The sequence below is a fragment of the Eumetopias jubatus genome, unplaced genomic scaffold (genome assembly GCF_037043125.1).
Source record: "Eumetopias jubatus isolate StellerSeaLion01/CBP00866 unplaced genomic scaffold, mEumJub1_p1.0 scaffold_1, whole genome shotgun sequence".
In the NCBI taxonomy this organism is placed as follows: domain Eukaryota; kingdom Metazoa; phylum Chordata; class Mammalia; order Carnivora; family Otariidae; genus Eumetopias; species Eumetopias jubatus.
The window spans coordinates 155,952,247-156,016,820 of NW_028274807.1; the positions used below are offsets into that span (position 1 = coordinate 155,952,247).

Here is a 64,574-nt window from a genome sequence, read left to right on the forward strand (position 1 = left end):
ACTAAAGAATCATGAGAAAAAACTCAAATTCTATATACTATTTTCCCTTAGCACAGGAGTTTTTCAGTTCTGTGTGATCCGTAAACTTGGTATTAGCCTGATGTTCCTGCTGGTCTTTTTTGGGAGGGGTCTTTTGTGCTGATTCTCAAGTGTCTTTATCTAGGCAGAGTTGCACCACCCCTTGCCAGGGGTCAGACTCAGTGTAAGCTGATTTGGGTTGCTCTGTGTGGCTTTTGTTCCCTGAAGGCTTTTCTTTGCCACTTTTGAGGATGAAAAAAATTAAAAATGGCAGCATCCCAATCTCCAGCCCTGGAGCTTAATGATCTCAGTCCCCATTCTTCAGTGCACCCTCAGTTAAATGTAGTCAATCCCTTTCGCATGTGCCAAACTCCAAAGACTCCTGCGGTGCACACCTGCCCCAATCCTCCCAGGGGAGGGAGGGGAGTCTCACTGTGGCCTTCTTTCTGGGCCCCTACTCTGGGAGTGGATGCCTTATGGTGCTCACACCTGCACCGCTCCCCTGGGGAAGGAGCAGGGTCTCACAGGGGTTTTGCTGCTTCCTGGACCCCTGCTTGGAAAGTGGTCACCAGATCCCGCTGCCATTCGAAGTTCATGGCAACACCTATCTGAGAGGCCACTCCAGGGCTAATTGTAGCCAGCTTCCCTGCTCCAAAGCTTGGAAACTCTGCTGCACTCAGGCACCCCTGTTCTTTCTGTGACCCTGGGGATCCTGAGACCACACAGTCCCAACAAGATTCTGCCCCACTTCGCCACCTGAGCAATTTTCAGGCAGGAATGTCCCTCACAGGAGCAGACTTCTAAAAATTCTGATTTTGAACTCCGCTGCTGTATCACTTTCCGGTAGCTGGCTTATGGAGGCTCCCTCCTCCCATGGTGGTTTATCTTCTGATATATCCCCTCAGATTCACTTCTCCACACCTCCTACCTTGCAGAAAGTGGTCAATTTTCTATTTGTTGAATTGCAGCAATTCTTTTCTTAGATCCCAGATTGAATTCACAGGTGTTCAGAATGATTTGATACCTAGCTGAATTCAAGGGACCAGACGAAACTAAGGTCCCCTAACTCTTCTGATATCTTCCCTCCTTCCTCACTGATAGTTTTCATTATCTTCCCAACTCTGCTAAGAAACAGAAAGGATAGATAAGTAATCTATTCTCAACTTGACTCAGACCACCACCTGAGAAAGCAGTTTCAATTACTGATTTTTTCAATGCCTGAGAATGTGGATCAAGTTGTCTCCTGCCAGGTTCAGCCAATCTGAGTTCAGAACATATGGGTTACTTTTATATTTAAAATAAGCTTTAAGTTAAGGGGCGCCTGGGTGGCTCAGTTGGTTGAGCGACTGCCTTCGGCTCAGGTCATGATCCTGGAGTCCTGGGATCGAGTCCTGCATCAGGCTCCCTGCTTGGCGGGGAGTCTGCTTCTCCCTCTGACCCTCTTCCCTCTCGTGCTATCTCTCATTCTCTCTCTCTCAAATAAATAAATAAAAATCTTTAAAATAAAATAAAATAAGCTTTAAGTTAAAAATAGAACTACCCTCCTGCCCAGCAATTGCACTACTAGGTATTTATCCAAAAGATACAAACATAGTGATTCTAAGGGGCTCCTGCACCTCAATGTTTAATAACAGCAATGTCCACAATAGCCAAAATATGGAAAGAGCCCAGATGACCATGGACAGATGAATGGATAAAGAAGATGTGATGTGTGTGTGTGTTTGTGTGTGTGTGTGTGTGTGTGTGTGTGTGTACACACACAATGGAATTATTACTCAGCCATCAAAAAGAATGGACTCTTGCCACTTGCAACAATGTGGATGGAACTAGAGAGTATTATGCTAAGTGAAATAAGTCAATCAGAGAAAGACAAATATCATATGATTTCACCTATATGTGGAATTTAAGAAACAAAACACATGAACATAGGGGAAGGGAAGGAAAAATAAAATAAGACGAAAACAGAGAGGCAAACCATAAGACTCTTAACTATAGGAAACAAACTGAGGGTTGCTGGAGGGGAGGTGGGTAGGGGGATGGGATAATTGGGTGATGGGCATTAAGGAGGGCACTGAAGTAATGAGCAATGAGTGTTGTACACAACTGATAAGTCACTAAATTCTACCCCTGAAACTAATAATACAGTATATGTTAAATTGAATTAAAATAAAAAATTTTAAAAAAGTATAAAATAAGTTTTAAAAGATTATCAGCCCAACTAATGCAACCAATGACAGGTGGAAAGTCATCCTAGGGTTAAAGCCTCATGTTGTGTGATTGAAACACTTGAGGACAGGAAAACACCAATTCTTATTAGACATTGGATTACTCCAGTACCAGTGACCACAGTTTATCCATTGGTACATTCTTCTACAAGTCACCTCATACAATTAGAATTACAGTAGTCCTACCTAACATAGCTCCTACATAGCTCCTACCAGTGACAATGCAGTCACCATGCTTGCTCCCAGGACTCCAACCAGACTTCCTTCTTATGTGCAAATTTCTTTTTAACATGTATCTTTTTTAACATGTAAAAAACATGTTTCTTTTTTTTAACATGTAAAAGTTTCTGCTTATGTTCACATTAGAATGTACCTTGGTAGAATGAACTTCTCAGCTGAGTATCTGATGATAAAAACTTGTATGTCTATAGAGTAATTGTTTTAATTGTAAATAGACCAAAAGGAAGAAAAATTTGTGGATTTTTCCAAAAACTTTATATTGTTTCCATATGATTAAGATTCATGAATATAACTAATATGTGAAATGTTTGCATGAATCTAAAAGTACACTTCTCCTGGGTTGCTGACTTCAATATTTAGTACTGGTTTAAGTATATAAGGACTCTTTAGATTTCTCACCAAGGAAGAATCTTCCATGACCATTAAAATGGTCATGTCCGAGGGCAGTGTCTTCTGTTCTCATTCAAACCTGAAGTCACAAAGGGAAAACATACATACTTAGATCAATTTTCTCTACTTCTATCCAATATTATTTTTCAGATTCTTAGATCCACACTGGTAGTAACCATCTGTTGAAACTACTTTAACATCCTATGAAACTTAATCAGCAGATGTATACATTCTCCTTGCCTTACCTACCTTAGATTTCATAGCAAGAGACTTGAACTAATGTGCCCACATATCAGTTGGGCAACAAAGACAAATGGCCCAACTATGGGATATAAATGAAGGCAACCTTGCCTTTTTAATTCATTCATTTAGAATTCAGAGCTATAGGAGTCTACTATCTGCTCTTGCCTATGCTCTGTTGGGGTTTTATCACCTAAGTCACTGTTCCACTGGAGGCAAATCAGATGTCTGTGCTGTTTTAATCTGTTAAAATCATAAATTTACTTTGTTAAATTTATTAAACATACTTATTAAATGTATTCATTTTTGTTGTAAAATAATGTTTTTAAGCAGAAATATCTTAAATACATTCTTGGGCTTTCAACTTTCAGTTCAATATAAGATGACTAAGGCCAAACACCTAATTATTACAAGGTCCACAGGTAAAATGAACTGGTTATGACATAATTTATATCTTTAAGTGAGCAGCTGTCCATAACGTAGCATACGTATCTTTTTAAAGTAATCTCTACACCCATTGTGTGGCTCGAACTTACGACCTTGAGGTCAAGGGTGGCATGCGCTTCCAATTGAGCCAGCCAGGCGCTCCTACACATAATTTCTTTAACAAACATTCTTGGTCTCAAATCTCTAAGTCAAACATCCTAGGAATTTCTAAGATAATTTAGGAAAGCTGTGCCAGTTATTAGTTTATTGTCTCTGCTTCAAACCCACTCTTCTATAGATGATTTTAGATGATGGGGTTGCAACTCTGCGAACCACATCTCTATTTTGCCAGCTATTTCCCTATTAGGTTCTGGCATCAAGAAATGTTGAGAGGGAAGCTGCAGTGTTGAAGAATCGTGATTAGTGTGCCTCAACTTGGCTGGGTGACAGGGTGCCCAGATACTTGGTCAAATATTCTGAGTGTTTCTGAAGTGAGGGTGTTTTTGGATAAAATTAACATGTAAATTAATGGGCTTTGAGTAAAGAAAATACTCTCCATTATGTGGGTGGGCCTCATCAAATCAGTTGAAGGCCTACATAGAACAAAAAGACTGGCCTCCCCTTGGCAAGAAAGAATTCTCCAGCTGCCTTTGGACTTCATCTGCAACACTGGCTCTTCTGGGTTCTACAACAATCAGCCTTCAGCCCAGAACAGGCATATAAGCTCTCCTGGGTCTCCAGTCTGTGGTCCGTTCTGCAGATTTTTGACTTACCAGCCTCTGGAATCATAAAACACAATTCCATATATCTCTTTCTATATGTATACACACAACCTATTGGTTCTGTTCCTCTGGAGAACCCTAATACAAGGAGGAAGAGGGTTTTTCTGGTATGTGGGCACTGCTTCCTGTTCCCAATGCTTCTTCACTCCAGCAGCGGCTGTTCCCTTTGGTAGCAGCAATTGGGTCCAACTTGCAGTTCTGTCACCATAGGGTCCTCCTTCCAATTCAGACCAACAGTGCTCTCAGCAGTGCTCTCCTCCATGTAGGTCTGAGTTAGCTCTACAGGTGCTCTCTTCCAACATCCTACCTTTTAACAATTCTTTTGTTCCTGCTTTGTAGCTTGCTCTGTGGAGGTGGGATCAGTACTGTACCACCACCCCAAACTAATTCAGATGTCAAGACAGATGATAGCACACACATCAAGAGGTCATGAAAAAGTTTATTATTCACATAATGTGGCTCTCTAGGAAGAGCAAGACAGGCACCCAAGCTAGTCAGTTTGCCCTGATTGCAAGGAGGGGCAAATAGCTCTGATTTTTATTGTAGTTACAGGTGTGGGTTTCCAGGGTAATGGAAAAAGCCAGGGTTTGCATAAATTTCACCTCAAGTGCTGAGGGAGTATCTGGGCTTTCTTATCAGCTTGCCCAGATGTGAGGCAAAAGGGGGGAGGGGGAGGGCTTAAAAGCTGTCAGTGGTCAAACATCAAAAATGGGGTCAGATTCCATTACAGTTCCCCCAGTCTTGGGATGGCACCAGGTCTCAAGTCACTGCCTCCATGATAAATTAGCACTTTCTTTTGCCTTTTTAGTTACTTAGATATACCTATTAAACAATTCTAAGTTCTTTTTCTTAAAATAATTGGTATGGTTTCTGGCTCCTGACTATAACCTGGGTAATACAAGTCCTCTTTGCTATTCTACAGGGTTAGCATTAGCTTAATAGGTATGCCAGTTGTGCATAAAAACATTTACTCATCTTCCTTCACTTACCTAGTAAAATGGAATGGCTGACTAAACATCATCCACAGGATCCCATTTCTTAAACTTTTTTTTCCCATTTCTTAAACTTTTGAGTCTAGAGCTTCTGGCTTCACTTGCTATTTTTAGGCAAAAAGGTTAAAGAAAATAGAGCTCATAATTTCCTATAAACTCTATGTCTTGGACATCAATACAATACACAGAGAATATCCTCAATCTTTTTAAGAGGATGTATGGTATTCCATCAAAGATGCACCAGAACTGTTCAACCATTCCTTTACTAATAGCCATTTGTGTTGTTACTCATTTTTGTAGGTGAGGAAACTAAAGCCTTGAGAGATTAAATGGCTCACTCTAAGTAACATTATATAAATGGCAGAACCAGGATTTCTATAAAATTGTAAGATGCCACAGCCCATGCTTAAAAACATTTTATTTTTAAGTATTTTAAGCAAACAGAAAAAAAAAACAAAAACACACTATCCCATTAAGCAACATGTGACCCATCTACATCAATTTTTAAAATGAAGTAAAACACAACTACAGCTTCCATCTACCCCCCCATTCCATCAGCAGGCTCTGCCATGAAAAGGTAGAACACAACTTTCACACAACATTCCAATACATGATTTTGTACTCTTCATCATATAATTTGAATCCACAGGAAGATATTATTGTGCAAAACAGTAACAACATTGTTTACTATATGCCAACAATGCTTGCATGCCAGCCACTAATCAAAACACTTTATTACATGCATTATTTCATTTACCATTCCCCCACCCCCAATTATCTTGTGAGGTCGGCAACTACTATTCCATTTCATTAAAAAAGTGAAACACAAATTTAAGTTTAAATAATGTGCCTACAGATACAGAGTATATTTAATTTTACATAAATGGCATATTGTACATAACTTCTGCAACTTTCTCAGCATTTCTGATTTATCTATGTTGAAAGATGAAACTCTAGCTCTTTCGTATTCACTTCCAAAAGTACCAAAACAACCCCCCCTTTTTTTTTCTGTTGATGGACATTTGGGCTTTTCCCAGTCTTGCTACCTACACAATACTGCAATGAACAGTTTTATACAAATGTTCCTCCCTACATGAAGTTCTTCTAGGGTTTATCCAGGAGCAGAATGGCTGGTGGTATGCACAGTACAAGATTTTGCAGACTGCATGGCATAGGACCCATTACAAAATTTCCACTCCCACCACATTGAATTCCCACTGTTCTACACATGTACCCATGCTAGGGCTTGTAAAACTTGTCATCTTGAGGAGTGTGAGAAGTCCCTATTAACCTGTATTTCCTGTGCTTTCTTCTCCATACATGTCTCTGTGTGGGCTGATGCTCTATCAGCAAGGCAGGGGTCAACCACCTGAACTGATTCAAAGACTTTCCAATACCTACTCCTCTCTGGGAGTCCCAGCCCTCTGGCTCTCCTCAGCTCCAACTTCGGTTCTTCCTAGGCAGCAAAAGAAAGCAAGGCAGGGTTCAAAGAAGCCTACATATTCTCCAGGCCAGAATGGGGTATGACAGGAGAACTGGTGGCTGAGGCAGTCAGAAATTTTCAACTGGAGCCACATGGCTTGGAACCACCTAAGCTGGTGCTAACTAGTGCGCTTGTGGGTAACCTCCAGTCAACACTGTACTCAGGACCCCTTCAAAACACTCCAATCCTGACTTAGCTGAACTAAATTCAATTCCATATTCCTTAATAGAGGTAATCTTGTACAAAATCTCTGTATGGCAAACAGATAAATAAGCACCCAACCCAGCCTCCAGAGTGCCCTATCTGCTGCAGTAGCAGGCCTAATTCTTGGAAACCTGGACAACACCCAGCAGAGTAAGACACAGGCTCCAAGAGAGGTGGGGCCAGGGGAGAGGTCTTAAAGACAGACAAGGGTTAGGGATGGCAAGGGTTAATCTTGATGGATGAGGACCTGAGCCAGCAAAGATATGGTCTACACTCCTGGTGAAGGGAGACAGCACAAGTCAGGCCAGTCCAGGGGTGTTCAGGGGCAGACAGTGAAAGTTAAATCCAACAATGATTGGTACGATGATTGCACCAAAATGTTTAGTAGTAGTTAGCTGCAAGTAGTGAGACTTCTTTTAGCTAAGCTGTTATTTACTAATATTTCTCTAATAATATATTACTCATATAATTAAAATTATTTAAAAATTCAGGTTACTGAACAGACCCCATCAGTACAATCCCAAAATATTAAAGGCTTACCTCAGTATAGAGGGATTTCTGTTGATTTTTACTTCTTTGTACACTTGAAAATTTGGTTTGAATGTTTAAAAATAAGTATATCTCACTTTATAAAAATGGCAGTACAAAACCCCTATTGGGGCAGGAACTCTGTGAGGTGACAGTGGCACAAGGAGTTGGGGGGGATGTGAAAATATTAACAGAAAAGAGGTATTTCCTCGGTTGTAGCACCAGATTTGAAGCCAAAGCTGACTTGGAGCTGCAGCTCTGTGAGGGCTCTGGTCTTAGGGATCAGCTACCTAACCCAGAGCCTTTGCAAACCAAGCCCTCTTTCTCCAATCCTAGGAATCAGGGAGCTTAATTACTCTAACTTTACATGCCAGAAAATAGATGCAGATGTTCAGCGACTTGTCCAAGATCATCCTGCCAAGAAAAGGCACACTGAGCCTGGAACCCAGATCTGGTAACTCCAAGGCCCTCCCCATGACCCTGTGGCCTCAGCACATGGGACTGTGATCCCTGCCCAGCCACTTCTAGAACTAGTTTTTGGTACTATACCACTGATGGGACACCTGATTCCATGCCATGGGCAGCTGCTGCTGTAGGAAAAGGATGCAGAGCCAGGATTACCAAACCCTCCTGAGTACAAAGCTGAATAGGGGCCAGAACACGAACATATGTCTGCCCCTTCTCCCCAACCTCTGACTACTCCATGTGACATCACCACAAAGTATCAAAGTCTTCATTTTCACTTGCCCACATCAATCCAGAAAGGATAAGATTACTTGTACTCTATTGAGAGGACATTTTCCAGGTCGGTTTCTTCTCTTGTATTACAAGAAATGGTCTGCCCCACTGGTGTGCCCCAACTCAGAGCAGTAAAATGTAGTCTGAGATGGTCCTCTACTATCAAGTGAGATATTTTATTCTTATATTCATAATGTGAGCTCTTCAATAATCAGAAGCAATGACTACTTACACAAATTTTAGAAAAGTCACTCCTTTATCCCTATGCCACTGAGCTAATTCTTTTTGTTTCAAGTCAAGCTAGCAAGCGAGATGGAGGTGCCTCCCCCACCAGGCCACCTTTTCTCCAGAGGGCATCAGTCATGGGAACTGGTACCTTTGGGTTGAACCCAATGCCAGCACCGGATCCAACATGTGAAGAAAGCTACACGAAAGGTTAGAGGGGCCCCATAGTGTGCACAAGTTAAGAGATGCAAGCAAGCACAATAATTAAATGTTTACAACTGTGGAGAGCTAGAGGTCTTATAAAAAATTCAGGCCCTTTGAGGGGAGAGGAGAGAGTTCCATCACTGGAAACTGAGAGCAGAGATAACTGCATAAAAATCTTTCAGCTATATAATTTCAGAGTCCCTGGGTCTGTGGTTAACCTTGTAAATGTAACTCAGATTCAGTAACATCACTCCTCAACTCAAAACTGTCCAAAAGCTCCCTACCTCACTTTGAGGAAGCTCTAGCCCCAGTGGTGACCCATGATGATACATGGTGTGGCCCACTACCTCTGGGGCCCTCTCTTCTGCTGGCTCACTCCACTCTAGCCCAGGGACTTCACTGACATTCTCCAAGGACAGGAGACAAGATTCCACCTCCTGTGCCTGGATCTAGAGACCCACAGGGTTCATGCCCTAACCTCCTTCAGGTCTTTGCTCAAGTTTCACCTTCTCAGTTGAAGTCCTCCCTAACCAGCCTACTTAAAATCACGACCCACCTCCTAATCCAGCACTGCTTCTCACTTTTCTCTGATTCATTCTGTCCACAACACATATCACCATCTGAAGTACTATATAACTCATTTGTTTATTGTCTGTAAAGATCCAAGATGGCAGATCTTTTGTCTATTCTGGTCACTGCTGGGTCTCTAGCATACACAACAGTGTCTGGCATATGGGAGGTGCTCAGCACATTTCTGTTGAACAGACGGCCTGCTGTTGCCATGCAGACTGTGGGGTGGAGACAGCGACAGGGCACTGGAAGAGCCCCATTCTCCAGGTGATTGAGTCCAAACCTGCTCTCCTCCATGTGCTGCTGAGACAACTCTATGCCCACAGCAGATGTCCAAGCGAGATATGAAGGCCAAAGCTGCAGCCAGAACTCCCAGGAGGCATCTGGGGGAGACTAGGAGTTCTTGCTGCTACTGCTGCTGCTTATAAAGTCAAACAGAATATGCACTACCACAGGATTCAACTGGCCCCTTCCCAGCAGCCACAGCCCATAACATCACAGACATTTTGTCAAACTACAAAGGGCAATAGTATCTGCTTTTTGACTTATTATCTGGCTGGAGGCTCCAGACCATTGTGCAAAGGCCACTTCAGGGGCCCAAGCCTCCAGAAGGGCCCCAAAGAACAGGTTGCTGTTCTTCCCCAGCATCACACTCCCCAGCAGGTAAGAAAGGGGATGCCCTGAGGTTTTGAATTCTCAGGATTCTCTGCCACCAGATTCGAAAATAGAAAGGGCTAGACCCTTTGTGAAGCTTTTCCCCATATTGCCTATAATTAAGGGTTCTCTAGCAGGGCTGCTAGGAACCCCTCTCCCCCCACTCTCAGACCCCAAGCTAATCTCTAGTATGGTTTTTCATATGCCGAGCCAAATTTGAAGACCACCTGAAGGTCTTCCCACACTCTCTGCATTTGAAGGGCCTCTCTCGAGTATGAAATCTCTTGTGGCTAATGAGCTGTGAGCTTTTGTTAAAAGTTTTCCCACAGGTGCTACACTTGTGGCACTTTTTCCCAATGGGTATGTTCTGGAGTCCAGTGATCCTGGAGCTCTGGTCACAAGCTTCCTCAGAATCTTCAAGGGGCTTCTCCCCACTTGGTTTTAATTCCTGTAAACTCACCGCTGTGTCCTGGCAGGAAGACAACCCAGCCAGGCTGCATTCAGACTGTGCCACTCTGGTGTGTTTTCTCTGATGAATGCAGAGGGTATGTCTTCCAATGAAATCTTTCCCACACCACTGACATTTAAAAGGTCTCTCTTTAGTGTGGATTCTCTGATGATTAACAAGGCGATGTTTTCTATCATAAGATTTCCCACACAAATTACACTTATAGCGCTTCTCTCCACTGTGTATTCCCTTATGATCTAAAAGACTTCTTTTACGTGTAAAAGTTTTCCCACATTCTTGGCACCAAAAAGGTTTCTCACCAGTGAGGATTTGTGGCTGCAGATTTGGCGTGTTTCCACTTTCACGGTACTCGTACTGTTTTTCTAAAGAGTGAATCCTCTGATGACGGGAGAGGTTAGAACTCCATCTGAAAGCTTTCCCACATTCTCTACACTTATAAGGCTTCTCTCTGGTATGAATTCTCTGATGGATGAGGAGGAATGAGTGATTACGGAAGGCTTTGCCACACTGGCTACATTTGTAGGCTTCCTCTGTGGTGTGACTGCTCTGAGGAACTTGTAGAACTCTGTCCTGACTAAACGATGGCCCATCCTCAGGTTTTCTCTGAATGGCATGCTGCTTCTTATGAGCAATAAAGGCTGACCGATGGGTAAACTCTTTTTTGCATTCACTACATCTGTATGGTTTCTCACCTGTGTGAATTCTCTGATGATCAATGAGGGATTTCTTTCGAGTAAAAGTTTTCCCACACTGCTGACAAGGAAAAGCTTTCTCTGTAGCCAGGGCATTCTGGGACTGACTGCAGCTGGAGGTCTGTCTGAAGTCTTCTCTACATGTGTCTTGATCATAGAACTTTTCTTCCTGGTGCATTCTCATATGACGAGTAAAGTTTGATCTCCACCTAAAGGTTTTCCTACATTTGGTACATTTATAAGGTTTCTCCTGAGTGTGGACCCTTTGATGTTCAACAACATATGATTTACAGTGGAAGGATTTCCTACACTGGCTGCAGTCAAAGGGTTTCTCCCCACTTTGGTCTCTCAAATGATGATCAAATCCTGAGCCATAGGTGAGAGCTTCCTCATACTGATTAGACTCAAGAAATTTCTGCTTAGCATGGGTTTCTTGGTGTAGACGGTAGGCAGACATACGTCGGAAAGCCTTGTCACATAAACTACACTTATAAGGTTTCACTCCAGTGTGAATCTTTTCGTGTCGTACACAGTTTGAGCTCCACCTGAAGGCTTTCCCACACACCCTGCATTTAAATGGTTTCTCTTGAGTGTGAAGTCTCTGATGACATACAAGATGAGAGCTATGACTGAAGGTCCTCCCACAGTCACTGCACTTATATGATGTCCCCACCATGTGAAGATCCTGCCCATGTTGGTGATGTGAGCTAAGGCTGAAGTCTTTCCCACGTGCATCCTTTGCATTTGCTTTTAGTCCAGCATGAATTCTCTGGTGTAAGCTAAATCCGCCAACTATGCGCCTGAGCCCTTTCCCATATTCCTTGTAGTCATAGTGGTATGCACTCCCTCGGAAGTGTCGGCTACAGCCATGTTTAAGGGATCGCTTTCTTCTGGGAACTCTCAAATATGTGGCATGTTTTAAATTACGACTAGTACTTCTTCCTGATTCTTCAGATTCTTTTTCTGTCCTATGACTGAAATTGGTCTCTTCTTTCTTAACTCTTACTTGTATGGGACTTCCACATTGTTCCTTTAGCCTGCTCTTCTGCTCAAAAGATTCTCTGAGCCCCATTCCCTCAGAAACAATCATCCAACATTCTGATGGCACAGCTAAGGTTTCTGCTTCTTCCAAAGGTTCATGTTTTAAGGCGAACTTGTTTGTTTTAATCTGGAGCTCACCTCCTGACACAAAATAAAACACAAGACAATGTACTCTATTCCATACTTGGAACTGCAGAAAGCACCAAAGGACAGGGAAAAAAAAAAAAAAGCCAAGCTCTTGGGTGGTGAAGCTTTTGCTTGACTGCCAATACCTTTACCAAATAGTCTGGGAGGGCAAAACATGGAACAGTGTCCCAGATGACAGGGAAGGGAGGAGGGGAAGTAAGGTGGGCACAGCAGCTAAACATATGCAGAAATCACATCCAGTTAAAAAGTGAATGTTAAACAGTAAGACAGGGGACAGAAATCATGGTAAGAGGATAAGAAGGCTTCCAAGAGCCCACAGGAGGGGCTCCATGGAGGACTAGCTGAAGGAACTGGAAGTCAAACCTATCATAGGGGCAAAGAAGAGGAGCAGGAGTGGGATTAGGGTTCTTCAAAGAGCATGAAGGGTGGGCATGGGCCAGGGGCCAATAAGAGTGCAGCAGAAGGATGAGGAAGAGCATCACTGAATGGAAAAGAGTGCAACAGGGAAGCCCTCCAGTGGGCAAGAACAGTTACTGAAAAGGTTTCTGGGGAAGAGGTAGGGCCAGAAACAAATGTCTAATAGGCCAGTCTAGAGAGGAGAAACAGGGGAGGCCCAGCACTCCTTAGCAACACTGTTAAGGATCTTCCTTCTAGCAAACAACAAAGTATGTTCCCTGTGACTTACTTGGTGTAAAAGACCTTAAGAAAGAGAAGAGGAGATGTGAGAGGAGTAAGATCCAGAGGTTCTCTGAAACTCACCTGCAGGGGCAACACCTGGCTTCCCCTTAGGCTGAGCTCCCTGGACATTCAGGCCCCATGGCTCCCTTGCTTCCAACCAGGAAATCAGAACAGGTTTGGTGAATGGTCCCACTGCAGAAGAGAAGGGGATGGGATGAGATGGAAAGGTGGATAATCATATAGAACTATTCTCCAGGACCCTCTCAGGCCTGAGGTCCTGGCAAGGACAAGGGAAAGGCGAGGGAGGTTGGTGGAGGAAGCGAGGACAGGAGGCCCAGACAGCCATTTCCAACAGCTCTGAGCAGAGACAAAAGAGGTTGAAAAAAGTCACAGCCAAAAGGATCACTAGGATTCTCTGGAGGTGGGAGCCACGACAACTCAATCAGTTAAATCAACCAACACCATTTGGACGTCTAACTAGGAACCTGACACATATGACTTTCTTTTTTTGTTTTTAAAGATTTTATTTATTTATTTGACAGAGAGAGACACAGCGAGAGAGGGAACACAAGCAGGCTTCCCGCCGAGCGGGGAGCCCACATATGACTTTTAATCATTGTAATAATCCAGCAAATAGGCATCATTATCACAACATTTCAAAAAAGAAAACTAGGTGATAGAGCCAGGGTCAAAGCCCAGGTCAGGTCCCTGTCTAGACATCATAATAAAGAGTAAGAAGGCAGAAGTAAGAGTGGGTAGAAGCACGGGGGTATCAATGCCTTACCTAGAGAAACCACGTTCCCGTAATTCTCCAGCATCACATCTCTGTACATGTTCCTCTGAGCAGGGTCCAGCCATCCCCACTCATCCTGAGAGAATGTCACTTCCACATCCTTGAAAGTCACAGCCTCCTGAAAAACACAGTCCTATGTCTGAGAGTCAGTCTACAGCTCCTGGCTTTTCGGAGAGGGCAGGGGAAGGGGACAGGCCAGTCTGAGTGAGCATAGGATTGATCTGGTAAGGGTGAAAGAGAGAGCATCACCCAGCAGAAGAACTCTGAGCTCAAGGGGTCTCCAGGACCTGGGTCTCTGGATATGAGGTCACTGGACACAGAGACTCAAGATGAGGGGGAGCCTCAGTGACTCCATTAGGCAGCAATGCTGGGATGTCATGAAGGACCAAAGGTCTTATGGCTCACCCGAGGCTGGGATGTCAATGGGTCTCCTGGACACACCTCTCTCTGGGAAAGGGCAGGCACCTGGGCAACAGGAGGCTCTGAAGGAGAAGAAAGAGCCATGAGAGAAGGTAGCCCAGCTCTTGGCACCCCACTGAGGAGGCCCACTCTTCCCCCACATAGAGGACTCCTGGGCCTACAAGCAAGTATGGACTATCGTTAAACACCCATTTCACATTTCCCCAGTGTCCGCTGAGGGCTGGGGAGTGAGAAGTGCAATGTGAGGAGGAGTTAGGTAGACATGGGTTACAGAAGGGTAGAAAGGACACAGGGCTAAGCACCAAGACTGAAAAGGATTCTCGTAAGAGGACAGATGGTGAAATAACAACACTACTTTGGGATGTGTGGCATACAGCTTAGAGCTAGATGGCGAGTACCGGATTGCCCAGCCAGGAGGTCACACACTCCTATTTCATAGGGAGGCTCCAGGGGGTCCCCAAGAGTAGAGTCGCTCCTGAGAGGTGAAGCAGGGGGCCATATCTGTGAGGCTCGCAGGGCTCCTGTACCCATCCAACGTACATCTGGGCTCTGAGCAAGGGCTGGGTCCTGGCGAGAAGAAAATGTTGTGAGAGGATTCCCATAGGAATCAGAAAGCAAACTCAGAGAAGAGGCCACATGGCCAATCTTTAAGGGCAGGTTATCCAGGGAAGGGCAAGCCAGGCCCTTCATTACCTACAGGCAGAGGGGAGAGGAGGAGGAGAAAGCCCAGGGAGGACCCACTCATCCCTCAGCCTCCCTGGGCTCTAATGTGGGCCATGAGGGAGAGAGGTGGAGCCAGATTCCAGCTACAACATAGGAAAGCACCCAGCAAGGCACTGCTGTCAGGTTTCAGGTGCCACAGCGACACCTCCCCACTAGCCCCTCAGGCCCCACCCTGGTCTGGAACTTAGAAATCAGAGAGAAGAAATTTGTCCCTGAGTTAAAATGATAATGGCTCACCGCAGAGATGCAGACAGATAACATCTACCAAGTACCAGGCACCACTCTAGGCACTACCAAGCATAGTGACCTCAAAGAAGCAGGACAGCTTCCACATGTAAATCTGACTGAGATGGTAACACTGCCAGAGAGGCAATGCTACTTGTGAGGGTCAGTCATGGAACCAAAAAGAAAGTCTCAGGTACAAAAAAATGGCAGTGCCCATCCAAGCAGAGACTAGAAAGAGCCAGTCTTTGCCCTGGGACTTCAAATGGTTCCAGTCTCTGAGGCAAGGCTATCCCTGACATGGAAATGAATACCAATGAACTTTTAAGTTTTTTCTGGTCCTGTGGCCAAGACATTGACCACACTGATTTGGATGAATCTTAGCCTGAGGCCATGAAACATGTGATACCAAGCTAAAAGACTAAAAGATGATGAACCTGTTCCTCCCAAACCCTACCAAAAAGAGAATAAAGAAACAATACAAAGATGGAAGCAGACAGTCCAATAAGTTTAAGAACAAAATTTCTCAGGGCCTAGTTGCTCAATGCTGATGAACCACAGGGTGATTATGTAATTTTATGTGCATCTTGAGCCATTCTGTTCATTTTTCAGAATTTGGGAGGTGTTCTCCCAGTCCATTTTCTTTTCTAATTTTTTTTAAAGAATTTATTATTTGTCAGAGAAAGAGAGAGCACAAGCAGGGGGGAGTGGAAGGCAGAGGGAGAGGGAAAAGTAGGCTCCCTGTTGAGCAAGGAGCCCGATATGGGACTCGATCCCACCACTCTGGGATCGTGGCCTGAGCCAGGCAGACGCTTAACCTACTGAGCCACCCAGGCATCCCTGTTTTCTAATTTCTAACTAGCTTTCAACCAGGTACGCGCTGTATGCCCATTTGGCAATGTTTTCAGGGATTTTCAAACCTTACATCTAGCTCTAAATGTGTTAAATGTAAGCAAGCCACAATTTTGTACCTACTATGTACCTTATTTGCTTTAATCAATGATTTTTCGATCCTTTTAAACATCTTGGTGTTTTAGTAAAAATGATAAATGCTCTTAGATTTTTAAAAATAGCAACCAATGTTAAGCAAAAAGGTTTTCTTTTTTAATAGCCATATCTTGCATTGATATATTACCATTTACTGCTGGTAGATGTTCAGTCAGATGTGTTACTTGATTGACTTAATTTGATATTATATTTGGGAGAAAAGTATGTCAGATATGTTCCAGAAATCTTAAAGGTAACTTTCATTTATGCATGAATCATATATGTAGAATTACATATATTTTTATTGAAAAAAATTTTAAAGAAGCCTACAAAAATGATAAACGCTCTTAAAAACAAAAAAACAAAAAAACGAACCTCCAAAGCTATAAGAAGCATTGAGAAACTCACCTGTGTGGGGCAGAAGGGGCAGGCAGAGCTCACTTTGACTGACTGGCTGCTCTACCATCAGCACTGGGGCAGTCAGCTGTTTCCTGGTGCTAAGGCTGGGGCTGGGCACATGGTGAGCATTCAAATATACACTGAATAAATTCTCATTGTTAGATCAGTTCTGCATATTCTTTTCAATAAACTGAGTTTCTGAAAGAACGTGAACAATGCTCGAACAATGAGGCTGTGAAATAAAGTCTTCCAATTTCTTGGCCCTGGGCTGACCCTCAATACTCTTCTTACCCCTGACCCCTGCACAGAACAAATCCTCAAAAGAAAGAAGGAACATGCTGCGAGTGCATTTATAGGTCTTACCATGTATTCAGAAGTCAGGAGTCCTGACTCCAACAGCAAGAGAGATATCACTCCCACTTAACAGGTCAGTATCAAGTCAAATTAGATATGTGGAGATGGACTCGCATAATGTAAGTCACTGTGTCCAAAAGCTCATTACTGTTATCTACAGATACTTGCTGACCCTCTTTCTGGAGCCGACTGTCCTCTGGCAAGGTGGGAAGGGCTGCCAGCTCAAAGGTCCTTGGCTCAGGGTCTAGTTCTCAGCTGCTTAGGTGCTGTGGGAATGAGAAGGAAAGACATTCCCTGCCTTCCTCAATGCTGAGGGTTCAGAGGCCCAACCCACACACTCTAGATGAGCGGCTGACTGATAGGCAGAGTTCACTGGGAACTGCACACTTGCTCACACTCACCCTGCATGGTGTCCCATTGAGGTCCCTCTGCAGCTCTTCCAGCAGGGCCACAGCCTCCCCACCACTCTCAGGGTGATGCAGTTGTACCCAGGTCCGGAGCTCCCCGGGCAGGATGCTCAGGAACTGCTCCAGCACCAGCAGCTCCAGGATCTGGGCCTTGGAGAGAATGTCAGGCCTCAGCCACCAGCGGCAGAGCTCCCGGAGCCTGCTGAAAGTCTCTAGAGGCCCAGAAGATTCATGGTAACGAAGCTGCCTGAAGAGCTGGCGAAACAGTTCCTGGCCAGAACGGTTGAGTGTCTGTGGCCTGGCAGCCTGCACTGAAGTGTAGCCTTCATCCTCTTCTTCCTTCTTTACCATCTGAAGACGCCCTCGTTCCCTTGAAGCCTGGGCCTGAGCTGGATGGACAGCATACCACCTACCTGGAGGCATCACTCCTGCTCAGGGTCTACCCAGCAGAGTGCGAACCAAATCTATGTTAGCCGTGTCGCTGCTGGGACCTCAGGAGTAGTTTTTCAGCATCGTAGTGGGCAATGCCATTTGCTGGGACATCAGATGTCACTGGCAAGAGACTAAAATAACCAGTATTATTGTTCAGGAGGGATGTGAGAATGATGGTGCAGTTAGATCCTGGTAGCCAGGATCATCTTTGGATGTATGAAAAGAGGACACAGGAAGATTTGCATGATCATGCCTGCCAATATTAAGCAGACCAGGGCTAGATTGTCACATATTGTGGTAAACTAAGAAATATCCCAGAATACAGGAAAACATTTACAGGGCTTGTATGTTAAAAATTACAAATGGCTGATAAAAGAAACCAAAGATCTAAATAAATGGACAGACATACCGTATCATCTACTAGAAGACTTGACATAGTAAAGATGTCACTTCTCCATTAAAAGATCTACACATTTAATGCTACTCCTGTCAATATCTCAGCAAAGTTTTTTGTATATATAGACAAGATTATCCTAAAATTTATGTGGAAAAACAAAGGAATTACAATAGCTAAAACAACTTTTAAAAATTAGAATAAAGTATGAGGACATCATCTATTTAACTTCAAGACTTAGAGCTATAATAATCAAGATTGTGGATCCAGCAATTGCACTACTAGGTATTTACCCAAATACAAGAATACTAATTCGAAGGGATACATGCACCCCAAAGTTTATAGCAGCATTGTCCACAGTAGCCAAATTATGGAAACAACCCGAGCGTCCATCGACTGATGAACAGATATGGAAGATATGGTATACATATACACTGAAGTATTTCTCAGCCATCAAAAAAGAATGAAATCTTGCCATTTGCAACAACATAGCTGGAGCTAGAGAATATTACGTTAAGTGAAATAAGTCAGCCAGAGAAAGACAAATACCATATGATTTCACTCATATATGGAATTTAAGAAAAAACAAATGAGCAAAAAGGGGGGGAGAGAAAGAGAGAGAGAGGCCAAACCAAGAAACAGACCCTTAACTATAGAGAACAAACTGCTGGTTACCAGAAGGGAGGTGGGTGGGGGATGGGTCAAAAAAGGTGATGGGCATGAAGGAGTGCACTTGTGATGAGCACAGGGTGATGTATGGAAGTGTTGAATCACTATGTTGTACACCTGAAACTAATATAACACTGTATGTTAACAAACTAGAATTTAAATAAAAATTTAAAAAAAGAGAGAAACTGTGGTACTAGTGGAGGAAGAGATACATAAATCAGTGGAAAAGAAAAACCTGAAATAGACCAACACAAATATGTCCAACTAATTTGTAATATCGAATGTGACTTTACTAATACTGTAATATAATATTCTAAAATATCTCAAGCAATTCAAAAACATAACAAATGCTGATTAGGAATCCTTTAAATGACTGTGACCCCCACCAATGCATTAAGAACTATACTTTGGACACTACAAATCCAGCTCTCTACTAAACTCCTTATTTCCTTTTGTAATTCATCATAATGGAGGCTGTCCAAAGGTTTAAGCCACTTTCAGGAGACATCAGAGCTTAGTGTACAGAGAAGAGAACATGAACTAAGACTGACCTGGGTTCAAATCCAACTCCCCACTTATTAACTGTATGACTACGGAGGCATCACTTTACCTCTTAAAATCTCTGTGGCCTCACTGTATAAAATGGGTGTGGTTGTGGGGTTTTTAGAAAAAACTACCTGGGCACATTTTGGGTTCTCAGTGAATGTTATTTCACACCTAGGGAAAGAGTTTATGCTGCAGGCCACACCATAGTGTAGGAGTCTACCCTGCAGATGTGCCCACCTGATTTTTCATAAAGGTACAAAAAGCAATTCAAAGGAGGAAAGATAGTCTTTTCAACAAATACTGATGGAGGAATTGGACATTCACAGGCAAAGTAATGAAAGTCAACTTCAACCTCACATCTTATACAAAAATCAATTCAAAATGAATCCCAGACTTAAATATAAAACATAAAACTATACAACTTTTACAGAAAAGCATAGGAGAAAATCTTTATGATCTAAGGCTAGGCAAAGTTATTAGAATTGATACCAAAAGCATGATCCATAAAAGGGAAAACTGATAAACTGGACCTCATCAAAATGTAAAACTCTGCTCTAGGAAGACCCTTGTTGACAGCATGAGAGACAAACTACAGACTAGAAGATTATATTTACAACGCACATACCTGACAAAGGACTAGTATCTGACTATATAAAGAATTCTCAAAACTCAACAGTAAAAAAGGCAAATAGTTCCATAAGAAAATGGGCAAAAGACATGAAAATAAATACAAATAAGGACAAGAAAAAATGTTTAACATGATTAGCCATTGGAGAAATTCAAATTAAAATCACTATATAAGATAATCACTATATATCTAACAAAATGGCTAAAATAAAAAAAGTGACAACACCAAATGCTATTGAGGATACAAAGAAACCAGATCACTCATCCATTACTAGTGGGAATGTAAATTGTATAGCCACTGTGGGAAACAGTCTGGCAGTTTCTTAAAAACTTAACATACAACCTAGCAGTTGTACACCCAGACATATATCCCCCAAAAATGAAAACTTATGTCCACAGAAAAACTTGTACACAATTGTTCACTGCAGCTTATTCATAATAGCCCCAAACTGGAAACCAACCAGATGTCCTGCAATGGAAGAATAAACAAACTGAGGTACTACTATACTATGGAACACTACCTGCAATAAAAAGAAGGAGTATATGCAACAACTTGCATGCATGTCTAGAGAATGACGATGAATGAAAAGAGCCAACCTGAAAAGGTAACACAGTGTATTACTCTATTTATACATTCTTCAAATAGCAAAAGTATAGACATGGACAACAGATTAGTGGTTGCCAGGGTAGTTAAGGACTGGAGGGCAGAGCAGGAGGTATTATGGTTTTACGTAATTAAGAGTCTGACTTCATTTTTGATGTCTGACTGCTGACAGCTTTCAAGCCCCACCACTCGTACTCCTTCTTGCCAACATCTGGACAAAGAAATAAAGCCCAAGTGCTCCCTTAGCACCGGCAGGAAGTTCAAAGTACACAAGCCCCTGGCCTGTGTACAAAAATCCTCACCCCAACCCCATGCTAACCATATAAAAGCCAAAGCCGGTCACCTCTCCTTGCTCTCTCAAGCCATTCTTTTTTTACATTTTAAACCATTTTAATATAAAGGATAGCAATTCAAATGTTTTACATTTCTACTTAAGTTTATATTGCACTAATATTATTTTACATGGAAAAACTAGATGTATTTATTATGACATAATGTCTTAGAAACATTCTTTGACATTCACATTTATATTAATGGATATTTCAAAGTCCACTTGAATAAATTTTCTATTATATACCAAATCACCTAACAAAAATGAATATATAATGCTAATCTGCTTTGATATTGATATATTGAATTCTGCTTTGATACATTGAGAACAGATATTCATATTTATTATTACTTCCCCTGAGAAATACACTGATTTTTAGAACACATTTAAATCAGTCTTGGTACCTAGTAATAACATTTAAGCAATACCTGAAAATTCTTCATTTATTGTTGAGTGTCCACAAGACTAATTTTTTAAATTTAACATTTACTTTACTTAAAAATGAAGAAGAAAAAGTGTTAGTCCTTTTATCCAGTGGAACAGGTATGAGAAGACAGTAAGAATGATCTTCAAAACTGGCTTCTAAGCTATGTTTGTACAACTTAAACATTCAGTTCTCATCATTTTGTTGCAGTATAACGAGGCCTATTATAATAATAATAACCAATGTTAGAGTCCTTGAAAATCATGATTATAATTAAAGCTTGGACTTAAAGCATAATGGCAACCTCCTGGATCCCGTCAAATTTCTACTGAACTAATTTAAGTAGTTGGAGGTTGCCATTAGCTTCATCATGCTTTAAGTCCAACCGGGTGATGGGTATTAAGGAGGGCACACGCTGTGATGAGCACTGGGTGTTATACACAACTAATGAATCGCTGAACACTACAGCAAAAACTAATGATGCAATATATGTTGGCTAATTGAACATAATAAAAATAAATAAGTTCTACTTTCAAATAACACTTTAAAATTGTTTCAAGTACCTAACTGATTAGCGAACATCAACTTAGGAATTTTTTCTCTAAGGTATAACTCTAAGGTGCTCTAAGGTATAACTGAGTGCTCTAAGGTATAACTTTTGGCATCAAAAAAGCATAGTTAAGACTTTTGATTAGTTATGAATAAAAAAAATCAAGAACTAAAATACTAGTGGTTCCTGTGAGAAGGAACCCCTTCAAGTAATTCAGGGAGTGCTTAGAGGGAATTTTATTCTGCAACGCCATAGTGATTAAAAAAAAAAAAATCTCAAATCAACAACCTAACCTTTCACCTTAAAACACTGGAAAAAGAAGAGCCAACTAAACCTAAAGCAAGCAGAAGGAAAAAAACAGTAAAGAATATAGTGGAAATTAATGAAACAAAGATTAGAAAAACAAAAGAGAAAATCAATGAAATAAACTGGTTCACTGAAAAGATCAACAAGATTAATAAACCTCTAAATACACTGATGAAGAAAAAAGATTCAAACTATGTAAATGAGAAATGAAAAAAGAAACATACTAGTGACTTTACAGGAAATTTTTAAAAACTTATTTAAAAATAAAACAATTTTTGCCAACAAGTTACATACTTTTGATGAAAACAAGTTATAGTAGTTTTAAACACAAACTTTACTAAAATTGATTCAAGAAGAAACACAAAATCTGGACAGACCTATAACAAATAAAGAGATTAAATTAGTAGGCAAAACCATCCATAAAGAAAAGCAAAGACCCAGATGGCTTTATTGCTAAGTTCTACCAGATACTTGAAGAAAAAATAATAATTGGGACACCTGGGTGGCTCAGTCGGTTAAGTGTCTGCCTTTGACTCAGGTCATGATCCTGCCAGCGTCCTGGGAATGAGTCCCACATGGGGCTCCCTGCTCAGCGGGAAGCCTGCTTCTCCCTCTGCCTACTGCTCCCCCTGCTTGTGCTCTCTCTCTCTCTGACAAATAAAGAAATAAAATCTTAAAAAAAAAAAGTAATACTGATTCTTCATAAACTCTTCAAAACAGAAGAGGAAGAACTTTCCAGTTCATTCTATGAGGTCAGTATTACCTTAATACCAAAATCAGACAAACCAGTATCTCTTATGCATACAAATGCAAAAATTCTCAACAGTATACTAGCACACTGAAATGCAGTAACATATAAAAAGAATTATACCCCATGACCAATTGAGATTTATCCTAGGAATGCAAGACTATTTTTTAACATATCAATAAACACAAAACAAAAATCACATGTCAGTAGAAAGAAAAAAAATTGACAAAATCCATACTTTTTTTTTAAAGATTTTATTTATTTGAGAGAGAGAATGAGAGAGAGAGAGAGCACATGAGAGGGGGGGAGGGTCAGAGAGAGAAGCAGACCCCGCTAAGCAGGGAGCCTGATGTAGGACTCGATCCTGGGACTCCAGGATCATGACCTGAGCCGAAGGCAGGCGCTTAACCAACTGAGCCACCCAGGCGCCCCTCCATACTTTTTTTTTAAAGATTATTTATTTATTTATTTGAGAGAGCAAAAGCTAGAGAGATCACAGAGGGAGAGGGAGAAGCAGACTCCCCACTGAACAGAGTCCGACAAAGGGCTGGATCCCAGGACCCTGAGATCATGACCTGAGCTGAAGGCAGACAAGCTTAACCGACTAAGCCACACAAGCGCCCCCAAATTTTTCAGGACAAATATAATCACTAGGAATAGAAAGGAGCTTCTAATTGTGATAAAAAGCCTCTACAAAAACCCACAGCTAACATACTTAATAAAGACCAAATGCTTTCCCCAAGAATTGAGAACAAACAAGGATATCCACTTTCAATTCTTCTTCTTAACACTGTACAGGAGGTTGTAGCCACAGCACTTAGGCAAAAAACTGGGAAAAAAAAAAAGCTGGGGGTGCTTCCAGGGAAGATGGAGGAGTAGGAGGATCCTAGTCTCATATGGTCCCACAGATACACCTGATAACACCCACATCAGTGTAAATAACCCAGAAAACAACCAGAAGACTAGCAGAATAGACTCCTCTCCACAGCTAATTGTACAGAAGAGGCCACACTGAAGAGGATAAGAAGGGCAGAGACATGGCCAGGAGGGACGATGCAGGTGGAGAGAGGAGTGGAGGAAACCCCACACCAGGCACCCCAGGTACAGGGAACCTGTACTGGGAAGATGAATCTCCATAATACCTGACTGTGACAACCAGAGGGCTTAACATCTCAAGTTTTTACAACCAGCGGTGCTTAACACCAACTTTAAAAATCAGCAGGATCGGCTCTGGGGAGGGCAATGGGAAACTGAGTCCTCGTGCTTAAAAGAAAAGTGCAACAAACAACCCCACTGAGATACAGCACAGAAGAAGCAATTTGAAAAACACCTTGGATATACAAGAAAGAAATTTATTTACTAATCTCAAAAGTGTGTGCTAGAGGGGCAGGTGTCTTTGGGAAACTTCTCCCAAGAACAAGAGTTGGTGGGCACCATTTCCCTCCCAATCCCTGCAGCCTATATGCAGGGACACCTGTCGGAATCAGCACAGTGAGAACATTCTCCACATAGCTTGTTCATAGCACCCCGATCTCCTGTGACCCGCCCCCTCCAACAGGTCCTTGGCAGCATTCCATTCAAAGTGGTGCCACAAGCTGGCAGTGTGCAAGCAGACCCAAAAGGGACCAGCACCAATCCAAAGTAACTCCTGCCCAGCAGAGCGGGGAAGAAAACCACATACACCAGTCTACTGGGGCCCCAACAGTGGGCTGGGGGCAGAAATCTGGTCTGAGAGCAGGCCCCACCTACTGATTAAAGATTCTCAGGGAACAACATAGGGAGAGTGTCCTGTAGTTTGATGCTACCGCAGCTCTGGAAAACATCTGGTCTCACGCAACTCAAGCCCAAGGTGGCCACAGACTGGCCCACTAACAATAGAGAAACCAAACCATGACCACAACAGGCAAAGAGAGCCATTGCAGATGATGGACAGAATGTAAACATGGTTCAGCCACAACAGTAGGGTGCATGCAACACACATAAGAAATACCTCTGAAGTGTCAGGTTCTGGTGAACAGAGGACACTGTACTACAGGACCTCTTCTTCAAAGGGCACTACTTTCCAGAGTAGGAGATATAGCTGATTTTCCTAACGCATAGAAACAGACACAGAGACTTAGACAAAATGAGAAAGCAAAGGAATATGTCTGAAATGAAAGTACAGGATAAAATATCAGCAAAAGACCTCAATGAAATGGAGATACATGATATGCCTGATAGAGAATTTCAACTAATCATGAGGCTACTCACTGAACTTGAGAAGACCTCAGTAAGACCCTCAACAAAGAGATACAAAACATTAAAAAGAAACAGAGATGAAGAACTCAATAACTGAAATTAAAAATACACTACAGAAAACAAAGAGTATACTAGAAAAAATAGAAGACAACAGTAAGAAAAAATTTAGAAAGACGACAAATATATGGAAATTAAAGAACACCCTACTAAAGAATGAATGAGTTTACCAAAAAATTAAAGGAAAAAAATAGGTGGAAGCAAGAAACAAACAAATAAAATCCCAGTAGAACAGATCAATGAAAATAAGAGCTGGTTATTTGAAATAATTAATAAAATCGATAAACCTCTAGCCAGACTTATCAAAAAGAAAAGAGAAAGGACCCAAACAGATAAAATCATGAATGAAAGAGGAGAGATCACAACCAAGACCCCACAGAAATACAATTAGAATATTATAAAAAAAATTATATGCCAACAAACTGAGCAATCTAGAAGAAACAGATGCATTCCTAACATATACAAACTACCAAAACTGAAACAGGAAGAAATAGAAAATCTGAGCACAACCAGCAAAGAAATTTAATCAGTAATCAAAAATCTCCCAATAAACAAAAGTACAGGGCCAAAAAGAAGGCTTCCCAGAAGAACTGTACCAGACATTTAAAGAAGAGTTAACACCTACTCTTCCCAAACTGTTCCAAAAAAGTAGAATGGAAGGAAAATTTCCAAACTCATTCAGCATTACCTTGATTCCAAAATCACACAAAGACTTCACTAAAAAGAATAATTACAATCCAATATCCCCGATGAACATGGATACAAAAATTCTCAAAAAGATACTAGCTAATCAAACCCAAGAGTACATTAAAAGAATCATAAACCACGATCAGGTGGGATTTATCCCTGGGCTGCAGGAGTCATTTCAATATTCACAATTTAATCAACATGATCCACCACATTAATAAAAGAAAGAATAAGAACCATATGATCCTCTCAATAGATGCAGAAAAAGCATCTGACAAAATACAGTATCCATTCTTGATAAAAACTCTCAACAAAGTAGAGATAGATGGAATATGCCTCAACATCATAAAGGCCATATATGAAAGACCCACAGGCTAATATTCTCAATGGGGAAAAACTGAGAACTTTTCCTCTGTGGTAAGCAACAAGATGGGGATTGTCCACTCTCACCATTACTATTTAAGACAGTACTGGAAGTCAGCCTCAGCAATCAAAGAAAAAAAAGAAAAGGCATCCAAATCGTCAAGGAAGAAGTAAAACTTTCACTATTGTAGATAATATACTATTTTATGTAGAAAACCCAAAAGACTCCACCAAAAAATTGCTAGAACTAATACATGAACTCAGCAGAGTCACAGGATATAAAATCAAAATATAGAAATCTGTTCCATTTCTATATTCCAAGAATGAGGCAGAAAAAAAAGAAATCACAGAACTGATCCCATTTAAGATTGCACCAAAAACAAGAAGATACTTAGGAATACACCTAACCACTGAGGTAAAAGATCTGTACCCTGAAAACTATAAAAACTTTATGAAATTAATAGAAGCGCACACAAAGAAATTGGAAAACATTCCATGCTCATGGACTGGAAGAACATACATAGTTAAAATGTCTGTACTACCCAAACCAATCTACACATTTAATGCAATCCGTATCAAAATACCACTAGTGGAGGAGAAGTTCAGATGGCAGAGGAGTAGGTGACCCTAAGTTTGTCTGGTCCCTTGAATATAGCTAGATAGTATTCAAATCATTCTGAACACCTGAGAAATCAATCAAATATCAGAGAAAAGAAATGCTGCAATTCTGCAAGTACAAAAGCGACTTTTTGAAAGGTAGGAGGTGTGCAGACCTGAATCCAGGGTGATATATCAGAGGATAAGATGGGGGCGAGGGAGCTGGCTTAAGGAGGCTACCACAAAGTATTATAAGAAGTAGAGTGAAAAATCGGAACTTTTAGATGTCTGTTACAGTGGAGTACATCCCTGGCTTAAAGGTGCTCAGGTGGTGAGTCAGGTGGAATCCCACGTGTGATAGTGTGGTATCAGGATCCCTGGGGTCACAAGAAGAATGGGTGGGGCCTGAGAGTGGTAGAGTTCACAGGCATAGGAGTAGGGAAGTACAGTGAGTCTAGGTGTTAGCTTTCTGCTCTATGTTGCCATGAACTGCAAACCAACACATGGTTGTGTGACCTCTTTTCTGAAACAGGTCAAGCAAAAGGCAGAAGCATGGGGAGATCCCCCACCATCCCCCAGAAGGAATGGAGCAGGTCCACACCACAGGAATCTGTAAAATTTAGAGTTCTGAAAGTCATGTGCCTGAAATAAAAAGCACTTGGTCACAGGCCGGGTGAACAGAGTTCTGATGAAAATAGGGGAGACTAAAATGATGGACTGCTTTTCTGTGAGGGCTGAAGAGGGAGGCCTGGAGAGAGGAGGGCCTCTATATGCATCCCACCCACAGTTTTGAAAGCCTGCAGGGAGCAAAACAACACCACATAGTGGAATCCAGAGCCACTGACAGAGCCCTACCTCTGCCCAAGGGAGGCACATCTGCAATAGGACAAGTCCACCTGAGAATCAATGCAACCTGCCCCTCCCCCCAGAAGACTAGCAGGAACAACTGGCTCACACCAAGTTTACTGATCAAAGATGACGGAAAAGCTTCATCTTTTGGGGAAAACAATATATAGCATTCTTTTTTTTTATTCTTTAATTTTTCAGTATTAATTTTTCAGTTATTTTCTTATTCTTTGAATTCTTTATCCTTTTTTAATTTTAGCTTTTATATGTTATGTATATGTATTTTTACTTTTTACTTCCCTATATATATATATATATATATATATATATATTACATATATATGTTTTTTTTTCTTTCTCATTTCCCAACCTAATTTCCTTTAACAAGCAGAACAAACACACCCAGGATCTAGTTTTTAGTTTTGTGTTTTTTCTTTGTTTTTTGGTATTTTTTTGTTTTTTGTTTTGGTGTTTTTTGTTTGTTTTTCCCTCTTTTCGTTGTTGTTCTTGTTCTTTTCTCTCTTTCTTCTATTCTTTTCTAGACAAAATGAAGAGCTAAAGAAATTCACTCCAAAAGAAAGAACAGGAGGTAGTACACACGGCTAGGGATTTATCAATATGGATATAAGTAAGATGACTGAACTAAAATTTAAAACAATTATAAAGATACTAGTTGGGCTTGAAAAAAGCAGAAGACAATAGAGAATCCTGTACTATAGAAATAAAAGAAATAAAAACTGGTCAGGTCAAAATTAAAAATGCTATTACCAAGATGCACGTTCAAGTGGAGGCTATAAAAATGAAAATGAACGAGGTAGAAGAGTGAATCAGTGATATAGAAGATAAAATGACAGAAAATGAAGAAGCTGAAAAGAAGAGAGAAAGGAAACTATTAGATCATGAAGGAAAACTCAGAGAACTCAGCGATTCCATAAAACAAATAATATCTGGATAATAGGGGTCCCAGAAGATGAGGAGAAGGAGAGAAGGGCAGAAGGCTTATCTGAACAAATTGGAGCTGAGAACTTCCCTAAATTGGGGAAGTTAACAGGCATTCAAGTCCAGGAGACACAGAGAATGCCCCTTGAAATCAATAAAAATAGGTCAACACCTTGACATATAATAACGAAGCTTGCAAATTTCAGAGATAAAGAGAAAATCCTGAAAACAGCTCGGGAGGAAAAAAGGTCCTCAACCTACAAGAGTAGAAACATAAAGCTGGCAGCAAAGCTGTCCATGGAGACCTAGCAGGCCAGAAAGGACTGGCATGATATAGTCAATGTGCTAAATTGGAAAAATATGTGGTCAAGAATACTTTATCCAGCAAGCTGTCATTCAGAATAGTTTCCAGGACAAACAAAAACTAAAGGAATTTATGAACACTAAAACAGCCCTGCAAGAAATATTAAAGGGGGTTCTTTGAGCAGAGAGAGCCCAAAAGTAAAAAAGACCAGAAAGGAACAGAAACAATTTACAGGAACACCAACTTTACAAGGAATACAATAGCACTAAATTCATCTTTTTTTTAAAAATTTTTAATGGACAGCTCAGTTACTTGTATATAAAGGAAAATACTTCTCAATTGTAGCATGTATATACTAGTGTTCACATCTTTCAATAATTACTCTGAATTAAAAGGACTAAATGCTCCAATCAAAAGATCTGGGGTATCAGAATGGATAAAAAAACAAGACCCATGGATATACTATTTACAAAAGACTCATTTTAGACCTAAAGACACCTCCAGATTGAAAGTGAGGGGGTGGAGAACCATTAACCACGCCAATGGACATCAAAAGAAAGATGGTGTAGCCATCCTTACATCAGACAAACTAGATTTTACCAAAGACTGTAAAAGAGATGAAGGAGGACACTATACAATAATACAGGGGTATATCAAACAAGAATATTAACAGTTGTAAATATTTATGCACCTAACATGGGAGCAACCAAACATATAAATCAACAAATAACCAAATTAAAGAAACACATTGATAATACAATAATAATAGGGAACATTAACACCCTATTTACAGCAATGTACAGATCATCTAAGCAGAAGATCAACAAGGAAACAAGGGCTTTGAATGACACACTGGACCAGATGGACTTCACAGGTATAATCAGAGCATTTCATCCTAGAGCAGCAGAATAAACAGTCTTCTTAAATGCACATGGAACATTCTCCAGAATAGATCACATACTAGGTCACAAATCAGGTCTCAACTAGTACAAAGCATATTTTCAGACCACAATGCTTTAAAACTTGAAGTCAACTACAAGAAAAAACTTGGAAGAAACACAAATACATGAAGGCTAAAGAGCAACCTACTAAAGAATGAATGAGTCAACCAAGAAATTAAAGAATTTAAAAAAATACATGGAGGCAAATGAGAACAAAAACACGACAGTTCAGAACCTTTGGAATGCAGCATAGAAGGTCCTAGAGAAAACTATATGGCAATACAGGCCTTCCTCAAGAAGCAAGAACCTAAAGGTTAGGGAACTAGAAAAAGAAAAGTCAAGTCTAAATACAGTAGAAGATAAATAATAAAGATTAGAGTAGAAATCAATGATATAGAAATCAAAAGAGCAGTATAGAACAGATCAACGAAAACTAGAAGCTGGTTCTTTTAAAGAATTAATAAAATTGATAAACCCCTAGCCAGACATATCAAAAAGAAAAGAGAAAGTACCCACATAAAGTCATGAAGGAATGAGGAGACAACATTGCCAACAATGAAGAAATACAAAGAATTATAAGAGAATATTACTGAAAAATTATATGTCAACAAGTTAGACAATCTTAAAAAAAACGGATGCATTCCTAGAAACATAAACTACCAAAACTGAAACAAGAAATAGAAAAGCTGAACAGACACATAGCCAGCAAAGAAATTGAAGCAGTTATCAAAAATCTCCCAATAAACTAGAGTCCATGGCCAGACGGCCTCCCAGTGGAATTCTACCAAACATTTAAAGAAGAATTAATACCTGTTCTCCTGAAAATGTTTCAAAAAAAGAAAAAAAATAGTAATGGAAGGGCACCTGGGTGGCTCAGTGAGTTAAGCATCTGCCTTCAGCTCAGGTCATGATCCCACGGTCCTGGGATCGAGTCCCACATTGTGCTCCCTGCTCAGCGGGGAGTCTGCTTCTCCCTTTGCCCCTCCCCCTGCTTGTGTGCTTTTTCTCTCTCAAACATAAATAAATAAATCTTTAAAAAAAAAAGAAATGGAAGAAAAACTTCCGAACTCATTGTATGAGGCCAGTGTTACCTTGATCCCAAAACCAGAAAATGACCCCACCAACAAGGAGAATTACAGACCAATATCCCTGATGAACAAGGATGCAATAAATCTCACCAAGATACTGGCTAACAGGATCCAACAGGACATTTAAAAGATTATTCACTACAACAAAGTGGGATTAATTCCTGGGCTGCAGGGGTGGTTCAACAAATCAATCAATGTGATACATCACATTAATAAAAGAAAGGACAAGTACCATATGATCCTCTCAACAGATGCAGATGACAAAATTCAGCATCCTTTCTTGATAAAACCTCTCCACTGGGTAGGGATGGAGAGAGCATACCTCATCATCATAAAAGCCATATATGAAAGAGGGAATATCATCCTCAATGGGGAAAAACTGAGAGCATTTCCCCTTAGGTCAGGAAGATAAGAGATGTCCACTGTCACCACTGTTGTTCAACACAGTACTGGAAGTCCTAGCATCAGCAATCAGACAACAAAAAGAAAAAAAAGGCATCCAAATTGAAGAAGTAGTAAACTCTCAATCTCAGAGAACATGATACTCTATGTTGAAAACCCAAAAGACTTCACCCAAAAATTGCTAGAATTCAGCAAAGTCCCAGGATATAAAATCAATGCATAGAAGTCAGTTTCATTTCTGTACACTAACAATGAGGCAGGAAAAAGAGAAACCAAGAATGGATCACATTTACAATTGTACCAAAAAACATAAGATACCTAGGAATAAGCCTAACCAAAGAAGTAAAGGATCTATACTCAGAGCTACAGAACACTTATATAAGAAACTGAAGAAGACACAAAGAAATGGAAAACCACTGCACGCTCATCGACTGGAAGAACAAACATTGTTAAAATGTCTATGCTACTCAGAGCAATCTACATATTCAGTTCATTCCCTATCAAAATACCATCAGCATTTTTCACAGAGCTGGAACAAACAGTCCTAAAATTTGTATGGAACCACAAAAGACCCTGAATAGCCAAAAGAATGTAGAAAAAGAAAACCAAACCTGGAGGCATCACAATTCCAGACTTTAAGCTCTATTACAAAGCTGTAATCATCAAAACAGTATGGTACTGGCAAAGAAAAAGATACACAGGTCAATGGAACAGAGTATAGAATCCAGAAATGGACCCTCAACTCTATGGTCAACTAAACTTCCACAGAGCAGGAAAGAGTATCCAATGGAAAAAAGATAGTCACTTCAACAAATGGTGCTGGGAAAATTGGACAGCCACATGCAGAAGAATGAAACTGGACCATTCTCTTACACCATTTACAAAGATAAACTCAAAATGGATGAAAGACCTCAATGTGACACAGGAATCCATCAAAATCCTAGAGGAGAACATAGGCAGTAACCTCTTCGACCTCAGCTGCAGCCACTTCTTGCAAGACACATCTGTAAAGGCAAGGGAAAAAAAAGCAAATATGAACTATTGGGACTTCATCAGCATAAAAAGCTTTTGCACAGCAAAGGAAACAGTCGACAAAACTAAAAGGCAACCTACAGAATGGGAGAAGATATTTGCAAATGACATATCAGATAAAGGGCTGGTATCCAAGATCTATAAAGAACTTATCAAACTCAACACCCAAAAAACAAAGAATCCAGTCAAGAAATGGGCAGAAGACATGAACAGAGACTTCTCCAAAGAAGACATCTTCTTGGTTAATAGGCACATGAAAAGATGCTCAACATCACTTGGCATCAGGGAAATACAAATCAACACCACGATGAGATATCATCTCACACCTATCAGAATGGCTAAATTAATAACACAAGAAAGAACAAGTGTAGACAAGGATGTGGAGAAAGGGGCACCCTCTTGTACTGTTGGTGGGAATGCAAATTGGTGCAGCCACTGTAGAAAATAGTATGGATGTTCCTCAAAAAGTTAAAAATAGAACTACTCTACAATCCAGCAATGACACTGCTAGGTATTTACCCAAAGGATACGAAAGTACAGATTCAAAGGGGTACAAGTAGCCTGATGTTTATTCCAGCATTATCAACAATAGCCAAGTATGGAAAGAGCCCAAATATCCATTGACTGATGAATGGATTAAGATGTGGTATATACATACAATGGAATATTACTCAGCCATCAAAAGGAATGAAATCTCGCCATCTGCAATGAAATGGATGAAGCTAGAATTAATGTATTATGCTAAGTTAAATAAGTCAGCTGGACAAAGACAAATACCATATGATTTCACTCATGTGGAATTTAAGAACAAAACAAATGAACATACGGGAAGGGAATAAAACATGAGACTCTTACAGAGAACAAACAGGGTTGATGGAAGGAGGTGCGTGGTGGATTGAGTTAGATAGATGATGGGTATTAAGGAGGGCACTTGGTGTGTTGAGCACTGGGTGTTATATGGAAGTGATGAATTATTAAATTCTACTGCTGAAAATACTATTAGCCTATATAGTATGACTATATATAAATAAAAAATTGAGAAAAGAAAAAATAGGGGTGCTTGGGTAGCTCAGTTGGTTAACTGTCTGCCTTCTTCAGCTTAGGTCATGATCCCGGAGTCCTGGGATTGAACCCCGCATCAAGCTCCCTGCTCAGCAGGGAGTCTGTTTCTCTCTCTCCCTCCTCCTGCTCCCTCTCTCTCTCCCCTCCTCCCTGCTTCCCTTCCTTCCTCTCAAATAAATAATACATAACATCTTTTAAAAATCAACAATAAACAAATAAAATATAAATAAATAAATAAATAAATAAATAAATAAATAAATAAATAAAAGTAAGTAAATAAGAAAATGGATTAAGGGAACTCAGCAATACCATCAAGCATAGTAACATTTGCATGGTAGGGATCCCAGAAGAAGAAGAGAAATAAAAGGGAGCAGAAAATGCATTTGAAGAAATAATAGCTGATAATTTCCCAAATCTGGGGAAGGAAACAGAAAACAAAAATCCAGATCAGGAGGTAAAGAGAACTCCCCCAAAATTAACAAAGGAGGTCCACACCAAGACATATAATAACTAAAATAGCAAAAACTAGTGACAAAGAGTTTTAAAAGCAGCAAGAGAAAAGAAAACACATACAAGGGAAATTGTTATAAGATTATCAGTGGATTTTTCAGAAGAAACCCTGAAGGTCAGAAAGGAGGGACATGATATAGTTAAAGTGCTGAAAGGAAAAACTCTGCAGCCAGGAATACTCTATCCAGGAAGGCTATCATTCAAAATAGGTGAGATAGAGTTTCCAGGCCAACAAAAGTTTAAAGGAATTTATCACCACTAAACCAGCCTTACAAGATGTATTAAAGGGGACTCTGAGCAGAAAGGAAAGACCATAAGCAGGAGTAAGAAGAGTAGGAAACAAAAACGCAGTAAATTATCTGGTTTTGGTATCAGGGTAATGCTGGCAAGGAATTCAGGCAAGGAATTCACAAAATATAAGGACACAAAATATGACACCATACACCTAAAACATGGGTGGGGGTGGAAGAAGAATAAAAATTTAGTGCTTTTAGAATGAGTTCAAACTTAAGCAACCATCAACTTAATACAGAATGCTATATACATAAGATGTTATATATAAACCTAATGGTAACCAAGGATCAAACCTGGTAATAGATATACAAAAAATAAAGAGAAAGGAATCCAAGAATATCATTAAAGAAAGGCAGCAGACCCAAGAGAGGAGAGAGCAAAAGAAGAAAGAAACAGAGAAGACCTGCAATAACAAACATAGAACAAGTAACAAAATGGCAATAAATAGATACCTATCAATAATTACTTTGAATGTAAATGGACTAAATGCTCAAATCAAAAGACACTGGGTGACGGAATAGACAAAAACCCGGACCCATCTGTACGCTGTCTACAAGAGATTCATTTCAGCCAAAAGACACATGCAGATTGAAAGTGAAGGGATGGAGAAGCATTTATGCAAATGGAAGAGAAAAGAAAACCAAGGTAGCAATACTTCTATCAGACAAAATTGACTTTAAAACGAATACTAACAAAAGACAAAGAAGGACGACACTACAGAGGGAACAATCTAACAAGAAGAAAACTATAAATATTTATGCAGCCAATATGGGAGAACATAAATACATAAAAGAGCTAATAACAACCATAATGGAGAAAATCAATAGTACAATAGTAAGGAATTTTTTTTTACCACTTTTTTTATTATTATGTTATGTTAATAACGATACATCAATAGTTTTTGATGCAGTGTTCCATGATTCACTGTTTGCGCATAACACCCAGTGCTCCATGCAGAACGTGCCCTCTTTAATACCCATCACCAGGCTAACCGAACCCGCCACACCCCTCCCATCTAGAACCCTCAGTTTGTTTTTCAGAGTCCATTGACTCTCATGGTTCACCTCCCCCTCCGATTTCCCCTCCTTCATTTGTCCCCTCCTGCTATCTTTTTTTTTGGTTTTTACCATATAATGTATTATTTGTTTCAGAGATACAGATCTGTGATTCAAGTCTTGCACAATTCACAGCACTCACCATAGCACATACCCTCCCCAATGTCTATCACCCAGCCACCCCGTCCCTCCCACCCCCCCACCACTCCAGCAACCCTCAGTTTGTTTCCTGAGATTAAGAATTCCTCATATCACTGAGGTCATATGATACATGTCTTTCTCTGATTGACTTATTTCACTCAGCATAACACCCTCCAGTTCCAACCACGTAGTTGCAAATGGCAAAATTTCATTCCTTTTGATGGTTGCATACTATTCCATTGTAGATATATACCACATCTTCTTTATCCATTCATCTGTCGATGGACATCCTGGCTCTTTCCAGAGTTTGGCTATTGTGGACATTGCTGCTATAAACATCGGGGTGCACGTACCCCTTCGGATCCCTGCATTTGTATCTTTGGGGTAAAACCCAGTAGTGCAACGCTGGATCGTATGGTAGCTCTATTTTCAACTTTTTGAAGAACCTCCATACTGTTTTCCAGAGTGGCTGCACCACCTTGCATTCCCACCAACAGTGTAGGAGGATTCCCCTTTGTCCGCATCCCCGTCAACATCTGTCGTTTCCTGACTTGCTAATTTTAGCCATTCTGACTGGTGTGAGGTGACATCTCATTGAGATTTTGATTTGGATTTCCCTGATGCCAAACGATGTTGAGCACTTTTTCATGTGTCTATTGGCCATTTGGATGTCTTCTTTGGAAAAAGGTCTGTTCATGTCTTCTGCCCATTTCTTGATTGGATCATTTGTTCTTTGGGTGTTGAGTTTAAGAAGTTCTTTATAGATTTTGGATACTAGCCCTTTATCTGAGAGGTCATTTGCAAATATCTTCTCGCATTCTGTCGATCATCTTTTGGTTTTGTTGACTGTCTCTTTTGCTGTGCAAAAGCTTTTTATCTTGATGAAGTCCCAAGAGTTCATTTTTGCCCTTGCTTCCCTTGCCTTTGGCAATGTTTCTAGGAAGAAGTTGCTGCGGCTGAGGTCGAAGAGGTTGCTGTCTGAGTTCTCCTTGAGGATTTTGATGGACTCCTGTCTCACATTTAGGTCTTTTAACCATTTGGAGTCTATTATTGTGTGTGGTGTCAGGAAATGGTCCAGTTTCATTCTTCTGCATGTGGCTGTCCAATTTTCCCAACACCATTTGTTGAAGAGACTGTCTTTTTTCCATTGGACATTCTTTCCTGTTTTGTCGAAGATGAGTTGACCATAGAGTTGAGGGTCCAATTCTGGGCTCTCTACCCTGTCCCATTAATCTATGCGTCTGTTTTTGTGACAGGACCATACTATCTTGATGATGACAGCTTTGTAATAGAGCTTGAAATCCGGAATTGTGATGCCAACAGCTTTGCTTTTCTTTTTCTTTTTCTTTTTTTAAAGATTTTATTTATTTATTTGAGAGAGAGAGAGAATGAGAGATAGAAAGCACGAGAAGGAAGAGGGTCAGAGGGAGAAGCAGACTCCCTGCTGAGCAGGGAGCCCGACACGGGACTCAATCCCGGGACTCCAGGATCATGACCTGAGCCGAAGGCAGTCGCTTAACCACCTGAGCCACCCAGGCGCCCTGCTTTTCTTTTTCAACATTCCTCTGGCTATTTGCGGACTTTTCTGGTTCCATACAAATTTTAGGATTATTTGTTCCATTTCTTTGAAAAGAGTGGATGGTATTTTGATGGGCATTGCATTGAATGCGTAGATTGCTCTAGGTAGCATGGACATCTTCACAATATTTGTTCTTCCAGTTCTTGAGCGTGGAACGTTTTTCCATTTCTTTGTGTCTTCCTCAATTTCTTTCATGAGTATTTTATAGTTTTCAAAGTACAGATTCTTTGCCTCTTTGGTTAGATTTATTCCTAGGTATCTTATGCTTTTGGGTGCAACTGTAAATGGGATCGACTCCTTAATTTCTCATTCTTCTGTCCTGCTGTTGGTGTATAGGAATGCCACTGATTTCTGTGCATTGATTTTATATCCTGCTACTTTACTGAATTCCTGTATGAGTTCTAGCAGTTGGGGTGGAGTCTTTTGGGTTTTCCACATAAAATATCACATCATCTGCAAAGAGTGAGAGTTTGACTTCTTCTTTGCTGATTTGGATGCCTTTTATTTCTCTTTCTTGTCTGATTTCTGTGGCTAGGACTTCTAATACTATGTTGAATAGCAGTGGTGATAGTGGACATCCCTGTCGCATTCCTGACCTTAGTGGGGAAGCTCTGTCTTTCCCCATATTCGCTCTGGGTTTTTCATAGATGGCTTTTATGATATTGAGATATGTACCCTCTATATACTCTGAAGAGTTTTGATCAAGAAACGATGCTGTACTTTGTCAAATGCTTTTTCTGCATCTATGGAGAGGATCATATGGTTCTTGTTCTTTCTTTCACTAATGTATCACGTTGATTGATTTGCAGATGTTGAACCAACTTGCAGCCCAGGGATAAATCCCACTTGGTCGTTGCGAATAATCCTTTTAATGTACTGTCGGATCCTATTGGCTAGTATTTTGATGAGAATTTTTGTATCCATGTTCATCAAGGATATTGGTCTGTAATTCTCCTTTTTGATGGAGTCTTTGTCTGGTTTGGGGATCAAGGTAATGGTGGCCTCATAAAACGTGTTTGGAAGTTTTCCTCCCATTTCTACATTAGGGAACAGTTTCAGAAGAATAGGTATTAATTCTTCTTGAAATGTGTGGTAGAATTCCCCTGGGAAGCCATCTGGCCCTGGGCTTTTGCTTGTTGGGAGATTTTTGATGACTGCTTCAATTTCCTTAGTGGCTTATAGGTCTGTTCAGGTTTTCTATTTCTTCCTGGTTCAGTTTTGGTAGTTGATATATCTCTAGGAATGCATCCATTTCTTCCAGATGATCTAATTTGCTGGCATATACTTCCTCATAGTATGTTCTTATAATTGTTTGTATTTCTTTGGTGTTGGTTGTGATCTCTCCTCTTTCATGATTTTGTTGCTTTGGGTCATTTCTCTTTTCTTTTTGATAAGTCTGGCCAGGGGTTTATCAATCTTGTTAATTCTTTCAAAGAACCAGCTCCTAGTTTCGTTGATCTGTTCTACTCTTCTTTTGGTTTCTATTTCATTGATTTCTGCTCTGATCTTTATTATTTCTCTTCTCTTGCTGAGTTTAGGCTTTACTTGCTGTTCTTTCTCCAGCTCCTTTAGGTGTAAGGGTTAGGTTGTGTATTTGAGACCTTTCTTGTTTCTTGAGAAAGGCTTGTATTGCTATATACTTTCCTCTTAGGACTGCCTTTGCTGTATCCCAAATTTTTTGAACGCTTGTGTTTTCATTTTCATTGGTTTCCGTGAATTTTTTTAATTCTTCTTTAATTTCCTGGTTGACCCATGCATTCTTTAGTAGGATGCTCTTTAGCCTCCATGTATTTGAGTTCTTTCTGACTTTCTTCTTGTGATTGAGTTCTAGTTTGAAAGCACTGTGGTCTGAAAATATGCAGGGAATGATTCCAATCTTTTGGTACCAGCTGAGACCTGATTTGTGACCTAGGATGTGATCTATTCTGGAGAATGTTCCATGGGCACTAGATGTGTATTCTGTTGTTTTGGGATGGAATGTTCTGAAGAGATCTGTGAAGTCCATTTGGTCAGTGTGTCATTCAAAGTCTTTATTTCCTTGATCTTGTGCTTAGATGATCTGTCCATTTCAGCGAGGGGGGTGTTAAAGTCCCCCACTATTATTTATTGTTGTCAATGTGTTTCTTTGCTTTTGTTATCAATTGCCTTAAATAATTGCCTGCCCTCATGTTAGGGGCATAAATACGTACAATTGTTAGATATTCTTGTTTGGTAGACCCTTTAAGTATGATATAGTGTCCTTCCTCATCTCTTATTATAGTCTTTGGTTTAAAATCTAATTTGTTATAAGGATTGCCACCCCAACTTTCTTTTGGTGTCCATTAGCGTGGCAAATGGTTTTCCACCTCTTCACCTTCAATCTGGGGGTGTCTTTGGGTCTAAAATGAGTCTCTTGCAGACAGCATATCAGTGGGTCTTGTTTTTTTATCCAATCTGATAGCCTGTGTCTTTTGATTGGGGCATTTAGCCCATTTTCATTCAGGGTAACTATTGAAAGATATGAATTTAGTGCCATTGTATTGCCTGTAAGGTGACTGTTACTGTATATTGTCTGTGTTCCTTTCTGGTCTATGTTGCTTTTAGTTTCTCTCTTTGCTTAGAGGACTCCTTTCAACATTTCTTGTAGAGCTGGTTTTGTGTTTGCAAATTCTTCTAGTTTTTGTTTGTCCTGGAAGCTTTTTATCTCTCCTTCCATTTTCAATGACTGCCTAGTTCGATACAGTATTCTTGGCTGCCTATTTTTCTCATTTAGTGCTCTGAATATATCAGGCCAGTCCTTTCTGGCCTGCCAGGTCTCTGTGGATAGGTCTGTTGCCAATCTAATGTTTCTACCATTGTAGGTTACATTATTTCTTCTCCTGAGCTGCTTTCAGGATTTTCTCTTTGTCTCTGAAACTCGTAAGTTATAATATTAGATGTCGGGGTGTTGACCTATTTTTGATTTTGAGGGGGGTTCTCTGTGCCTCCTGGATATTGATGCCTGTTTCCTTCCCCAAATTAGGGAAGTTCTCTGCTATAATTTGCTCCAATATCCCTTCTGCCCCCCTCGCTTTCTTCTTCTTCTGTGATCCCAATTATTCTAACGTTGTTGTGTCTTATGATATCGCTATCTCTCGAATTCTGCCCTCGTGATCCAGTAAGTGTTTATCTCTCTTTTTCTCAGCTCCTTGATTTTCCATCACTTGGTCTTCTATATCACTAATTCTCTCTTCTGCCTCATTTATTCTAGCAGTTAGAGCCTCCATTTTTTATTGCACCTCATTAATAGCCTTTTTGATTTCCACTTGGTTAGATTTTAGTTCTTTTATTTTTCCAGAAAGGCTTTCTCTGTTAACTTCCATGTTTTTTTCAAGCCCAGCTAGTATCTTTAAAATCGTCATTCTGAACTCTAGTTCCAACATCTTACTAATGTCCGTATTGATTAGGTCCCTGGCAGTCGGTACTGCCTCTTGTTCTTTTTGTTGAGGTGATTTTTTCCGTCTTGTCATTTTGTCCAGAGGAGAATAGATGAATGAGAGAACAAAATGCTAATTTTGTTAGCATTTGTAAAATGTCCCCAGAAAATATACACTAAACAAATCAGAAAAGACCTGAAACTGGGGGTGAGGGGGGGGCGGGAAGAGAGAAAAAAGAAAAAAAAAAGAAAGAATAAGATAAAAACAAACAAACAAAAAAAACAGAATATGATCAAATATGATCAGGCTGGTGCATAGATCACTGCCACACTAGATTTTGGGTGTATTTTGGTCTGTTAGAAGAAAGTGCCTCTCAAAATTTTAAAGAAAAATATCGTAAGGAACTTTAACAACACACTTACATCAATAGATAGATCATCCAAAAAAAAAAGTCAACAAAGAAAGAGTGGATATGAATGACACTTTAGACCAGATGGATCTCAAGATATATTCAGAATACTCCATCCTAAAACAGCTGATTATACATTCTTTCAAGTGCACATACATTCTCCAGGATAGATCATATGTTAGGCCGCAAAACCCGTTTCAACAGATTCAAGAAGATCCAAGTTATACCATGTAACTTTTCTGACCACATGCTATGAAACTAGAAATTATATACAAGAAAAAATCTGGAAGGAACACAAATACATGGAACTAACATGTGAGTAAACAATGAATGGATCAAAGAAGAAATAAAAAAAAAATACATGGGGGAAAATGGAAATGAAAACACAACGGTCCAAAATCTTTGGGATGCAGCAAAAGCTTTTCTAAGATGGAAGTTAATAGTAATACAAGCATACCTCAACAACGAAGAATAATCTCAGGCAAAAAACTTAACCTTACACTTAAAGCAAAATGAAGATAATCTAAAAGAAGAAAGAAGGAGGAAGGAAATAATAAAGATTGGAGCAGAAATAAATGAAAATGAAACAAAAAAAAAACCCAAAACAGATCAATAAAACAGGGACCTTGTTCTTTGAAAAGATCAACAAAATTGATAAACCTTTATCCAGATTCATCGAGAGAGAGAGAGAGAGGACTCAAACAAACTCAGAAATGAAAGAGGAGAAACACCACAAAAATACAAAGGAGTATAAAAGAAAAATTATATCCCAACAAACTGAACAACCTAGAAGAAATGGATAATTTCCTAGAAACATGTAACCTCCCAAAACTGAATCAGGAAGAAATAGATAATTTAAACAGACCAATTACCAGAAATGAAATTGTTCAGTAATCAAAAAAACTCCCAATAAACAGAAGTCCAGGACCAGATGGCTTCACAGGGGAATTCTACCAAACATTTAAAGAGTTTGTATCTATTATTCTCAAACTATTCAAGAAAACAGAAAAGGAAGGAAAGCTTCCTAATTCACTCTATGAGACCAGCATTACCCTGATATCAAAACCTGATAAATACACCACTAAGAAAGAGAACTACAGGCCGGTATCCCTGATGAATACAGATACACAAGTCCTCAATAAAATACGAGCAAACTGAATCCAACAACACATTAAAATAATCATTCACCATGAACAAGTGAAATTTATTCAAGGTGATTCAATATTCACAAATCAATCAATGTGATACATCACAAGAGAAAAAATAAAAACCATATGATCATTTCAATAAATGCAGAAAAAGTATGTGACAAAGTACATACTTTTTTTTGATGAACATCTATTCATCAAAAAAAAAAAAAGCCCACAACAAAGTAGGTGTAAAGGGAACACACCTCAACATAATAAAGGCCATATATGAAAAAACCACAGCTAACATACTTAATGGAGAAAAACTGAAAGCTTTCCAGCTAAGATCAGGAACAAGACAAGGATGTCCACTCTCACTACTTTTATTCAAGATAGTACTGCAAATCCTAGCCACAGCAATCAGACAAAAACGGGAAAAAAATCCAAATCAGTAAGAATGAAGTAAAACTTTCACTATTTATGGATGACATATTATATATATAAAAAACCCTAAAGACGCCATTAAAAAAAAAAAAACTACTAGCACTGATAAATGAATTCAATAAGGTTGCAGGATACAAGATCACTATACAGAAAAATCCACTGCATTTCTATACACTAATAATGAAGCAGCAGAAAGAGAAATTAAGAAAGCAATGCCAGGGTGTCTGGGTGGCACAACTGGTTGGGCATCCAACTCTTGGATTCAGCTCAGGTCGCGATCTCAGGGTCATGAGATCGAGCCCCACATGGGGCTCCACACTCAGCATGGTATCTGCTTGAAATTCTCTCTCCTTCTCCCTTTGCCCTTCCCACTTGAGCACTCTCTCTCTCCCTCTCTCCAAAATAAATCTTAAAAAAAAATGAAAATAATCCTATTCACAACTGCACCAAAAATAATAAAATACCTAGGAATAAACTTAACCAAGGAGGTGAAAGACCTGTACTCTGAAAACTATAAAACACTGATGAATGAAATTGAAGATAATACAAATGGAAAGATATTACACGCTCATGTTTTGGGAGAACAAATTTTGTTAAAATGTGGATATTATGCAAAGTAATCTTCACACAATACAGTTCTTATCAAGATACCAACAGCATTTTTCACAGAACAAACAATCCTAAAATTTGTATAGAACCACAAAAGACCCTAAGGAGCCAAACTAACCTTGAAAAAGAACATACTGAAGGTATCACAATTCCAGATTTCAAGGTATACTACAAAGCTGTAGTAATCAAAATAGTTGGTACTCACACAGAAAACAAACAGATCAATGGAGCAGAAAAGAAAACCTAGAAATAAACCCATGATTATATAGTCAATTGATCTTCAACAAAGGAGGAAAGAATATGCAATAGGAAAACAGTCTCTTCAACAAATGGTGCTGGGGAAACTGGACAGCCACATGCAAAAGACTGAAACTGGTCCACTTTCTTACACCATACACAAAAATAAACTCAAAGTGGATTAAACACCAAAATGTGAAACAAAAATCCCACGAGACAGCCCAGGCAATAATTCTCTGAAATTGGCCATAGCAACATTTTTCTATGTAGGTCTCCTGAAGCAAGGGAAACAAAAGCAAAAATAAACTGTTGTTGTTACTACATCAAATAAAAGGTTTCTGCACAGCAAAGGAAAAAATCAACAAAATTAAAAGACAATCTACTGAATGGAAAAAGATATTTGCAAATGACATATCTGATAAAGCATTAGTATCCAAAATATATAAAGAACTGATAAAACTCAACACCAAAAGAAAAGGAAATAATCCAACTTGAAAACAGGCACAAGGCATGAACAGACATTTCTCTAAAGAAGACATCCAGATGGCCAATAGACATATGAAAAAATGTTCAACATCACTTATCTTCAGGGAAATGCAAATCATTACCACATGAGATATCACCTCACATCTGTCAGAACGGCTAAAATAAAAAACACAAGAAATAGCAAACGACCATAACTGTTGGTCAGGATGTGGAGAAAAAGGAACCCTCATGTACTGTTGGTAGGAATGCAAACTGGTGCAGCCACTCTGGAAAACAGTTTGGAGGTTTCTCAAAAGATTAAAAATAGAATTACCATATAGTACAGTTAATTCCACTACTGGGTATTTATCCAAAGAATACAAAAACACTAATTCAAAAAGATAAATATGCACCTCTATGTTTATTGCACTGTTATTTACAATAGCCAAACTGGGAAAGCAATCCAAGTGTCCATTAAAGATGAATGGATAAAGATGTGGGACGTGTGTGTTTCTGTCTGTGTGTGTGTATATACACACACACAATAAAATATTACTCAGCCATGAAAAAAGAATGACACTTGGCATTTGCAACAAGATGGATGGATCTAGAAAGTATAATATTAAGTGAAATAAGTCATTCAGAGAGAGACAAATACCATCTGATTTCACTCACGTGGAATTTAAGAGATTAAAAAAAAAAAACATGAGCAGAGAAGAAGACACCAAAAAACCACACTCTTAAATAGAGAATTGATGGTTACCAGAGGGGAGGTGGGTGGGGGAATGAGTAAAATAAGTGAAGGCGATTAAGTGTACATTTATCATGATGAGCACTAAGTAAAGTACAGAATTGCTGAATCACTATATTGTACACCTGAAATTAATATAACAGTGTATGTTAATTATAGTGGAATTAATCTTTTAAAAAAGGTACCCATATGGGAAAGGAAAAGAAGAAATGGAACAATTTCTATTCACGAATGACATGATATATATATAGAAAATCGTTAAGTACTCCACTAAAAGCTATTAGAACTAATAAAAGAGTTCAGCAAGATTGGAGGATATAAGATCAATTTGCAAAAATTAATGGTATTTCTATAGTAGAAATGAACAAATCAAAAATAAAATTAAGAAACAATATATACTTACAATATTTATAATCCCATGAAAAATAAAATACCTAGGAATGAATTTTCAAAGGAAAAACAAAACTTATACCCTGAACACTACATTGTTAGAAGAAATTAAGGATTTAAGTAAATGGAAAGACACTGTGTTCATGGATCAGAAAACAAAATATTGTCAAATGACAGTACTCCCAAATTATATGAAGATTCAATGCAATCCCTATTAAAATCCCATCTGACTTCTTTTTAGAAACTGAAAAACTAATTCTAACATATGGAAACTGAAGAGGCCCAGCATACCCAACAAGTTCTTGAAAAAGAATAAACTGGAAGACACACTCCTAATTTCAAAACTTACTTCATAAAGCAGCAGTCATCAAGAAAGTGTGGTGCTGGTATAAGCACAGACACAGAGGTCAGTTAAGCAGAATTAAGAGTCCCCAAAATAAACCCATATATCTATGGTCAATTTATTTTTGACAAGGGTGCGAAGACCACTTAAGGGAGAAAGAATACTTTTTTCCACAAATGGTGCTAGGTCAACCGTAAGTTTACATAAATAAGAATGAAGTTAGGGGCGCCTGGGTGGCTCAGTCGGTTAAGCGGCTGCCTTTGGCTCAGGTCATGATCCTGGGGTCCTGGGACCGAGCCCCACGTCTGGCTCCCTGCTCAGCAGAGAGCCTGCTTCTCCCCCTCCCTCTGCCTGCCACTCTGCCTACTTGTGCTCTCTGTCAAATAAATAAATAAAATCTTAAAAAGAAAAAAAGAATGAAGTTGGACCCCTACATAAGGCAATATACAAAAATTAACTCAAAATTAACTGCAGACCTATTGAAGTCATGGATAAAGAAGAGGTGGTGTATATATATATATATATATATATATAAATGGATTATTACTCAGCCATCAAAAAGAATGAAATCTTGCCATCTGCAACAACATGGATGGAATTAGAGGGTATTATGCTAAGCGAAATAAGTCAGAGAAAGACAAATACCATATGATTTCACTCATATGTGGAATTTAAGAAACAAAACAGATGAATATAGGGGAAGGGAAGGAAAAATAAATAAGACGAAAGCAGAGAGGGAGACAAACCATAAGAGACTCTTAACTCTAGGAAACAAACTGAGGGTTGCTGGAGGGGAGGTGGGCGGGGGGAAGGAGTAAATGGGTGATGGGAGTTAAGGAAGGCACTTGATATAATGAGCACTGGGTGTTATATGTGACTGATGAGTCACTAAATTCTACCTCTGAAAATAATAATACACTATATGTTAATTAAATTGATTTTGAGTAAATTAACTGCAGACCTAAAGGTACTAGCTAAAACTACAAAACTGTTATTAGAAAACATAAGTATAATACTTCGTGACACTGGATTAGGTAATGCATTCTACCAAATACTATCAAAAGCACATGCAAATAAAATTAAAAATAGAGAAATTGCACTTCATCAAAATTTAAATCTATTGTGCTTCAAAGGACATATGAGGAAAGTGAAAAGACAAGCCACAGACTAGGAAAAAATATTTGAAAATCACATATCTTATAAGGGATTTGTATCTAAATACATAAAGAACCCTTACAATTCAATAATAAAAAGACAAATACAGTTAAAATTGGACAAAGCATCTGAATAGATATTTCTCCAAAGAAAATACAAAAATGACTGAAACACACACAGGATACTCAACATTAGTCATCAGAAAAAGGCAGATCAACACCACCCTTCACACCCACTAGGATGGCCAGAGTCAAATGTCTGAAAATAACATGTGTTGATAAGACTGGGGAGATAAGAGAACACTCACATGCTGCCACATTGGAAAACAGCCTGGCAATTCTTCAGTAAGTTAAACATGCTTTACTACTTGCAACTGCATATATCCGTGGAAATACAAATATATACATATATATGTATATATATACATATATACATATACACACACACACATCTCCAAGATAAATGAAAAGACAAGTCCACAAAACACTTGTACATAAATGTTCATAGCAGCATTATTCATAACATTCAAAAGGAAAAAAACCTGAATATTCATCAAGAATTTCAAATTTAGGGGCGCCTGGGTGGCTCAGTCGTTAAGCGTCTGCCTTTGGCTCAGGTCATGATCCCGGGGTCCTGGGATTGAGCCCCGCATCGGGCTCCCTGCTCTGTGGGAAGCCTACTTCTCCCTCTCTCACTCCCCCTGCTTGTGTTCCCTCTCGCGCTGTGTCTCTCTCTGTCAAATAAATAAAATCTTTAAAAAAAAAAAAGAATTTCAAATTTAATATACAGCTCTTCATATATTGGTATCCTCTAAAAGTTAAAAAAAAGTGTACTATAGCTTTACCTCCTTTTTGGTACACATTCTTCACAATCCAGGAATAAAGGGAAACTCCCCCATCAGATATGGAGAAAAAACAAGAGAAATTTATAGCAAATGTGACATCAAATGGTAAAGACATTAATAGCCTTGCAATTAAAAACAGGAACAATCATACAATATAATACTAGCCAATGCGATTAGACAAAGAAAAAAGAAAGAAGAAAGAAAGAAAGAAAGAAGGAAAGAAAAAGGAAGGAAGGAAGAAAGAAAAAGAAAATACACAAAGAACTGTTAAAAAAGGAGGATCAAACATGGGGTGCCTGGCTGGCTCCATTGGTAGAGCATGAGACCCTTGACCTCGAGGTTGTGAGTTCGAGCCCCATGTTGGGTGCAGAGATTACTTAAAAATTTTTAAAAACTGTTTTAAAAAGCTAATATTACCTAGAATGATAAACATCCATCTAAAAAAATCCAAGAGAATCAACTGAAAAACTGTCAGAACTAATATAAGAGATAATTAGGGAGCTAAATATCAATCAATGTATAACAGTACTTCTCTAATATACCAGCAACAACCATTTAGAAACAGAACACAACAGCAACAAGAACAAAAACACAAAATACCCAGAAATAAAGCTCATTAAAAATGTATACAACCTTAATGGGGAAATAGTAAACTGAAAAAAGATAAAACAGACCTGAAAAAGTCTTAAGTAGAGGAAATCTAATATTTCCAAGATGTCAATTCTTCTTAAATTAAGATAAAAAGTCTATAAAATCACAACAAAACCCAATATAGCCCTTTTCCATAGTTGATAAACATATTCTACAATTCACACAAATTAGTAAAGGCCAACAATAGTAAAGACAACTTTTTTTTTTAAGATTTTATTTATTTATTTGACAGAGAGAAGTAACACAAGCAGGGGGAGTGGGAGAGGGAGAAGCAGGCTTCCCGCTGAGCAGGGAGCCTGATGTGGGGCTCAATCCCAGGACCCCGGGATCATGACCTGAGCCAAAGGCAGATGCTTAACGACTGAGCCACCCAGGTGCCTCTGAAGACAACTTTTTAAAGGTGGGAAGATTTGTTCTACTACACAATACAGCTTATTATAAAAATATAGTAATTAAAAGTGAGTACTACTGAAGGAATATACAAACTACAGACAAAAGGAACAGTACAGAATCCAAAGATCTGGCATATGACAGAGGTAGCATTATATGACAGTAGGAAGGACAGATAATTCAATGACCTGCATTGGGACAACTGGCGAGGCAAATAAATAAGATTACACACAAAACGAATTCCTAAGACTTAACTTCAAAAACGAAAGAGAGAGCCAGAACCTTAGGGCAAGCAAGGATTTCTAAAGAACATAAAAGGAAAAGTGATATATGATGACAGTATTTGAAAATCTCTTGACCAGAAAAAAGAACACAAACACACACCAGTGACAGAAATGTAAATTTATACAACCACAAGGAAAGGTAGTTGAAAGTCTATAGCAAAACTAAAAAGTCACATTACTTAGGCTCCAGAAATTTCACTTCCAGGAATCTCCCTGGAAAAACACTTAAGAGAGGTATACAGACATTTACACAGGTGTTCACTAGAGTACTCTTTGTAATAACACAATATTGGAAATAAATGACTTGTTCATCAATAGAGCTAAATAAAAGTGTAGCACTTCCTAGGATGAAATACCTAGCACAACGGTTTAAAAGATTGTACTAGACCCTTAAGCATTAACATTATTGTTTCACTGTTGGCTGGCTGCTCAGGCTGTGCAGCCAAGGTTAAAAAGCAGGTAAATGCTACTCACAGAAGAGACCGGAGCATGATTCTAACTTGCTGAGACCCAACAACATATATAATAGGCTTAAGCAGTACAGTATTTACTTATAGCAAGAGAAAAGAGAAAGAGTGCACGAGATTCAACCTCATGTAATCCACTGGGTCCCCCATGAACAGCAGATCCACTTCACAGGCAATGTGGTACAGATGGTGTGGAGACAAGCACTACACTTCATGCTGCAGTATGACCCTCAACCCCTTGCCCGTGAGGTCTGAAATACAGAAAGCAGGGATGGGCCTACGGGTCACATGCATTAAGGCAGAACAAAGGGGTATGAATTGAGCAATGAACAGAGAAAGACAGTGTCTGACAAGGCAACAAGCTCAGAGTGCTCTTTATCTCTTTGCAAAGAAATGTTCCCAGCTCAAGGCCACTCTTATGCTGGTATGCAAGAGAGGAGAAGGGACCACGGTTCCCATCAATGACAAAAACATACGTTAAAATTAAAAACAAAATCCTAGATATAATTGTATAAAAAACTTAAAATCATATTTATGTGTATGTAAGTGTACGTACATGTGAAATACATAAGTACTCAAAGGAATTTAAAATGGCTTGGAAGGATTCATAACAACTCTTACTGAATACAGGAGTGGAGAATTTGAGAACAGTAGTTAAAGGAGCCTTTAGTTTATTTGTAGTGATTTGCTCTTTTGTGTGTGTGTGATTTGATTTTTTTTAATGCAATATTTGCGTACAGGTCTCTTTTCTTTAAGAGTGCATGTAGAGGATGAGAGATGATGGACTCTGAAAAACAAACTGAGGGTTCTAGAGGGGAAGAGGGGAGGGGAATGGGTTAGCCTGGTGATGGGTATTAAAGAGGGCACATTCTGCGTGGAGCACTGGGTGTTATGCACAAATAACGAATCATGGAACACTACATCAAAAACTAATGATGTAATATATGGTGATTAACATAACAATAAAAAATTTAAAAAAAGAGTGCATGTACTGGAGGGGAGGAAAATAGCAGAGGAGTAGGGGAACCTAGTTGCATCTGGATCCATGAATTCAGCTAGATAGCTATCAAATCATTCTGAACACCTGTGAATTCAACCTGGGATCTAAGAAAATTGCTGCAACTCTACAAATAGAAAAGTGACACTTTTTGCAAGGTAGGAGGGGCGGAGAAGTGAATCTGAGGCAATTTATTGGAAGATAAACCATGGGAGGAGAGAGCCTCCATAAGCAGCTAAGTGAAAATGATATAGCAGCAGCAGGCAAAATCTGAACTTTTAGAAGTCTGCTCCAGTGAGGGAAGTCCCTACCTGAAAGACACTCAAGTGGTGAAACGGGGTGGAATCCTGGGTGGGACAGTGTGGTCTGAGGATCCCCAGGGTCACAGAATGAATGGAGGTGCCTGAGTGCAGCAGAGCTCCCGCAAATCGGAGTGGGGAAGCCGGCTGCAATCAGCGAGCCCAGGATTGGGCTCTCAGCTGGGTTTGCCATAAACCACGAAGTGGGGCAGGATTGGTGGACCACTCTCTGAACAGGGGCCCATCAAACCGCAGAACAAGGGCAAAACCCTCCCCCTTCCCCGGGGAGTGTGGAGTGGGTGCATGCACCAGCAGCGACCAATCCCCGAGCAGTGGCCCTGCAAGCAGCAGAATCCCAGCAAGACTCACCCTTCCCCAGGAGGAGCAGCACGGATGTGAAAGGTAGGAATCTATAGGGCTTGGAAATTTGAAACAGTGCAGTGTGTCTGAGATAAAAAAACACTTGGTCACAGGCTGGGTGAACAAAGAGTGAGGCTGAAACTGGAAAGACAAAATGACTGCTTTTCCCTGAAAGTGCACTGAATGTGGGGGTCCTTATCTTTCAGCTCTCCAGCTAGAGATCAGAGTACCGCCATTTTTTTTTTTTTTTTAGATTTTATTTATTTATTTGAGAGGGAGAGAATGAGAGATAGAGAGCATCAGAGGGAAGAGGGTCAGAGGGAGAAGCAGACTCCCCGCCGAGCAGGGAGCCGGATGCGGGACTCGATCCTGGGACTCCAGGATCATGACCTGAGCCGAAGGCAGTCGCGTAACCAACTGAGCCACCCAGGCGCCCCAGAGTACCGCCATTTTTATTTTCAGCCTCTAACAATGCTCACAAATGATGCTCACCTGCCCCTGAAACCACCCTCCATCTGCCACCATCACTAAGTACATTTAAAGAAATCACTACCTTCACCCAGAAGCCTTCCCCTCTTCGTTATAAACCAGTACCTATTCAACATCTTCCAGTCTCAGCCAAAGCTATCAGGACAGACAAAAAATAATGACTAAACACAGACGGAAAGAGGCTCACACCAGAAAGCACGCTGCCATACCACTAACAGAAAGAAACTACACTCTTGCTCTCAGGGCATGAAAAGTCTGATAAAGGACTACATTAAGGATCATGCACGCTGAGGAGTCTGCTAAAGTTCTGGCAGAGAAATGAAGCCTTGCTGTGAAAACTAGGGGAGAAAAAGAAGAGTAAGTATTTGAGAAAACAAAAGCAAAGGAAAAGGAGGGAAGTGATAAAGTAAGTGGCTGAAGGCCCACAGACAGACTTGAAGACCAGCAACAACAAAAGAAGGCTGAGAGGAAACGGTGCTTCAGGAGCAAGAGGGGCAGGCTCCAGCCTTGCTGAGCCCCAGCAGCACAAACAGGTAGCAGAAACAACTGCTCAGAAGGAAGCTGAAAGTCAAGAGAAAGAGGGACAGAGCCTTTCCCCGACAAACTTGTAGGACAGACTGGAGAAGAGAAAGAAACTGAAGTATGAAAGAACGGGAAAGCTGCTCCGGTGACCAGAAACCTGGCAGTGGGGCTAAAGAGAATGAACTTGAGGCCAGAGACAAATATTTTGAAGAAATGCATCCACCAGGAAATGTAAGTGGCAAGACCTATCTCAGGAAATGGAGGCCCACAGGGCAATTAGCACCAAAAATAAGCCTCCAAGCAGACCTGTTCTGAAGCAGCTGTTACAGAAATGTCTGAAGAGATCAGTGAAGTGTCTGGACAGAGGTGATGAGAAAACTGACAGGAAACTGAGGGCGAAAGCCAGGAATCTGGCAAAGGATTCCAGGCCTTCAACCAAAGAAGGGGTTAGTCCAGCTTCTGCAACCACGAACCCAGAGAAGACCCCCAGGGCCTATTGGATTCTGGATGAAAGATCCAGAGCACAGTAAGGACATGGGGGCCAGTGAGCTGAACCTGCACAGTTAAATTCAGGTATCCTAATGCCTCAGGGCTTCTCCATGTCCCAACTAGCTTTTGAGAACAGAAGAAAAACTTCACTCATCCCAGGCCTAGGAGGAAACCTGAGCTGATCAGGCCTCTTGTCCCAGAGCTTCATACCTTAACCCCAGTCTCAATCCCACAATGAAAATGGCTTTGTAAAGAACAGGGAAAATCCCAAGCAATTATCTGGCCATTTCTCAGGGACATTCCCATCTTTCTTTCTTTCCTTCCTTCCTTCCTTCCTTCCCTTCCATCCTTCCCTCCCCCCTCCCTCTCTTTCTTTATTTTTCTTTTGTCATTCTGCTTCTTCAACTCATACACAATGTGATTTTATCTTCTTTTAAAATCCTCATTAAGCAGTCTCTTACTCTTGTGTTTTTCCTACCACTGGAAGGGCACATATGTTTTATTTCATACGCTGGTAAGGAAACATGAAAGACTGCTTCCAGTACGTAATTGGAATGTTACGTTATACTTAAATGTACCAATTAAGAAATGAGCTCAAACCTAGCACCCCAAACTTGGTTTCTCCATACCATTCTCCAATAAACAGAACTAGGGCTCTTTGGAGAAGTGGTGGTCTCCAGGGCTGGGGAAGGGAAGATACAACATGAGTATTCTGTGGTGCCAGAAAGTCAGGGAAAGACAACAAAAAGGATGTGGGCACTTCAAGGGGCAACAGGAGTCAACTACAAAGAGCTCCCAACGGCCAAGGCTAGAATAATTTAAGCAACAAAATAAGTAATATCAGCACTGCATCATAGCTCAAAGAATACATACCCAACATCACACACTGATATAACTAACTGAATAAATAAAACAAAGGGAAACAAGACACAACTCTTCCTCAGAAAGTATTCCAATTAATAACTGCAGAGGGAATAACAGAAATGAAAGTCACCATTAGACCATTACACTATAAGATCCACCAGGAAGTATTAAAGAGGGCACGCTCTACATGGAGCACTGGGTGTTATATGCAAATAATGAGTCATAATGTATGGTGATTAACATAACATAATGATAATAATAATAATAATAAAAAGATCCACCAGGAAGGTTAATTAGTGGGTGAAAGTTAAGGAGAAACAGGATATTGTTATGCAAGGTCTCAAAGTATCTTCCCCCAAATAATCACTAGTTACAAACAGACAGATAGTATCTTTACAGTGGTGACACGTGGCAGATACCACTAGATCAAAATTAATATCAACAGTAATAAGACGTATCAACACCATCCTCAATCGAAGCAGGAGAAAACATCCGACAAAACCAAAGTGAGAGGCATTAAAAATACCAGCACAACATACTTCAAAAGCGTCAAGGTCACGAAAAACAAGGAAAGATGTAGAGACTGTCCCATACTAAAAGGAAAACAAGGAGACGTGACAACTAAATGGAATGAGGGATTCTAGATTGGATCCTGGAACAGAAAAAGGTCACTAGTGAGAAACTGATGGACTCTAATTAAAGTCAGCAGTTTAATTACTAGTACTGTGCCACTGTAAATTTCTTAAGTTTGATGACTGTACTGTGGTTATGCAAGATGTTAACTTTAGGTAAACTGAGTAGACTATAAGGGAACTCTGTACAATTTCTGCAACCCCTTGTATGTCTACAATTCCCCCCCAAAAAAAGGTTTTTTGAATTGAGAAAGCGTGTTATCGTTTTTTTCTGATTTATTTTTTTAGCTTAAAAATTAACTTGGCGATCAAAGATACCATATACCATCATTCTTATCTCCAATTTAGAGTCATTCTTTTATTAACTTAACAGTATCTATTGAGCACCTACTGTGCCCCAGGCACTAAGGTCTCTGTAGTGCATGAGACTGACTAAATAAATAAATAGAAATACTGCCTTGCAGAGCTCATCGGAAGACAGACAACGAAGTGAAGAAAACACAGGTATGTTAGACAGTGTCCAGAGCGATGCAGTATAATAAAACAAGGAAGAAGGCTAAAAGCTTTAAGATCAGGGAAGGCAAAGTTTAAGCTCAAAAATTCAATCTTGTACAGCACATGATTCACCTGAGGGAGCTCCTTCAGAGCATTTCTGATACAAAAATACTGAAGACTGCCAAATAAGATAAGTTACAGTTACCATAGGCTATGTATATTTACTCTGGAGCAACTCTCCAATATCACAGAATGCTTATGCACTAAGACTTCCTGGACACCAGGAGCCACAGAAAACTTAAAGTGGCATAGTTAATATTTTTGATGCTGTTCTCAGTTTCCTTTATAAGTCTATATTGAGGTTTATCTTCAAAACATTCCCATCATTTCGACCTACAGGAAGGATTACGGCTTTTAACCAAAATTTGTCTGCCTTTCTCCAGCATTAACGTGACATGTAAGAGCACCCTCACTCATCAGACTCTCAATACACACACAGATGCACACACGTCCACACAGATGCAAGTTCTCTGAAATTCCTTCATCAAATTAAAACTAAAACCACTCACTGACATTTCCCTGCAAATCATGTACCTAATACTAATGAGTTTTCCCTCTTGAACTACAAACAGTTTGAAACTGATGGTGTTCTTTCCTGGCCATCACTTTTAACCTAGGAGACCATTCTCTGATTTCCGAGGCCTATGCAAGTCTGAGACAGCACAGTGGGTTTAAGTTAGAGCTGTACCTTCTGTTTAAAAACTCCCCTTTATTAAAACAAAATCTGTAAAAAAATATATTACAAAAATAAAAACTCCCTTTTTATATACTTCGCTTTCATTTTGAAAAGAGACGATCACTCTAATAAACAAGACTTTGCTATTTTTCTGCACAAACGTCATTTGTTGAGCATTTACAGCTTTACGTAATGTGTACTCTGGAAAACAAACTGAAAACAAAATGTTTTCTTTTCATTTTACCCTCAGAAATATGTCTTAGTGATGCCATGATGCTGGCACCAATTTTGACCACCATGTGAACAAATGCATTCCGCCGGTTGAAAGTATAACTTTCAAGAAGCAAGAGTAGGAATGTACTTAATGCCACCGAATGATGACACCCTTTAAAATGGTTAAAATGGTAAATTTTATTGTATCCTCTGGTAAATACTATGTATATCTTAGCACAGTATTTCTGTATCACCATGATACTAAAAGAAGCTTTTAAAAAGCAATGGTATGATCCTATTTCGTAATAAATAAATACATATATTTATGTATACGAGTTTGCATAATTATGAACAAATTTTAAAGTGTCAGGAAGCATCCAGACGAAACTATTTGCGGATTGCGGTTACTCTTACTTTTCTGGCACTCACCCGCGTCATCTAATCGTCCATAAAGAGTACGCTTTGTTTGCATAATTGGGAGAAAGGATAAAGCGCAGAAGCCATTACTCCCAACTCTCTGCCCCGGGCGGCAAAGCGCTTCCAGATACGCGCCTCACCGAGGCTGGCACCGGATCCCCGGCTAGACCACCCGCCCGGGGCGCAGCCTCCAGGCCGGGCCTCAGCCGGCCCCCCGCCCCCCTTCCTCTCAGCCCGGGAGGGGCCGAACGCCGCCGCCGCCCTCCCGAACCCTGCGCGGGCCAGCGGCCCCCGACGGCCCCGCGCCCCGCCCGGCCGCTCACCGACTCCCCAGGCCCCCGACAGTCGGTCCTCCGGCCACACCACCTGCCCAGAGCCCCCCGCTCCGCGCGGGTCTATCGGTCGGCGCGGGTCGCGCACGCGCGCCGCCGCCCCGGGCCTCGGCGGCCTCTCTAGGACGCTGGGAGGGCCAACGTCTCGGCTTCTCCCTGGCGCCAGTGCATTGCTGGCGGGCCTGTGAGCGCCTGGCTGGTCCCCACCACCCCCCGCTCCCCGTCGCAACGCCCTGGGCGCCTGCCCTCCACTAGCCAATGCCCTGTCAGGCTCCAGAGCTCTATGGGCCTTGCCCGATTTGATCACATCCCTTCCAACGTGTGTGCCCCGCCCCCCTTCAGGGCTTCTGCCCCCCCCCCCCCCCGCCCCCAGGGAAAAATAGGATCCAAAACTAGGGGTTAAGATAGGAAGCACTGAGTTCTAGCTAACTGGTTCTGGCCAAAGGGAGAGCTGTTAAGGGGGCCACTCATTACTCCAGGAGGGCCTCTTCCCTCATCACCACCACGTCTAGGGGTACTTGCTGATTTCCAGCCACAGGCGCACAAAACTGTACCTTCCCATGGCTTCCGGTTGTTTTCTCCCCGAACAACATTCAACTGAGTACATTTTAAAGATCTTACTGGCTTTTATTCAGCAGTTCACCAATTGGGCAGCATCCAGCCTAGCAGATAGAAAGAATAGAGCTGGAAGAACTATACAAGGCTAGAGATTTCACAGGCAGAAGGGAACAGGAAAAAAAAATTATATTAGGCAAAAGGGTAGACTGGTTATTTGCAATGTGACTTTCCTTATAGGGGATGCCAGGGTTTTATCAGGCCCATTACCTAACTCACGATAATCAGGAAAATCTTGATTGACTTGTTAAAACAACAGGCCCCAAATGGAGTTGCTTAGGCTAAGAAAAAAACAAAACCAAAAAACCAAACCAAACCAAACCAAACCAAAACAAAAAACACCCGCAAAAACCTTCAGGAGGGAGCCTATGAGGAAGGAAAAAGGAGACAAATCTTTATTTAGGTTTGTAAACCAGGAAGGGCAACCCAACTCAGTTGGTGTGCCCGTCTGAAGAGGACGAGGGGAGGTGGTATTTTTAAAGCTTAAAACCCCACTCGAGGAAAAAAAATCAGTTGGTATGGGTTGCTCAGTGATGGGTTGACATTTTTGGCTCAGTATTGTGAGACAGGGGAACTTTTCAGGTATCTAAACCTCAAGATGCTTATCATGATTCCAAGAAATGTCTGCTCTTCTAAGGACTCCACAAAACAGTGGCTGTTGCAAGATGGAGTCAGAGTTGTCAACCCTTCCCTGGCCCCTTTCTTCTGCCACCTCATGTCACCAAACTGGAACTTAGTTACAGTTTTGGCTAGCCCAGAAATGGAATCTTAAAGCAGTCAATCAGGAATTTCCTGATCAGCATTAGTTACATAATCTGCCTGATAAAAACCCCTGCCACCCCCTATAAAGAAAGTAGCCTTGCAATAACCAATCCACCTTTTTGTTAATGTAACACCCTTGTTTTTGCTCCCTTCTGTCGATAAAATGTATTGCCTTGTATAACTCTCTGAAGCTTCTTTCTATCTGCTAGACTGCATGCTGCCTATTTATGAGTCACTGAGTAAAGCCAATAGGATCTTTTAAAATTTGAATTTTGTTCTTTAACAGACTGGTTTCAGATTCTATGTCTGAGAGACCAAAATGTAAGTAAGTCACCAAAACTGTAAGTAAATTAAGTCTCATTTTGATGATGTGGGGCATAGCATAAGCAACTCCGTTTTGGTGTTCTTGTGTTGTCTTTAACAGTCATCCCATTTACATCAGACTCTCAGCCTAATGGAGAGATGTGAACAAAAATTTAAGGCATTAGCACTACTCCCAGCTACTACTCTAGAATCCTCAAAGCTTTTGCTGAATCTCTGTGTGGTAATCATAGACCACGATGTCAGGTTCACATTCTTTAAACTGGTTATTCTTTGTAACTTTTCCGACATTATAATATTAGGGAGATTATTCCCTTAGTGGTTAGTGGATGCAAGCATGCATTCAAAGCTTTTGAGTGAACAGAGTGCACCAGGCGGACTACTATGACTACTCTAGGTAGAATGATTCCCAATGTCTGGAGTGTACTTTGGAGTCGTCATGGTCCTCAAGACCCAAACCAGTCAGGGTCAAATAAATCAGAGAAAGACCCCACCGAAGGAGTCACTTTCTTAAACCAATTGGCTGGGTCAGTGGTCTCACGTAGCTGAGACTCAACTTTCCCTAGAAGCATTCATCCAAGTGCAGCAGGTGGTGTTGGCCACAGCACAAACACCTCCTTGCTCAGCTAAAAGATAATGAAGGACTATCCTAGTATCAGAAATAACTTTCACCAGAGTTAAGGGATTTTTGTTGGGCAGTTATTGCTTTAAATGTAGAGTCTGCAATATCTTCTGAGAGTTAAATAGAGGTTCATGATCATAGCCTCATTTGCAGTTGCTCCCAGCCAGGGGAGTGAGGATCTGCCAAACGAAGCAATATAATAATATAAATACAGTTTATAATATAATAATATAAATATAGTTTATAGCTGATTAAATTTAAGTAAATAAATCTTAAAATTTTTAATTAAAAAATAAATTTTGAGGGAGAAAAGATGGCAGAGGAGTAGGGGACACTATTACAACTGGCCCCCAGAATTGAGCTGGATATCTACCAGACCACTCTGAGCACCCACAAAATCAGCCTGAGATGTAAGAAGATCTGGATCTCTACAAACAGAATATTGCAGGCAGTTGGTTTCGAGGTACAAATTGGGGAGCTGTGATTCCGTGGGCAGATATCAGAGGATAAATGGCAGCGGGAGGGTGCCTGGCCGTGGGGATCCCACACCACCAGTGAACGACAGCATCGGGTGCTGGGGATGGGGCACAGACTTGCAGACTGGTAGCGGCGGGGAAGGGACTTTAGGGCAGCCCCCGGGACGGGAACCTGGAGCGGCGGGGTCGCGCATTCGAACTGGGAGCGGCTGGCGGTTTTAGAAGCACAAAGGGCAGAGACATGCCCCGACCTGGAGACAGGCCTGGGAGCGCTACGGAGGGACACACAACCCAGGACGCTGCAGTTTATAGCAGCACAGACAGAAAAGGAAATAGTATGGCCTGGAGAGCTCACTGAAGAACAGACTGCGATCTCTCTGCTCTGAGGCAGAGGGTTGGAAACGGTCTCTTCTGCTCTGACTCTAGGAAGGGATGTGGAAAGCCTCTAAGGAAAGCTGCCAGAGAACAAAAGCCCCCAAAATTGGTTCCCACTGAGCCCATCCCCTGCCACAGGGGGGCAGGGCAACTCTGCCCAAACAGGGTTGCCTGAGTAACAGCATGGCAGGCCCCTCCCCCAGAAGACAAGCTGGGAGAACAAGAAGCCAGCAACCCTAAGGTCCCTAGAAAACAGCTGCATCTTGCTTGGGTTCTGGTCAATAATTTGGACTCTATACATTCCCTCAACCACACATCAACAGAATGACTAGGAGGAGGAACCCCCAAAATAGGAAAGACTCAGAGATTATGACTTATGCTGCAGATTTACAAATGGATGCAGATATAACCAAGATGTCGGAGATGGAATTCAGGCCAGCAATTGTGAAGACAATAGCTAGAATGGAGAAATCAATTAATGGCAACATAGAGTCTCTAAGGGCAGAAATGAAAGCTGAATTGGCAGAACTTAAAAATGCTATCAATGAGATCCAATCTAAACTAGATAATCTAACAGCTAGGATAAGTGAAGCAGAAGAACGAATCAGTGACCTGGAAGACAATTTAATATATAAAAAGGGAAAAGAGAAGGCCAGGAAAAAACAATTCAGAATCCATGAAAATAGAATCAGAGAAATAAGTGACACCATGAAGCGTTCCAATGTCAGAATTACTGGTATCCTGGAAGGAGTGGAGAGAGAGGACAGGAAGATATATTTCAGCAAATCATAGCTGAGAACTTCCCTAATCTGGGGAATGAAACAAACATTCGCATCCTAGAGGCAGAGAGGACCCCTCCCAAGATCAAGGAAAACAGGCCAACACCCCGGCATGTAATAGTAAAACTTGCAAATCTTAGAACCAAGGAAACCATCTTAAGGGCAGTTAGGGGGAAGAGATTCCTTACGTACAGAGGGAGGAACATCAGAATAACATCAGACCTATCCACAGAGACCTGGCAAACCAGAAAGGCCTGGCAAGACATATTCAGTGTACTAAATGAGAAGAACATGCAGCCAAGAATACTATATCCTGCAAGGCTGTCATTTAGAATGGATGGAGAGATGCAGAGCTTCCACGACCAGCAGAAACTGAAAGAATATGTGACCACTAAGCCAGCCCTGCAAGAAATATTAAGGGGGGTTCTATAAAAAGAGAAAGACCCCAAGAGTGATATACAACAGAAATTTACAGGGACAATCTATAAAAACGTCTTCATAGGCAATATGATGACAATTAATTCTATCTTTCAATAATCACTTTCAATGTGAATGGCCTAAATGCTCCCATAAAATGGCACAGGGTTGCAGATTGGATAAAAAGACAGGACCCATCCATATGCTGTCTACAAGAGACTCATTTTGAACCTAAAGATACATCCAGACTGAAAGTGAAGGGATGGAGATTCTTCTTCCATGCCAGCGGACCTCAAAAGAAAGCTGGGGTAGCAATTCTTATAGCAGACAAATTAGATTTTAAACTAAAGTCTGTAGTTAGAGACACAGAAGGACACTCTATCATTCTTAAAGGGTCTATCCAACAAGAAGATCTAACAATTGTAAATATCTATGCCCCCAAAATGGGAGCAGCCATCTACACAAGCCAACTATTAACCAAAATAAAGAGTCATGTTGATAATACGTTAATTGTAGGAGACCTCAATACTCCACTCTCAGCAATGGACAGATCATCTAAGCAGAAAATCAACAAAGACACAAGAGCTTTGAATGACACACTGGACGAGATGGACCTCATAGAAATATACAGAACATTCCAACCTAAAACAGCAGGATACTCATTCTTCTTGAGCATACATGGAACTTTCTCCAGAATAGACCACATACTGGGCCACAAATCAGTTCTCAACCGATACCAAAAGATTGAGATTATTCCCTGCATATTCTCAGACCACAATGCTTTGAAACTGGAACTCAATCACAAGAAAAAATTTGGCAGAAATTCAAACACTGGAAGGTAAAGACCATTCTGCTCAAGAATGTTTGGGTCAACCAGGAAATCAAATAAGAACTTAAACAATTCATGGACATCAATGAGAACAAAAACATATCGGTCCAAAACCTGTGGGATACTGCAAAGGTGGTCCTAAGGGGGAAATACATAGCCATCCAAGCCTCAGTCAAAAAACAGAAAAATCCTGAATTCACAACTAACTCTACACCTTAAAGAACTAGAGAAAAAGCAACAAATGATGCCTAAGCCACGCATTAGAAGAGAAATAATTAAGATTAGAGCAGAGACCAATGAATTAGAAACCAGAAACACAGTAGACCAGATCAACGAAACTAGAAGTTGGTTCTTTAAAAGAATTAATAAGATCGATAAACACTGGCCAGACTTATCCAAAAGAAAGGACCCAAATTAATAAAATATTGAATGAAAGGGGAGAGATCACGACTAACAACAATGAAATAGAAACAATTATTAGAAATTATTAACAACTATATGCCAATAAACTGAGCAATCTGGATGAAATGGAGGCCTTCCTGGAAACCTATAAGCTGCCAAGACTGAAACAGGAAGAAATTGACAACCTGAATAGGTCAATAACCAGTAACGAGATTGAAGCAGTGATCAAAGACCTCCCAAAAAACAAGAGTGCAGGGCCTCATGGATTCCCCAGGGAATTCTACCAAACATTCAAAGAAGAAATAATACCTATTCTCCTGAAGCTGTTTCAAAAAAATAGAAACAGAAGGAAAACTTCCAAACTCATTCTATGAGGCCAGCATTACCTTAATCCCCAAACCAGGCAAAGACGCCATCAAAAAGGGGAATTTCAGACAGATATCCCTGATGAATATGGATTCCAAAATCCTCAACAAAATCCTAGCTAATAGGATCCAAAATACATTAAAAGGATCATCCACCATGACCAAGTGGGATTTATCCCCAGGATGCAGGGGTGGTTCAACATTCACAAATCAATCAATGTGATAGAACACATTAATAAGAGAAGCGAGAAGAACATTTGGTCCTCTCAACTGATGCAGAAAAAGCATTTGACAAAATATGGCATCCTTTCCTGATTAAAACTCTTCAGAGTATAGGGATAGAGGGAACATTCCTCAAATTCATAAAATCCATCTATGAAAAACCCACAGTGAATATCATCCTCAATGGAGAAAAGCTGAGAGCCTTTCCCTTAAGATCAGGAACATGTCAAGGATGCCCACTCTCGCCACTATTGTTCAACATAGTACTGGAAGTCCTAGCAACAGCAATGAGACAACAAAAAGAATAAAAGCTATTCAAATTGGCAAAGAAGTCAAACTCTCTCTTTTTGCAGATGACATTATACTTTATGTGGAAAACCCAAAAGACCCCACCCCAAAATTACTAGACCTCATATAGCAATTCAGTAATGTGGCAGGATACAAAATCAATGCACAAAAATCAGTTGCTTTCTTATACACTAACAATGCAACTGTAGAAAAAGAAATTAGAGAAACGATTCCATTCATAATAGCACCAAAAAACATAAGATACCTCGGAATAAACCGAACCAAAGAGGTAAAGGATCTATACACTAGGAACTACAGAACACTCATGAAAGAAAGTGAAGAAGACACAAAAAGATGGAACAACATTCCATGCTCATGGATCGGAAGAATAAACATTGTTAAAATATCTATGCTACCCAGAGCAATCTATACCTTCAATGCCATCCCGATCAAAATTCCAATGACATTTTTCAAAGTGCTGGAATAAACAATCCTAAAATTTGTATGGAATCAGAAAAGACCCCGAATCGACAAGGAAATGTTGAAAAAGAAAAACAAAGCTGACAGCATCACGTTGCCCGATTTGAAGCTATATTACAAAGCTGTGATCACCAAGACAGCATGGTACTGGCACAAAAACAGACACATAGACCAATGGAACAGAAAAGAGAACCCAGATAGGGACCCTCAACTCTATGGTCAAATACTCTTCAACATAGCAGGATTTAAAAACATGCAATGGAAAAAAGACAGTCTCTTCAAAAAATGGTGCTGGGAAAATTGGACCACCACATGCAGAAGAATGAAACTGGACCATTCTCTAACACCATACAAAAAGATAAACTCAAAATGGGTGAAAGACCTCAATGTGAGACAGGAATCCATCAAAATCCTAGAGGAGAACATAGGCAGTAACCCCTTTGACATCGCCCACAGCAACTTCTTTCAAGATACATCTCCAAAAGCTAGTGAAACGAAAGCAAAAATGAGCTTCTGGGACTTCATCAAGATAAAAAGCTTCTGCACAGCAGAGGAAACAGTCAACAAAACAAAGAGGCAACCCACAGAATGGGAGAAGATATTTGCAAATGACACTACAGATAAAGGGCTGGTATCCAAGATCTCTAAAGAACTTCTCAAACTCAACACCCAAGAAACAAATAATCAAGTCAAAAAATGCGCAGAAGACACTTCTCTGAAGAAGACATACAAATGGCTAACAGACGCATGAAAAAGTGTTCATCATCATTAGCCATCAGGGAAATTCAAATCAAAACCACATTGAGATACCACCTTACACCAGTCAGAATGGCAAAAATGGACAGCGAAAGAAACAACAAATGTTGGAGAGGTTGTGGAGAAAGGGGAACCCTCTTACACTGTTGGTGGAAATGCAAGTTGGTACAGCCTCTTTGGCAAACAGTATGGAAGTTCTCCAAAAAGTTAAAAATAGAGCTACCCTATGACCCAGCAATTGCACTCCTGGGTATTTACCCCAAAGATACAGATGTAGTGAAAAGGAGGGGCACATGCACCCCAATGTTCATAGCAACAATGTCCGCAATAGCCAAACTGTGGAAGGAGCTAAGATGCTCTTCAAGAGAGGAATGGATAAAGAAGGTGTGGTCCATATATACAATGGAATATTACTCGGCCATCAGAAAGGATGAATACCAACCATTTTCATTGACATGGATGGAACTGGAGGAGATTATGCTAAGTGAATTAAGTCAAGCAGAGAAAGTCAATTATCATATGGTTTCCCTTATTTGTGGAACATAAGGAATAGCATGGAGGACATTAGGAGAAAGAAGGGAAAAATGAAGGAGGGGGAAATCGGAGGGAGAGATGAATCATGAGAGACTATGGACTCTGAGAAACAAACAGTGTTTTAGAGGGGAGTGGGGAGGGGGGATTTGTTAGCCCAGTGATGGGTATTAAGGAGGGCATGTACTGCATGGAGCACTGGATGTTATATGAAAACAATGGTTTGTGGATCACCACATCAAAAACTAATGACGTATTGTATGGTGACTAACATAACAACATAAAATTTAAAAAATTAAAAAAACATAAATATTTTTGCTTTTGTTTCCTTTGCCTTTGGAGACATGTCTAGCAAGAAGTTGCTGCAGCCAAAGTCAAAGAGGTTACTTCCTGTGTTCTCCTCTAGGATTTTGATCGATTCCTGTCTCACATATAGGTCTTTCATCCATTTTGAGTTTATTTTTGTGTATGGTGTAAGAGAGTGGTCAAGTTTCATTCTTCTGTATATAGC

At 40.3% G+C, this 64,574-nt stretch overlaps 1 protein-coding gene across 2 annotated transcripts; it reads right to left on the minus strand.

The window, feature by feature from the left end:
• Positions 1-5,714: 5,714 nt before the first annotated feature.
• On the minus strand, positions 5,715-55,892 carry ZNF445 (zinc finger protein 445). Of its 2 annotated transcripts, none has more exons than XM_028107044.2 (7): positions 55,815-55,892; positions 17,246-17,814; positions 14,558-14,726; positions 14,145-14,221; positions 13,731-13,857; positions 13,028-13,138; positions 5,715-12,262 (listed from the first exon to the last, which is right to left on the minus strand). In XM_028107044.2, the coding sequence occupies exons 2-7, from the start codon at positions 17,672-17,674 to the stop codon at positions 10,098-10,100; spliced, it is 3,078 nt and encodes a 1,025-aa protein (XP_027962845.1). In that variant the 5' UTR covers positions 17,675-17,814; positions 55,815-55,892; the 3' UTR covers positions 5,715-10,097. The 2 variants fall into 2 exon arrangements, with proteins under 2 accessions (XP_027962845.1, XP_087882988.1); XM_088026862.1 differs by lacking the exon at positions 55,815-55,892 and adding an exon at positions 32,255-32,343.
• Between the last annotated feature and the right edge of the window lie 8,682 nt (positions 55,893-64,574).

Coding starts and splice junctions, on each gene's coding strand:
- ZNF445 (XM_028107044.2), bottom strand. CDS start 17,674: ATGCCTCCAGGTAGGTGGTATGCTGTCCATCCAGCTCAGGCCCAGGCT. Junction 13,139..13,730: donor CGGGAACGTGGTTTCTCTAG/GTAAGGCATTGA, acceptor TCTCTTCTGCAG/TGGGACCATTCACCAAACCT. Junction 12,263..13,027: donor GCCAGGTGTTGCCCCTGCAG/GTGAGTTTCAGA, acceptor ATTTTGTGTCAG/GAGGTGAGCTCCAGATTAAA.